This window comes from Homalodisca vitripennis, chromosome 3 (assembly GCF_021130785.1).
Source record: "Homalodisca vitripennis isolate AUS2020 chromosome 3, UT_GWSS_2.1, whole genome shotgun sequence".
NCBI lineage: Eukaryota > Metazoa > Arthropoda > Insecta > Hemiptera > Cicadellidae > Homalodisca > Homalodisca vitripennis.
Window position 1 is genome coordinate 24,938,006 of NC_060209.1, and position 64,077 is coordinate 25,002,082.

The 64,077-nt window shown below is 33.4% G+C and overlaps 3 protein-coding genes across 6 annotated transcripts; 1 reads left to right on the top strand and 2 right to left on the bottom strand.

Annotated features, from left to right (window-relative positions):
• Positions 1 to 6,242: 6,242 nt before the first annotated feature.
• Positions 6,243 to 41,012, bottom strand: LOC124356695. Of its 3 annotated transcripts, none has more exons than XM_046807850.1 (4): positions 40,828 to 41,012; positions 16,084 to 16,239; positions 8,698 to 8,862; positions 6,243 to 6,884 (listed from the first exon to the last, which is right to left on the bottom strand). In XM_046807850.1, the coding sequence occupies exons 2-4, from the start codon at positions 16,210 to 16,212 to the stop codon at positions 6,609 to 6,611; spliced, it is 570 nt and encodes a 189-aa protein (XP_046663806.1). In that variant the 5' UTR covers positions 16,213 to 16,239; positions 40,828 to 41,012; the 3' UTR covers positions 6,243 to 6,608. The 3 variants fall into 3 exon arrangements, with proteins under 3 accessions (XP_046663806.1, XP_046663805.1, XP_046663803.1); XM_046807849.1 differs by lacking the exon at positions 40,828 to 41,012 and adding an exon at positions 17,122 to 17,201 and having other exon boundaries at positions 16,102 to 16,239; XM_046807847.1 differs by lacking the exon at positions 40,828 to 41,012 and adding an exon at positions 17,122 to 17,201.
• Positions 41,013 to 41,048: 36 nt separating this feature from the next.
• On the top strand, positions 41,049 to 46,352 carry LOC124356696 (alpha-crystallin A chain-like). Of its 2 annotated transcripts, XM_046807851.1 has the most exons (4): positions 41,049 to 41,215; positions 43,541 to 43,657; positions 44,571 to 44,789; positions 45,731 to 46,352. In XM_046807851.1, the coding sequence occupies exons 2-4, from the start codon at positions 43,562 to 43,564 to the stop codon at positions 46,061 to 46,063; spliced, it is 648 nt and encodes a 215-aa protein (XP_046663807.1). In that variant the 5' UTR covers positions 41,049 to 41,215; positions 43,541 to 43,561; the 3' UTR covers positions 46,064 to 46,352. The 2 variants fall into 2 exon arrangements, with proteins under 2 accessions (XP_046663807.1, XP_046663808.1); XM_046807852.1 differs by lacking the exon at positions 43,541 to 43,657 and having other exon boundaries at positions 41,055 to 41,215.
• Positions 46,353 to 49,588: 3,236 nt separating this feature from the next.
• Positions 49,589 to 60,215, bottom strand: LOC124358619. Its single transcript, XM_046810920.1, has 4 exons — positions 60,085 to 60,215; positions 57,192 to 57,350; positions 50,828 to 50,995; positions 49,589 to 49,775 (listed from the first exon to the last, which is right to left on the bottom strand). The coding sequence occupies exons 1-4, from the start codon at positions 60,160 to 60,162 to the stop codon at positions 49,626 to 49,628; spliced, it is 555 nt and encodes a 184-aa protein (XP_046666876.1). The 5' UTR covers positions 60,163 to 60,215; the 3' UTR covers positions 49,589 to 49,625.
• Positions 60,216 to 64,077: the final 3,862 nt, after the last annotated feature.

Genomic DNA, 64,077 nt, shown 5'->3' on the forward strand with positions numbered 1-64,077 from the left:
CTTTGACTTCATTTTGAACCAAATTGTGCAGGAAACAGTCAAATTGGTGACATTATTGAGCACTAGACCGTAAAGATTACCTGTGTCACATGCGGTACTGAGGACTAAATTTTAAAATAATTTCACTACTCAAAATACTTTCCAAGTATGGTTTGATATAAAAAAACAAGGTAGCAGTATGCCATACCACATATCGCATAGCTGGCTTCACTGAAGTTGCATACGATATTTCAAGTACATAGGGTAAGCGGTACAGTTATTGGCACTTTAAGAGAAAATTTACTTTTAAAACATAACCTACAAAAGTGGATTCAGAATTTTGGTGATTTGAGTTGTTAAATATGTTATTTTAAGCTTTAAGATTCTAAAATACTTTTTGATTCTTATTTGTTTCTGCTACTTATATATATTTTATCAATTACAAAAAAAAGATACACAAGGCATAGTTGTTGGCACACATTTTGCAGTCATTGGCACCCAAGGGGTACAGTAGTTGACACTGAATATATTTTATATATATATATATATATATATATATATATATATACTGTATTTTCCTCTCTAATGAGTAGTTATAGTGTAATAACTTTTCTGTAGGATAGGCTACTATGTCAAAATAAATTAGTAATAGGTTAATGAAAATTCGTAGAAAATGTAAACAAATTTATTGATATTACACATTTTTCCTTGGACTAGGCTCCTTCATATAAAAATACATACAGCTACGACATACTGTTTACTTTTTATGGTAACCAATAAACTTAATTCAGCAATTAAATCAGAAAATATAAGTATTGCAAACTGTAGAATATATTTTGTAGAAGTAAAAAAGTGTGAAGGTACAAACAAACGTGTACCATAAAAATCAAATTAAAATACAAAAAAGTATCAAAAATACCATAATACTTTTTTATATCTTGTATAAAAAAAGTACTAAATTCGTACTAAATTCGATCTAAAACTTAATTGTTAAGAATAAGTGTCAACTTCACATTTAGTTTACAAATTTTAATTCAAGTTTTGTAAAATTTCGTCACCAAACTGTAAACAAGGCTTACAGACAAATACTGGGTCGTCTTTATCAATATGGCCATTTTCTCGGACAGCACATTTTACATGGTACACTTTATCACAAATGTCGCAATCTACAGCCTCATCCTCAGCTTTAAAACCACGCCCGCAAGAGTAGCATAGTCCTGAATCATTAGTTTTTACATTTTTCGTCTCTAAGCTTGACGTAGGCTTAACATAATCAACACGTACAGTACTGGCTTGTTTTTTTACCATCATATTCAAGACTGGAACATTCTTCAATCTTCCTTACCATTTCTGACGTTGTACTTTTGTTCTTTAAGAAATTAATGTCCTTCCTAGTTAACATGTTTTGCTTTTCCCTAACTATGGCCAATCCCCCAATGGCTTGGAACGGAACGAACAACATCTGTTGGAATCCTCTTGTAAAAATATATGATCATAGGAGGCACTACTTTCCCTGATGCGGAAAACGTAAACATTACTGTAATAGCTGACTTAGATTTCCCTTGTTCAACTTCATATACGTTTTTTGTACCCTTCGGAGCAAGAACTGTGGAATTGTTCGGGCACAGCAAAAAGTTTGTCTCGTCCCCATTGAATACACGTTCAGGATCTTCTAGTATTTCAAAATAGCCCTTATCTTTTAAAACACTTTCTATTTCGACGAACCAATTTTTTATGTTTGATTCGTTAACACAGGAACTTGCGTTGGTCACAGCTTCAGGCTTGCTTTATATTATTTCTGGATGACGTTGTAAAAAAGCTCGATACCATCCACTTCCAGGATAGCTATTTTTGAATATGGTTTTCTTTTTGTTAACATACAAGAATTCTTGAACACCAATCAAAATGTCCTCTTTTCTTCTGAGGAATCCTTTCCTGCAGCATTCACTTACCCACTTAACCAAAACCCCTTCTTCTTCTTTACTTAAAATGGTTTCAGGTCCTTTTTCATTCTTTACAAATTTATTACTTAACCGAAACTGGATAGTAGATCTTGGTACTTTATATTTAATTGATGCTGCTTTTTTGGATATGCCTCCTCTTCTCACTTCACTTACTGTAGCTTCTAGATCAGCCTCATTGTACTTTTTCCCTGGCATTTTTGGACCTGTTTTAAGTTAACATTTCTGAAACAAAAGAAAACAAAACTAATCCGTTTTTAAAGTATAATACAATTAGGGAATGCAGTAAGGGACTTTATCAGGAACAAGAAAGAAAACATTGAAACTGCAACAATCAAAACACCTTATTAAACATTTTTCAGTCGTTGCCATCATTTTGCCAACAACTGAATCAGTAAGGTTTTATGGTTTACTTATTGGCACCATCCGGAAGTAAACATTAAAGGGATATTTGCTTCAATTTTTACATAAAACTACTTTAGAGAGTCTATTGGAATCCTAAAAGGTGAAATAACTGGTCTGAATTATATCAATGTATTCTAGTTATATAGTTTTTAAAGTAAGTTTCTTAAAATGATTCACAATGATTGTAATGCAATTATAAAAATTACCATAAAACTATAAGCAAAAAATAAATATTCAGCTAAAACAATATTCTTAATGCTGAAACGTTGCACATATTCAGGTAAATTCATTACTTTTAAATGGTTTAATATTTAAGTATATATTAGAAAATAAAATCCTAAACATGCCAACAACTAAAACACCCCATTTTCAGAGGGGTACAGTTATTGGCACACAAGTGCCAACTACTATAACATGACCACTTACATGGTTTAGTTATTGGCACCCCCTTAATGATGAACGTTTTTAAGGTTATGTTGCCAAACATAACCTTAAAGCCCTACCCTTGAAGTTCATATTTCAAGTAAAATTAATATGAGATGTAACAAACATTGCTATTACTGTTGTATTACTGTTAGGATCTTGTAAATCATGTTTCTTAACAAATTAATAAGGAAAGAGATGTGAAATGCTTACCTTGTAGAGATTTTTAAATAGCATATAACAGAAAAGGCACGTGTCGACTTCCACTGAAAGAACATGTGCTGCACCCATCTGGGAATGTCGAGAACTATCAGTTTCCTCCACAGAGTATGAAGGACTCTTATTATAGTGAATAGAGTAAAAAGATGCCAACTTCTGTACCCCTGACAACAATTGTACCTCTTACCCTAGCTAATTTCGTTCTTGAGATGTCTTGCATATAGACAGACAATCATACATAATAATAATAATAATATCTTTATTGCATTTAAACAATTTCTGACATTGTATTGCAATCGTCAACTTTAACACATTTTGTTAAAAAAAACTATGTACACGTTTTCAATCAGTCAGACATACATTTAAAACATACACACACACATTCACATACATACATAACATAAACAAACACCATACAGACACATCCATTGCGACATCAGATCCAGCTGTTGAATTTTGATTTTAAATTTCGGTTTATAAATTTCCCAGCGGCTCATCATGAATTCTTCAACAGAGTAAAACTCTTTAGACACCAGAAGGCGCTTGAGACGATTTTTAAATTTATTTGTGTTGTTTGAATTTTTCACACTTTCAGGGAGCCTGTTGATTAGTCTGACACCAACTTGTTGCGGGAGGTTTTGAGACAACGACAGTCTTTGTTGCTGTGTTCTGAAATTGTCCCTGCCTCTGGTTTCATGTTGGTGAACTTCCCTGTCACGAACCAAGACACACTTGGAGAGGCAGTACATGATCACCTCAGAAATACAGAGGGAGGGTAAAGTCAGCAATCCCAACAGAAACCTTTTACAGAAAAAAGAGAAATTGTGCCATCCTACTGAGTAACAGGTTGATCGTCAACCAAATTCCCTGGATGGACGTACACCATCATAGAATTCTATTCTACGTAACTTGCAAAATGTAAAGACTATCCATGAAATCTTTATCAAGATATCTTCTTGCTATATGTACTTTCTTGTTTTTATCCATTTTAAAGCATTGTATAAATAATAAATATCTACACTTCAAGGCATGAAGTCATGTGGTATGAGTTGGGGTAGTTAGACTACATGAGTTACAATAATTTCACATCTTAAAATGTCATCTGATTTTGTTCAGTTTGTTTACAAATAATTTGTTTATCCTTTTATAGCTACGAGGATTATCCATAAGACCAGTGTAATAATATTCACTAACACTCAGCTACATAACTTGAAGTGACATGCACCATCATTGTCAAACGTAGTTTTCCCTATATAAAAAAATGTTTCTTGTTGCAAAATATTAAGTCTATAAGTCATTTTGTTCTTAATATATTGTGCAGACAGATATAAAGACAGAAATGAAATTTCCTACCCCTCGGGTGATGAACTTTGCTAACATCAAACCAATTATATCTCAATTCTTCAACTTCAACATAACAAGAGTTACAACTAAGTAAGTGGTTAGTTAAATTTAACTATCAATTCATTTATCAAAGATATAAGATTTTAGGTAACTTGTACATACGTTTCATCTAACTTAAACTGTATTCAAAATTGTTCAGGATGCTTATAAAAGTTCTTCCATTCCTGAAGTTTGTAACTTCTCTATGTCTCGTTTCTTTATCTACATATAATCATTACTTACACTATCTTGTGCGCCGATTCGCCAGAAATGTGAGAGCAAGTAGATGGCCAAAACAATACAAAGGCAATGAGCTACCATGTTGGTGGAGATGATAGAGGAAGATTTTGCCAAACACAACCAGTTATATAGGTTTATTCACAATATAATTAAATATATCAGGCATGCAAAATCACACATAATTATGATGCCTTTGACAAAAGTGTGCAGGAAACAGTCAGATTGGTGAAATTATTGAGCACTAGACCATAATGATTACCTGTTTCACATGCGTTACTGAGGACTAAATTTTAAAATAATTTCACTACTCAAAATTCTTTCCAAGTATGGTTTGATATAAAAAACAAGGTAGCAGTATGCCATACCACATATCGCATAGCTAGCTTCACTGAAGTTCCGTGCAATATTTCAAGTACATAGCTAATTTCGTTCTTGAGATGTCTTGCATATAGACAGTCAATCATACATAATAATAATAATATCTTTATTGCATTTAAACAATCATGGTGAAGAAAGCTTTGCCTGGGCCAACAAAACCTGGTTGGCTGATTTCTCATCAATGAAATCAGCACAATGCTTAAAGAATATACCTGGTATTCAGCAAAGTGGATATGTTTGAAAAACCAGTTATTAATTGTTACTTTCCGTTATATACTCAATTCAATTGGTTACATAAACTATTTGTTGGTCTTGACTTACCGAAAGTCCAATCAATCCGATACATTTACGCAAAATATTGATTTTTTAAATTTTCTGTTTCAGGTACCATTTATGGCAATAAATTTATGTCCATTAAACATGTTTAGTATTTTAAGTGGGGATAGTGGGACTTTGTTCTATCCCTGTACAATGTTTTATTCCTGAGTACATTTTCAGTAGCTTTTAAATTCAGTGAATCCTCGAGAAAAACGGGCTATGACAATAGGTAATGGTCAGGTAAGCAATGGAAATGAAAATGGAACAGAATGTTCAATGAATAACTGAACAAATACTCGTAAAAATTCTCATACATTTTAACATCCAACAAATTTACTTCTTAAAACAATGTTTATACTTACAGCTAACATTAACATGTATAAACCAGATGACTAAGTTGCCAATGTGACTCTCAACAAAAAAGGGTTCTTGATGCATTCAAACACCATATTATAAAATTAGTGTCCATCATAATACGGTTAGAGAAAGTTGCAGAACTATTCACAGCAATGTTTACTGAGATTATACAACACCATTTAATATACTCTTTTATCTAACTATAACATAAGTTACCATTAACAGTAAAAAAACTTCAGATTATTCGAGCATAACGTTCGAGATTGGTTGAACTGATGTTTTATCAAAATAGAAAAACATTCTCATCAAATATATTCTTTTCCTTCTATAGTACCTTCGTACCTTTTAACATTCTGTAATCATTCCAAATCTTGAGAAAATTTCGTGCCCTTTTGATCATTATGACCATATCCAGTGGACATACCCCTATTCCCTATCTGAGGATGTGCATGACTAGCAACACCACACAAGCAAGCCCCCTTAATAGTTTGTGTTTTTGTTGCTGAGACATATAGCTGGCATTAGAGCTAGTGCTTTTAAAGGTTGTCTGGGAATTTAAACTTAAATAAATTATCAAACACTATCGTGTTTTATTTATTTTACTCTGCAACGTTTTACAAAATTTCAAATATACAAAATTGAACTGAAAATTACATTATCTGCAATCTACGTGTTAATGTTATTTTAATAAGAGAATTAACAAATGAATTGGAATTTACCTTTTTTTGCTTTCACTTTTGCACGTATCACTAATTCATTAAAAAACTATTTCTGGAAATTTCAATTTAGGTCTTTAAACCACTCAGTGGGTAATTTTCAGCTTATCCTATGGTTTATAAGATTGTTAATGAGATTATATTTTCACCAATTATTGTGTTTCCACTGTATAACATGTTGAAACTTGCACTCTCTTGACATTCCACAAATCAAAGATGTCAGATGTGTTTAGATACGGTGGACGGAAATATCCTGTGTAGTGGATAATACCGGCCTCCCCACGCCACTGGTGTGCAGACCTCCAGAGACGAGGGACGACGTTGAAGAGTTGGTCGTCTCGGTCCAGTTGACCCTGGGGTAGACGACGCCTTGGTACATGGTGCAGCCGATCTTTACTTTGTTCAGAAAATAGTTAATGGTTACTCTGTACGTCCCGTATATCATCACATTAGTTCTCTCGAACTGAAGGTTAGATAGATCCAGGCAAGTAAACGTGTAGTTACCCTAGAAAAAAGGCAATTATAAATTTCTATACAGATGTGATCCAACTGCATGTTGGAATATTAGAAGAGAACATAATTTTTTTTACGATGAGGATATACAAAAACAAATATTCTAAAGTACGGAATTTATTCACCTATGAAACAAAATTTAGAGCTTCTACGAAGAACAAGTTTTTAATTATACGCTAAAACTATATTTCAATGCTTATCACTAACATTATGTTCTATAGATTTAGGTTATACAGGTGCCGAATATATCGTATTCAATTATTGAATTGTAGAAAATAAATCTTGTTACGATATTAGACTGGGAGCAGATGATATTGCTATAAAAATCGATACAAAAAATAATTTACATAAAATAAAACAACATATCAGAAACTTAAAACTGTCCAGATATACTAATCCTGGTATACATTGTAGTTTTGTTGGTTTTTTATGTTTAGAATCTCTCTCTATATATAAGGCAAAGCCCTCACTCACACACTCACTAATTCACTCATTCACTCATCACTGATTCTCCAACTTCCCAATATCACTGAAACTTGAAATTTTAACACGTATCTACGCGTATTATAACGTAAATGGAAAAACTAAAGAATTTTCATAAAAACCAGGGGTAGAAATGGGGTTGCAGCCTCTAGAATAACTATATTTCGTTTTTTTAATTTCCTGATGTAGTAGAAAAATAAAATTTGACACACGCTTGTCTTATGTTCTTAGCAGACAAATAAAGGATTTTTTATGAAGAGCAAACAGCCATAGGGTTTAAATGGAGTTGCAATTCCTAGAATAATAACTAGAATTCCCGATAAAAATAAACACATCTTATATTATCTTGTCTCATCTTATTTCATCTTTACCTTTCCTTTTGGATAAAGATGATATTAGACTCAAACGTAGCCAATGACTTAGATGACGTTAGAACAGAAGTATATGACAATGACTAGAAATAGATGCTTTTAAACTGAAGAAGACTTGACAAACCTATGTATTCATATATTTTCTTGATCAGAGCAACAATGTTAAAGCTAATACTGCACCGGAATAAGCTTAGAACGAATGTTAACTGCAATAATGGGAAGTAAGATTTTCTTACACCAAGTACGAGTAAACATTTCAGGCCAACCTATACGTGTATTTTATTTATCGGGGCAACTATGCAAATACTGGTGAGTATATTCATTCAAATTTGTATGGAATGTTGCAGGGAATTCACGTATTTCATTCATACTAATAAAAACTAATTCACTCTCCGAATTCAGGGACTCCAAAACACTGCTATTTAAAATTAAACTCCAAGTAGATCAGAAGAATGGAATATCTTTTCAAAAATTATTATTATTTATTTTCAGAAGTGTTTATTATGCTATTAAAAAGGACATGCCTATGACGTACCGGTTATCTGCTGGTACTATATACAATACTTAGCTTTAATGCTATGAATCATTTGATTAAACAATTTATGAAAGTCTAGGTATTCTTTAATTATGACTTGGATACCCATTTATCAATTCATCAGATAATATTAATCTTATATATTTTCAAAAAATAAACACTGAAATAGGTATATTGAACATTATATTTATTTAGATCATCTCGAAAAAACTAGGATATCAGAGCATGCAGAGCTGAATGTTCTGTTATCTTCTTGAGAACTCCACATAATTTTATATACCAAGGACATTCTGAACGGGTCAAAGAGAGACCAATGGATTTAGATATTAGTAGAAGACCACTACCAATTTTAGTACCAAATGAAAATATATAAAAATATCATCAAGAAAATTCCAGTTGGATAAAATCAAACTTACTTTAGGAATAGGACAAGAAGTGTCATTTAGCTTGGCCAGCTCGAAGATTTTGAACCACTGGGGGTACAGCCGTTTGGTGTCCAAACAACCGTGTTTGTTGTTGAAAGTCAGGAAATTGGTCTTCCAGCCTCCAGTACTTCCTAGGGACGATATCTCCCAGTGTTCCTGTGATAAATAATTATTATTTACCACATAAACACCAAGTTTATAGCACTACTAGTAATTAATTTAAAGTAAGCGATATAGTTAAAAGTAAGATTGATGTCAAATTCCTGTTATTTTTACAAAATCTGCCTTGCGGTGGCGTCAGCTTAACGTTAAATATTCAAGTTATATATAGTAATGGACCAATAATAAAAAAGGGCCGATTCCTGTCTTCCTTTCTTTTCATTGCCGCCATCTTGTCTCTGCCGTGACGATCGCCATTTGCTATTGGCCTTTGGTCAGTTGTAGGTGGTTGATCAAACGAATGCAAACGTATTGTGACATGTATTCTGTAGTTCAGTTTTAATGATTAGTTTTGTGTTTAGGTTTAAGAGTTAGTGAAGTTGTGATTCTGACTTAAGCGTGTCACAAAGCTCTGGTATAATTGCTTATTTTAGCCTAGTTTGTAATTATGTGTTAGATTAGTTATTTACCTGAAGAAGATATCAGATTGCAGATTTCGAAACGTAGTGTTACTGATTTTTGTTCCACTAAACTATGGCAAATGTCCGGAAAAAATCATGTTTCCTTCACAATCCTTCATTGTCAAAAAAAACTTCTCACAAAGAATATATAGTAAATTTGTATATTTGACAGCAGGAAAAACAATCATCATGAATGCTTCTTATATTTGTATTATGTGTGCAAAGTTAAACGCCCACTTCTAGTACAAGTGCGGTAATTTCCGTTAGACTAAATGTCTCGGCCAAGACGCGAAACCCTGCGAACTCTGACCGTAAGTATTAATTTCGAATGTGATAATATGTATCAAGCCAAGAACCTCTTGCAAATATTAATATAAACGTTTAATTTTGAGTTAGGCTCCAGTTCACCTTTCTTTTGTGGCAGCATCTGGTATCTGATGCTGTCTCAGACTTGACTCCTAGAATCTGGAGTCATGTTTCGTCTGAAGAAATAAAAAAGTCGAGGACGAAAAAGCTCAAAACGAAACATTTACATCGTTTCGACATCATAGAAACCTAAATATAGGTGAAGTGGTAGTCTCATTGTCTCATCAGGTACACAATTGAGTGTACTGCGATGTGATAAACACGATCTCTAAGCACGGTGGAGCAACCGAGTTTTCTACACAAATCGTAGCTATTACTATAGGAAGGGTTTATTTAATTGAATTTTTAGTTTAGCTCCAGTTCGCCTTCCTTTTAAGACAGCGTCTGGTATCTGACGTCGTAGTGCACTCAATTGTGTACCTGATGAGACAATGAGACTACCACCAATGAGACTACCACTTCACCTGTACATAGGTGTCCCTGATGTGAATACGATTTAAATGTTTCGTTTTAAGCTTTATCGTCGTCGACTCTCTTAAGACGAACATTACTCCAGATTTCAAGAGTCAAGGCTGAGACAGCGTCAGATACTAGGCGCTGGAAGGTGAACTGGAGCTAAACTCGAAAGTCAATTGAATCAATCCTTCCTATTATAGAAGCTATGTTAATATGAACTTACTGTGAAATTAATAATAAAATATAATTTAGTTTTTTCCTTTTTGTTTTCAATTAATGGAAAGAATTGAAATTTTAAGCGCTGTGCTTTAAAATTAGGACTGTAGAACTACGAGTATGTTATTAAAATCAAGAGTATCATAAATCAGAGTGTAATAATAAATCAGAATTATCAGCCCTTTAAGGATGTTATGGTATGTTATTTATTAGTGTAGCCCTAATACGGTATAGAATATGAAACTCTTTGTCATTGCTGGCGTTCTTACAGGTGAGAGACAACGTACTTTGTTGTTTTACATAATTGAACTCATGACTTACTAATATAGGGTGTAAATTGAGTCCTTGTACGCCTGGATATATTCCAAACGGATTGAGATATCGATGTACAATCTTCACCGTACCTATAAAAATACTGTTTTGGCCTTTTTGAAGGCGAAAAATATCCCCGCATTTTTCATACGTGGCTTAAGGGAGTCGCTTTAAATTTTCAAATTGCAATCCCTATCTTGTGACATTTCTTTTAAAAGGTAAATTCAAAAGAGTTGAGAGGGTTGTTCATTCCATTGTGTTTCAATTGAACTGACCTTTAAAATGACATGTCACAAAATAGTGGTTGCGATTTGAAAATTTAAAGTTACCCCTTTCTACCCCCACCCCCTTGAAAAAGAAAGTGAAATGTTATGCCTTCCAAAACTCCAAAATAGTAATTTGATAATTATGGTGGAGGTTGTACATTGATATCCTAATCTGTTTGGAATATATCCAGGTGTATCAGGGCTTAGATATATGGGATTGTTTGCCCATAACTTTTGCTAGGAACTTTTTGTTCATGTCATTGTGTTTCCATTGAATAGACCTTTCAAATGGACGCACGTACGCGAACACACCATTAGATTTTATACAATAGTATAGATGAGTTTCATAAATGAATTATCAAATTAGTTAGTAGGCCTAATTCTATAATGTGGATAAGAAAATATTGTTATAAGTATAAACAATAATAGTGGAATAAAACTTAGATCAACTATTTGTATTTTTGTTATGGAAATACTAGATTCATAATAATTGTTGAAATATAGCAAGGACTTCTTTCCAGATGTGCTAATAAATGCACTTAAGGGGGTTCGGTATCCAAAAAATGAAATTTTTATAAATTTTCGTGTTTTAATATTTTATTATTCTATGACTAATTCCTGACATTTTAATGCAAAAACTATTAAAATCCGATGATGGGAACTATTTTTATTTTTATTTTGAAAAATATACTACATGCCAACAATTTAGTGTTTCCATTGCAACTGAAGTATTTGTTATAGTAACACAGTTGTATTCTTCCAAACTATGATTTAGATTTATGGGTTGGTACACCTGCCTTGTCTACTAACAAAAAATACAGCTGTCTTCAGTTACAATAAACCAATTTTGTGTTTGTAAACGAAACAAGTTCTGTTTGGTGGATTGTAGTTACTGTTATTTTGTTTGTAGAACGCATTTGATTTCTAAAATGCCTAGAAGTAATAGAATTTTTAAGAAGAGAAAAAGTGAGTTTTACAAAAAGAAAGTAGTTGTAGAGTGTGAAAGCAGTGGTAGTGGTGTTGTTTTGGAAGAAACTGTGGAAGATAGGTTAGTTGAGAGTGAAACTGAGCCTAGTCCTACGCCGAATAATGAGGACACAGATGATGTTGTTAGTGCTTCAAAAGTGAAACTAGGTAATATCAGTCAAAATTATAAAAACATAACTGATAAGGAGCCTAATTTCCAAAATGATATTGTTGATTTTAAAAAACTTATAAATGTAATTTCTCAAATAGCAGTATGCAAACAGTGTCATCAACCGATCGATTTTAAAATCAAGTATCGTGTAGGCCTTTTTTTCTCGGGGAACTTTTCGTGTGAAGGTTGCAATGAAAAGACACTGGCCTCTTATGAAAACTCCTTAGTCTTGCAAAATAGACCTAATGATGATACAAAATTATATGACATAAATGTAAGATTGGTGTATGGCATGCGTACGATTGGCAGAGGCCAGACGGCTGCCGCTACACTATGTGGCGTACTAAATCTGCCCTCTCCTCCATCACGGTTTATGAATTACACACAACTGTTAGGGTCTGTGACTGAAGATGTTTGTTTTAAGATTATGAAGGAAGCAGTAGAAGAATCAGTGATTTTAAATGAAGGTAGGAGGGATTTGACAGTAGCCATAGACGGGACATGGCAAAAGCGAGGCCATACATCACAAAATGGTATAATCACTGCAACATCTGTGGATACCGGTAAGGTAATTGATGCAGAGATTTTATCTAAGTATTGTCGTTGTAAAGACAAATTAATTGGACAACATAGTGATAAGTGCAGTGCAAACTATCTGGGAGTAAGCGGAGGCATGGAAGTTGTCGGAGCTCGTGCGATTTTCCATCGGTCCCTACCCACTTACAATGTTCGCTACGTTGAATACTTAGGTGATGGGGATTCGAAAGGGGTTTTTAGTGTTGTGGAAAGCAAGCCCTATGGTGATGAGTGCCTGGTGAAAAAACTAGAATGCATTGGGCATGTGCAGAAACGCATGGGGACTCGCCTAAAGAATTTAAAATTAAAAGAGGGAAAAAACAAACAAACCGATGGATAAAACAATAGGCGGTCGGAACAGACTGACTGAAATGAAAAATGCCTTTATTTACAGAGTCCTTTCTACTTAAAAGTCCTCTCTACCACTTAACCTCCAAAAAAAAACAAACAAAGTAAAATATTATCATACCTATTACAAAATTGTAATTGACACTTAAACTAAATCACTTTAATAATTAATTACATATTGGATGTAACATAATAATGTATATATATATATATAAATTATAATTAAAATTAACCATTTAGATTAAACTCTAACATAAATCTCTTTACAGGCAACTAATAAAACTATCCTATCCTAATCAGCTTTCATTCCCCATCCACGCAACTCACATACAGTTACCACAAGTGTGACCACAAGAACCACCAACCGTCACTCCCGCCGAGTCCGCAGCAGAAAGGCCCGAACCTCCGCCCCAAAGCGATCGCGCTTGTCAATAGTTCTGATGTTGTCTGGGAGAGCGTTCCACAATCGACATGCGGAAACAGTGAAAGATTTATTATATAAGGTTGTCCTATGAATTGGAGTTGATAATAAAGATGCACCCCTACGAGTTCTACGTGCACTAATATCAGACATAAAAACGAAACTTTGGGCCAAATAACTTGGACAACCATTGTGGATTACTGCGTGCAACAGACTAAGTACATGAAAATCTCTAAGTTCTTTGGATTTTAATAGGGATAATTGCTCAAAATAAGGAGATACGTGATCATCACGTCGTAAGTTGAAAATAAACCGAATACAATAATTCTGTGCACGCTGAATTTTACTAGAAAGGTCAACAGTCATGTCATTGATCACCACGTCACAGTAATTGAAGTGAGGTAAAACTAGAGTTTTCACCAACATCACTCTAACATCCAACGGCAAGTATTGTGCAAATCGCTTGAGGCCATGTATACAGGCAAAAACCCTATTACAAATTTGTGACACCTGATCAGCCCATCCCAGGTTTTTGTTGATAGTTATTCCCAGGTTTTTTACTTTTTCATTGTAAACTATTTCTTTATTGTTCAGTATCAGTCTTGGAGCAGTATTAATGTCAATTTTAGTAATAAGCCTTTTATAGCCTATTAAAATACAGTTAGTCTTGGTTTCATTAAGTTTCAGTCCATGTCTGCAAGTCCAGTAAGCTATTGAATCAATATCAGAGTTCATTACCTGTACACAAGTGTCCATCTCATTAGGTGAAAAGTGGCAGTAAATTTGTAAATCGTCAGCGTACAGATGGAACTTTGAGTGTCGGATGCTAGTAGTTATGTCATTAATGTAGAGTGTAAAAAGAAGTGGTCCAAGTACAAAACCCTGGGGCACCCCTCGGGTGACAGGTTTCCACTCGGAGCACCCATTGTCAGTCTTGACACGCTGCTGTCGCTCGGAGAGATATGACCCCACCCACCTGACACAACCATCAGAAAAACCATACCTCTTCAATTTGATCAGTAAAAGAGAGTGATACACGCAGTCGAAGGCCTTGGAAAAATCGAATAGAGTCAAAATTGTAGCTTGTCGCTTGTCCATAGCAAGTCTTATATCTTCTGTGATTTTTAAAAGGGCTGTGGCAGTACTGTGGTGAGGGCGAAACCCAGATTGAAATACCGATAAAATATTGCCACTGTCAATAAAACGGGAGAATTGTTGGTGGACTATTCTTTCTAAACACTTGGATAGCGCAGGCAGTATACTAATAACTGAAGCTGCCATATTAGCCATACAAAAATATTATGGTCTAGCAATTCGAAGAAATGCAAGCAATTTAGAAGACATGCGAAAAGCTGTTTGGGCTGAGTATTACCATTTGCTATCTAGCAATACAAATCCTCAACACGGACTTTGCTCAATAGGGAGTGAAAGTTGGTGCAAGTACCAAAAGGCTATGGCTTGTAATGAAACTTATGACCATTCCAAACATTTTCACCTTCCTGCTGTCATCATGAACAAGATAAAGCCTATTTTTACAGACCTAAGTGCACCTGATTTGCTTCGTAAATGTCTTCACGGTAAGTCACAAAACCCAAATGAGTCCGTAAACCAAGTAATCTGGTCTCGCCTGCCAAAAACTGTCTTTGTTGGCATACACACCTTGCACTTAGGAGTGTATGATGCCATAAGTTCCTTCAATAAAGGAAATGTGGCAAAATGTATGGTTTTACAACATCTTTGGAATGACTGTTGGACATAATTTTTGTGAAGCAATGAAAAAGCTGGACATAGCTCGCTTACAAAAAGCTCGCATGGCTACCGAAGTCGCAAAAAAATCAAGGCAAGCTCGCTCAAGTGCCAAGAGGAAGCTGGAAGATCAGTGGGAAGAGTTGGAGGATCCTGATAACCCTAGTTATGCAGCTGGATGTCATTAATATTATAATAAAGGTCAGTGAATTCACTTATTTGATGTGTGTTGCCTTTAGCTGCGATTTCCCGAAAATTAACTTTTTTATCACTTATGTACCTTTTTCTCAAGATCCACTGATCAGATTAACATTTAAAAAAATACACATGTACTTAAGACCAGTATACACATTTAGAGCGGAAGACATTATAAAAATCAATTTCAAATTTTTATTAAAAAAATTATAATTATAAATTATTTTACAAAAAATTAATTATTTTTTTATTTACAACAAATTAAATAAAAACTTCTTTTTTTTAACTTTGTTCCGCTCTAAATGTTAACAAAGGTCTAAATAGTAGTGTGTTTGATGATGATAGCTTTAAAGGTTTCTGAGAAAAAGGTACATAAAATTGGCCAAATTAACATGGGAAGGATAGGGCATACCGAACCCCCTTAATACACCATACTGTTGAATCTGCCTTTTTCTGGGTTTTTAATATTTTTAATTAGCTACTTCGATAACGATACCCATGTTAATAAAACTTATGGATATGCGTCTATGTAAAATATATTACGAGTCGAATTTTTTGTGCAATTAAGGTTAAACCGTAACTCTAAAACAGTCTCTTTAGTTTAGATATTTTACCCTTAAAATTGTGTATATGTACACCCGATATCTACTATAGCAGATTTTTTAGTAATATGACCTCTCTTTATTTCACAAATAATCTCAACAAATAACCTCTTACGTGCATGTCATTACGGACCCCATACCGCAGGAAGATCCAGCCACTGTAACACACACTGTTCCGGGAGGTTTTACTGATTGTCGTTTGGAATAAAATATCGTTGGTGCCTCCGTCCGGGCAATTCCCCATACTGATAATTGTGATGTTGTATAATCCCTGAAACAATTAGTAGTGTCAACCACGACAATATCAAACCAATATAATATCGTAGGTGTCACAGTCCTGGCAGTTCCCCAAGCTGATAACTGTGATGTTGTAAATTCCTGAAACAATATTATTAGTGTCAACCACGAAAATATCAAACCAATTAAATATCATTGGTGCCGCCGTCCGGGCAGTTCCCCATGCTGATATCTGTGATGTTGTAAATTCCTGAAACAATTATTAGTGTCAACCACGAAAATATCAAACCAATATAATATCATTGGTGCCGCCGTCCGGGCAGTTCCCCATGCTGATATCTGTGATGTTGTAAATTCCTGAAACAATTATTAGTGTCAACCACGAAAATATCTAACCAATATAATATCGTTGGTGCCGCCGTCCGGGCAGTTCACCATGCTGATATCTGTGATGTTCTAAATTCCTGAAACAATTATTAGTGTCAACCACGAAAATATCTAACCAATATAATATCATTGGTGCCGCCGTCCGGGCAGTTCCCCATGCTGATATCTGTGATGTTGTAAATTCCTGAAACAATTATTAGTGTCAACCACGAAAATATCTAACCAATATAATATCGTTGGTGCCGCCGTCCGGGCAGCTCCCCAAGCTGATAAATGTGATGTTGTATAATCCCTGAAACAATTAGTAGAGTCAACCACGACAATATCAAACCAATACTTGTTTAACGTTAACAGTTTATATTTTTTGTCTAGCAGATATTTGTTTCAACTCTAGTATGGTATTAAAGTTGCTACAGTTGATCTCTTGGTGAGGCACCAAGAGCTAATTTATCTCTTGATTTAGATTTCCTGCCAAACAAAAATCCATAAGTGCTCTTACGTTTCATTTTTTCTTTTTTTTAATACTTACAGATATCTTCCCAGACTGTGCAGCACAGAAACCCAAAAAAAACAAAAATGTGCAGATACACAGAAAAACCTCCATTTTTAAATATGTAACACAAAGAGAGAGTGCATCGCGTTACATGGATATATATAGGCAGTACTGTGACGTTCGAGATTGGTTATCGCCATGATCATGATAACCATCGTCTGTCAACGCCATACGTCAGTAGGTATAATGGTGGTGGTAATAGATTATTACCTAATAGATTATAAATTGATAATTGTAATGGATCTTCAACAGGGTAATTACAATCAATCAGTGAATCCTATAAAGTTCAGTCAATTTCAAAAGAGGTATTTAAAGAGCGCTATTAACACTTGGATTGTTGATAGCGTTTATCGCATTCCCGATAACTCCGATGTACCAAGTTCTGCGTAACAATAAATACACGTCAAGCCAGTAAAAGAACATATCAACAACGTTTACATTTATTTACAAACCGTTCCTCTGATGAAGCATGTGTGTTGTTCTTTGAAGCATTCTAGTTATTTATAGCATTTGTATAATCGACTCAGCTTTAAAGTTCGAAATAACACATTCAATGTTAAACACCAGAGAAGGACAACTTCCAAACGGGGAATTCAATCACAGCTTGTTAGATAGAAATACTGAAGTGTTAGGAAGTGACGTTGAAGTTGTCAGAGAACCAATAACGAAATTTATGCGCACACCTGCCAGACTTGTAAATCTGAAAACTACTTTCTGAGAAAATACTAAAAGTGGCTTCCAATGATTAAATTAAGATTTTGTACACATTTTATGTCCTGCTTTTGTATATACTTTTCAAATAAAAAAGTACTTTGTACCCGCTTTTCCCTACGATTTTAGTCTTAATCTTACCTAACTTCCATCACTTTTATTAGTTACAGAAATGGAGATTTACACAACATATGTTTAAATTGTTTAACTTTCTTAAATTATTAAAATGTTATTACTGTCCCTTTTTGTCATTATAGCAAAGTTAAAAAATCACACAAATGGCAATGTCCTTGGCAATATCTATTGACAACAATCTGGCTAAAACACTTATAAAGGCGTGTGTAGAAGTAGTATTGTATTCCATTCGCCCAGTGTTTTCCAAAAAAGTGTGCGCCGCGAAATCCTGTCAGAGTCGCGGTTCAGCGACAGTGATTAAGCAAATATCGGTTAAAATTGTACAATTAAAAGTACATTAATATTGACACTATTTACGTGTTTGTTTATGTATAAACTGAAACATACTTGTATTATTTTCGAACATTTAGAGCTGGAATTGGTATATCAGTTAAAATCACAGCCTAGCGAACCTTCATCTAGCATAATTCTTGCTGACTGCTTCAAAGAGAGGCTTCGGAATCAAATTCTGGCTGTCTTGTTTTTTAGGATATTTTCTAAGGTACTAGGGTACTTACCTAATTACTGAAATCTAAAAATGGCTTAAAAACTAATGTTACACCTTAAGATTTAACACACTATAAATGTAAAAAACTGTAAAAAGGTGATTAAATTAATTTAAAATGTGTTTGTGCTGTATAAAACAATATTTACACAGAACAGTTAACTACATTTGACAGGCTCTTTCAATTAATATTTGGCAACTTTAGAGACCAAGATGGGATTTTTGCTTTAAAGAGCAGTGGGGCGAAGGCCGGAGGGGTTTTCGAAATAAGAATAGACTTATTTTCATCCCAGGGGCCTTAAGGCATTATTCTTAAGAATGCCCTTGAATAATTTCAGTACAATCGTTTAAATAGTTAACGCGTGAAAGCAAAGCAAACAAACAAAGGCACTTTCGCATTTATAATATTATTACGATTAAGATTAGGATTAGGATTTAGCGCCGACATGGCCGGAAAGATACCAAATGCGCTACTTAAACTCTAGAAATCAAAATTGTGCTGCTAGGAACAAAATTTTAACATCTACCTTCATAGTGAATTAGTGTATTCAGATGAAAGCATGCAAACAAACACTGTACAGGCATTACATTACTGCCAAGTTTGACTGCACTTTTAATTAAAATACACGCAAAATGACTGTATGTAAAAATAAATTCTTTACTGTCTGTTGAATTAATTTATGCTGTGTTTACCTGCTCAATACAAAGGACTCGAAGTTAAATAAACTTCCCTAACCTTACTAAATCGACTACGACAAAATTTTCTGCTATAAATGATTATATAAATTGTTGTCACTTTATTTTTTAATGTTTAAATATTTCGTTTTATAAACTTCAATATTGCCAGAAACGCCACACGTGCCACAGCACCAAATACAATTAGCGCCTGCAATATAAAAATGCAACGTACCGTAGATACGGTAGGTTGTTGCTGGTAAAATATGCAGGCGCCGACATAAATTCTATTATTAACTCACAGACGGGGTTGCAGCACGGTTAATGACCAAAACAAATTTTGCAGTATATGATACAATTGACAAGACTTGTCTAAATAAATAGTTTATTCAACTCTGTATCGTTAAAGTTGTTACCCCAGTCAGTAGTAAATATAAAATAGTATACGGCACAATCGTTATAAAATAAAACAGACATCTCCATGTTGGCCTGAGTTATACTGTAGCAAAGTATGTTCAATAAACACAATTTTAGCAACTATATATAAAACGTATAAAAGGACAAAAGCTTCCCTTAATTTTTTTCACAGATATAATAAAAACGTTGTAATACATTTTTAAATCGCTCTTATATTGACATACAATGTTAGACTAAGAAATTATCGATAAAAGAAAAATATTTCATTCTAACAAATATATGTTTCAGGATAATTTTCGCTTTTAGGATAATGAATAAATGAGCCATTTAGTTTAAAAACTAGACAAATCACTTTTTTTATTTTAAGATATTGATTATTTGCGATTTAGCTTTAAGATGTGCATGATTAAAGGCTAAAACTTAGCACATTTCCTTCTTTTAAATTGTTGATCGCAAACCCAGATATGTATAGATATCAGTTTACAAAGCACTGTTTGTTCTTCAAAAAACATGTAATTTTGAAAAAAAATGAAAAAAGAAGTGTATTCTGTAACCTATTCCAAGTATAAACTATTTCATAATTTGTATCTAGTGTATAATTTTTTTGACTCCTATTACTATAATTTTCTTGGTGAATATAGATTTGCCTTAATATTTTTAATTTCCAGTAAAATCTATCTAGCTTATTACCAGTACTATTTCGTCTAACATAGGCTTCGAAAGAGACTTCTTTTCATACATTTAAAAAACACAATTAATTTGCAAGTGAGATACATTTGGCTATAGGTAACAATGCTTTGTTACAAAACCAGAAAAGATCGTAAGGTTCTGTTTCAAAACGAGATAGACAAAAAAAAACTTTGTTGCATAACCAGATAGATCGGAAATAAAAAACGTATTTTCTTTAAAAGTTACACATAAAGAGTATAAAGTAACACTTATCCTGTGTGCTTGTACAAAAAACATATTTTTATGCTACAGCAAATAATTTAATTTTATTTTGATTTTATTTATTCGGTAAAAATTTTATCTATCTCACTTTGAAACTCGACAACTCAAATTTTAGTTAATGTAGTTTAAGTAATGTATTATTTTCGTGGCAATAACATGTGTACGTAATTACAAATTTATATATATATATATAGGTATCAAAAGGTTTAAAACAAGAAGAGACATTGAAATGTCAACCATAATTGCTTTTAAAAGAAATATTAAATCACCTTTGTTTACGGATCTACATTTAAAGTGGATGTCAGAGTTAGAGATGCGCCATGTTCCTACAGTAACCGCGAACATGACTCAGTACAAGATCAGACTTGCCAGATCTTGTAACCAATCTGACCTGTGCGCTCGCCACGGACATCTCCCGTCTTGCACTGATTGGTACAATATTACTGCTACATCAATTAATTATCCAGATAATTGAGTTTAGAAAGATCACTTTCAACTCGCTATGCAGCCTTCACTACCAATTAAACTATTCCAATGTTTTATTTCGTTCGAATAACTTTAGCACTATACATGTTATTTATCATTGTAACGATTGCACAGATTCATAAATGAACATGAAAAAAAGTATAAACCATTGCACCAACAGTTTTTCGGTAAAATTTGGAAGGTCGTTAATCAAAGGGCATTTTTATACTCTTTTAAAATTATATTATTGAAAATTAAATTTATTTTGAGACTGACAGAATAGTTTTAAGGATTATCCATGTACATATATGTACATTTGTTTAATCATTACGTTGTGAGAAATTCTTACGTTTTTCAGCAAGGGTTTTTTCTGTGTTTATTTCGATAAGTATTAGCTTCAATTAATTATTAGTATTAGTACTAATTCAAATTTAATTACAATATACTAGGAACAGATACTTGTTTTATAACTATATGCTATTTCTGTTAGCTATTTATCAATTGTTCAATATCAAATTTATAACAGTTATAATACTTCAAAATATGTTTCATGAAATATTAAAATGTTGCTGTGTATTAAACACTAAAGATTGAATGTAAAGAAATTAAACATTTATTCAATATTAAATCTATTAATATCCTTCCAGCTCAGTCAAAAGTTTAGATACATTTTATAACAACTGACATGTTAATATATATCTAAATTTTTTACGAGGGGTTGTTTCGGGCTCCAAGAGTGACCAGACGTCCAGCTTTAGGGGGACATGTCCTCCTTTTGAATGTTTTTCCTCCTGGCTTGTGAGAATTATGTAAAATGTACGTATTTTTTGGTGAACGCTTAATTAAATGTTGCAGAAATAGTAGCATCACATTGAAAAATTTCTTCCAATTTTATAGTCCCGAAGATAGATCGTGAAAAATTATTGCAGCGCACACGTAATGCCTTGCCATGTGAACTGCTGTCAGATTCAGTTGTATGTTGAGTGTTGTCTATAGTGTCACTGACTCACTGTTGTTTCTATCCGCTCAGCTGCACTGGTGCTACTACCCCTTGATTCTTTAATTATGTATTATGAATTTCGTTGTAAAATGTTATATATTTTTATGTTATAGTGATAATTTCTTATGTCTGTTAGTATAGCTTACTAATAATCCAATGAATTAATGCAATGAATTCATCCCAATTATTTATTTAACCAAATTTATTTTTAATATAATTCTTGAAAATTTTGGTTCAAATCGGTTATAATTTTTAAAGAGAAAAATTATAACACTAATTAATTTAATCTTATACTACTCGTACATACAAAATAATAGCCTAAAATAGAATTTTTGTCCATCAATATACACTTTAATTATATGAATCCCTTTAGGTAATAATTTATAATATGCGTTTTCTAATAATGTATAATTTTTTCGCAAATATTGTAAGAATAATTAATACTTTCCTCCTTTATCCTTTAATGTCCCCCTTTTTCACCCTCAAAAGTTTTAGGAATTTGCTTATAATCACCCTGTATCCGAGGGTAATATTCGGTGAAATTATGATAAAATGTTCGGTAAGTGATACTCATTCCAACAGTAGATTAAGACCTATTGATTCTTTTTACCTCAATATCTCAATATATCCAGTTAGTAAGCTGCTGAACATCCATGGGGTTGCTTGAACGTCAGTGACACGCTGGTATTTACTGTGCCCAGTGTATATTCAGCTATAAAATACAAGGCAGCCAGAAGTGAACCCTCCAGGGGATTATGAAATTGTTAATGTATTTTGTTTTTAATAAGTAGTCGAAGTCTCAACATTCCTTGCAACTTATAAAAAAACGAAATAGCGGTTAGGGAGAAAGATAATATATCGAGTTTTACTACAACGGCATTATAGCAGTCCAGTACCACAGTCCTTGAATACGTCTGACTGGCCTACCCACTGATACACTTATATCTTCTACAGATAACACACAGACTGGTGATTAGTTAGACAACTGTCTGATAACAAAATATTTGTGTGCCTAGTTAATACACTACGAGTACCGATTATTATGTTTACCAGTCTTGTAGTTTTGAATATCAGTAGAACCAAAACAGTCATGCCGACTTAGTGTGTGAGGCCATCTTGAAATTTCAAATTATGAATATTTTTTAATGTTTTATACAACTGTTAATTCGGATAGGCGGCAATAGCCTGATATAATTTTCGGTAAACATGGAATCATAAAAAGTACTTGTTCCGCCGGGACTCGAACTCGGGTAAGAGTTCGAGTCGTCATAAGTTATTACAACCTGGGTAAATTAATACGTTTTACCTTATAACCGTTCTAGGTAAATTGTTACACACAAACAGGTGTAATCCTTCCGATCATATTTTAGTTTGTTTATTTAAACACATACGAGTATGTGACATAAACGCTCAAATACAAAATAATTGAATCGTAAAAAAATGGGGGCTCTGTGGTGTAGTTGTAGTAACATGCTCGTCCGCCAAGTAAAAGACTCAGGTTCGAGTTCCTGCGGAGCAAGTCCTTTTTATGATTCAATATATATTAAAAATAAAATCATGCTATTGCGCTTATACAATGTAATCATTTTATTTATATATATATATATATATATTATATATATATATATATATATATATATCATAAATATTTCCTTTATAACAACCACACCATCGTAAACAGGTGTGTACAAAGGTTTAGTACAAAATGTTGCTATGAGTGGATATTGGAGAGGGGGCTGATAGCGGGTGTAATAACAGAGCGAGATTTGATTTTGAGGGAAAACTCCCATTAACTCATAATTTATGAGGAGGGTATGGGTTATTGCCTTTTTATGATAGGCTGAAAGATGCAGATTCTTTAAATACTTTGGTTAAAAAAACCTAGAAATGTTTGACAAAATAATATGTCACTGTTAAGAAATAATTTTGTTTTAATTTAGTTTTTAGCAGAAAACACATTATATTTATATTTTTTTGGTACCAGCTATTAAATTATATTAGCTATTGATAACATTATACCTTTGGGAGAAAATTGAATGTTCGTTTAAAACTTTTCAGAAGGGGTCCATGAATGGAGTCGCCGGTTTCTCCATCTCATTAGGGCCACTGGTATAAACCTAAAACATAACCTAACACGAATCCGCTATTTCTAATATAAGCACCAGAACTGTGTGAGAGAAAGGCTCTCTGGTATCTAAATAGGGCTCGGGTCGAAGGGTCGAGGGCGGGGAAGGGAGACCCTCTGAAGTGGGGTCGGAAATACGTTAAAAACCGAAATTCTCTGTATTGTTGTTAACTCAGCCTGAGTCTATTTTGGATGGTTATGGCTTCAGGAAAATGTATGTGGACTAAAAAAATTTGGGAAGCTATTACAGTAGTCAGCGTTAACTATTCATAGCCTTGGAATGTAATCAATTCTTAACTGGAAGCAAACTAATTGTATAATAGTATAAGTATACACTCAGAACGGTCCTACAGAGAGTTGGCGTTAACTATTTATATATTAAAAATGTAATCAATTCTAAACTGGGAGCAAACTCATTGTATAATAGTATACAAGCAGTAAGCATTCGCAACTGTTCTCAGAGAGTCTACTTTAACTATTCATAGCCTTAAAATGTAATCAATTCTAAACGGGGAGCAAACTCATTGTATAATAGTATACAATCAATAAGCATTCACAATTGAAGGGTGCAGGAGAAAAACCAACTTAGTCCAAAAAAAATCGATTTACAGATTATGATGCCATTCGATAGTCTGTGGTCCATATTTTAAACATGCCAAAAGCTGCAGGAGAATAACTAACTGAGTTACAAGATACAGCCATTTAAAATGTTGTACCGCAGGGGGAAAAACTAACTCAGTCCATCTGGTTCAGGGGGAAAAAGCAACTGAGTCCACAGTCAGCTGACCTTAGAGCGCATGCGCAAACAATCCATACTCTGTGGTTTCAGCTGTAGCAGACTAAACAACACACTCCTTATTGTCTCTGTTGTGTTAGTTTGTACTGTTGAAGTGAAAGTTTTAGGTTATTAGTGTTTATTTGGTGTGCGTATTTGAATTAGCGTTGGTGAATATTGTGTTTAGTGCCCAATCACTTGAAAATGATTGACGGTGAGCTGCAAAGTGAAAGTGATGATGAAGCCACTAGGGTAAGTGAAAGTAAAAACTACGAAAAAAAAACGAAAAAATAAACTGGGAGAGTTAGGGATGTCGCCAAAAAGCTACGGGCTTGCTCATATGAAACGGGTGAAGATTGCCGTTGTAAACGATACGAATGTTTTCAACAAGTTACACCAGAAGAGAGAAATTCCTTAATTAAACAATTCAATGACATAGGGCGTGAAGGAGGTACCAATGCTCAAAACAGCTACTTGGGTGGACTAATTGCGTTGCATCCTGTTTCTCGGAGGAGACCTCGGCTAGACGAAAACCAAGCTAGAATGAACGAAGGTTCTTTTTCATACAAAGTTAGAGTTGTGAGAGATGAGTCTGCCGTTGAGATCCCTGTTTGTTTTAAGGCCTTTCAGTCTCTTTTTTTTGGTGTTAAACCTTTTAGGCTACACAGAATCAAGCAGTCAATAATGACCACTGGTAAATCTCCCGTAGATAACAGAGGAAAACATTTTAATCGACCTCGTAAAGTCCCAGAGGCTACACGCGAAGCTATGATGAGCTTTTTTTGTTCTTTAAAAGGTAGACGGGCTCATTACAGCCTTCATGACAGTACCAAAGTGTGTACTTACCTGAAAATTTAAATGTCAAGGAGCTTCTGTCAATGTTTTTAAATAAGAACCCAGGCATGGAAATTTCCTACGAGACATTTCGACACACCTTTGTCACTGAGTTCAATATCGGGTTTGGATACCCAAGAACTGACACATGTTGTTTTTGTGACGAAAATAATGCAAAGGTTTCAGGAATTGAAAGAAAGATTGCTGCAGTGTCAGTTGAAGAAAAAGAATCCCTACTTGAAGAAAAGAAAAAACTGGAGGAAGAGCAAAAACTGCATATTACTAAGGCAGATTGGTTTTACAAGTTGAAACGTAAAGCCAAAAAAATCAGCAAAAACTACGCAATGAAGTGGAGGCTATTGCGATTGATTTCGGGAAGAATCTACCGACCCCCAACATCTCCACTAGTGAAGTTTATTTTAGACGACAGTTGACATTTTACATCTTCAATGTACACATCTTGTCCACTGGGGAATCCATCATGTACACCTATGACGAGACTGTTGGTAAGAAGGGATCTGATGATGTTGCCTCTTTTTTGTACGATTTTGTCCAAAATTACTGTCAATGGAAGTGAAAACCCTCTACATCTTTGCTGATTCATGCGGAGGTCAAAATAAGAACCACACTGTAATGAAGATGTTGCACTACCTCACAACTGAAGAGAAACGGTTTGACAAAGTTATAGTGACTTTCCCAGTAAGAGGACACTCTTATATGGAAAATGACAAAAATATGGGATTAATCCCTAAAACAGCAAAAGCTGAAACACCTGACGGTTGGAGATCTGTGTTGGAGAACGCTCGAGTAAAACCATCACCCTTCACAGTGGTTTCTTGCCAACAGAAAATGTTCAAAAAATGGGGAGAGTTTTTGGCATCCAAAAGACTACAAAAATAAGTTTCTCTTTGCCGTCAGACGGTTAAAACAACTTAGATTTTTCCAAGATAAATGTCTCAGCTTAGAATATCGGAACGGATACAATGGGGCCTTTTTCACATCATCCATAAAGAAGAATGATAGAGAGAAAGAAAGAGAAGAAAAACAAAGAAAAAAGAAGAACTTGCCTAGGCCTGAGCATATGGCTGAGCCCTGAACAATCCTACAATGCACCCTTAGCACTGTCAAAGGAAAAGTGCAACGACCTAAAAGTCCTTCTAAAGTTTTGCGAAGAAGAAGGTTCAAAGGAATATTACATGAACCTTTTTGTGGGAAATGAAACAGCGATTGAGGTTCCAGCCGTTGATGTAGCCGCTCATGAGACTGCAGAAGCTAACTTTTAAAGGTACGTTTTGAAATCTATATCTTATTCAACTGTTTTACTATTTTTTCCAATAACTTTCCGTTAGCAGTGATTAATGAAATAATTATGTTCCTAAAACATTCTAACACAAAATTATTTGTGAAAAATAACAAACCTAAGATACTTTGTCTTTGCAAATATTGAATTATTCACAATTTTCTTTTTGTTAGTATTTACAGTTGTGAGGATTAAAACTATATCCTATTAGTTGGATATTATTTGGTTTTTTCATTGTGTTTTAGGAAGAAACCTCAAGTGAAAATGTAACCTAAAGTGGAGGTAACCAAAAGTGTGTGGAGCTAACTAAAAGAAAGACGTTGGACCATAATCCAATGAAAATGACAGACTTTCACAGTTTTCAAATATTTTACATATATCTAAGTTTTGTTTTGTCCTTTTTTCAATCAAATGTGATAATAAAACCAGAAGTTAAAAAATATTGACTAGTTTGTTTCATTATTTACAGGGGGGAAAACCCAATTGAGTCCATCGTGTGCAGGGGAAAAAACCAACTAAGTCCATGGCGTTGTTACCGGGACAATTTTTTAAAAATAAACTAATTGTTGCAATGAGCTAATTTTTTTATATTTTATAAAAAAAACAGTTATACTAAACCTAGATCCAGTTTTTAAGGTCAAAAAGTTATGTTCTTTTTTTACAGACCGTTTGAAACTTTGTTTTTGCTCTCCTGAAAAATTTTAGTTTTGTGACTAAGTTGGTTTTTCTCCTGCACCCTTCAATTGTTCTACAAAGAGTCGGCGTTAACTATTCATAGCCTTGGAATGTAATCAATTCTTAACTGGAAGGAAACTAATTGTAGAATATAATGGAAGCAATAATTTAAACTTGGTTGTGTTGGAAAGTTTTCAATATTTATTATTTGTTAAAACGTGACTGTATTCCATCGCTACAGCGTATGGCTAGTTTACTAAAGTAACATTCACGAGCAATAAACAAATCACGAATTTTTAGAGTCCCGTGATATTGATTTCAATGCTATGGTAATGTATAATAGAACACAAACCGTTTTTTTAGTCAAGTAACTTTCTGTATGAAAATAAAACTATATAAATAATGCCTGGATTTTGAAATAATGTAGTTCAATCATGTACTTAGGATGACCACATTGTGGATAATAGTTTCTAATATATCAGTAATAAGGTAATAGATATAAATTAATAATGAGATACGTGTCTAGCTATGACGTAGCATTCAACTGCGCTTCTTATCCTGAGACTATTATTTATTATTGAGAAACTTTGTTATCGTCGATTGAGCCCAATTTAGGTGAATAGTTCCGATATCTTTGGGAGAGTTCTATCAGCCGGCGGAACTGATAAGTTGTTGATTGTTTTATCTTAGTTTAGTTATCTTTTACAGGATTAGAGGTACTGCACTGAACGTACTATATTATTTAACTATTCCAGACAGCTAAATACGAAGTGGGGATTGATGTGAAAAACCCGGGAGGGCTTTTCACTGTCTGGACATTTCACACTTTAAAATTTGGCTGATGGTTTTATCTGCCAGATAAAACGAAAAAATATGCCAGCATAACGAAAAAAATAAATGAAGTGGTTTTTTTACGTTTCACAATTTATGTTTTAGTGGAAACAGAGTATAACTTTTCTTAGAGATAAATCTAATTTTACATTCCGTTGTAATATTTTACATTCATTGTAATATTTTACGTATGTAAATATTACATTCCGTTAATATTCCGTTTTTACGTGTAGTTTCCTGATAACTGGTATCCCTGCAACTAGAGACTCTAAGAGACCAACATACATGAACACATGGACTGCGAACAAATTAATATCGTCAAACACATTACGCTAACAATATCTAACTCACTAGCTAACACTTCAACATTAGCACATGTAAACTGTATACCTTAGCACACTCATGTCTGCAACACAGACTAATATAACACAGGGTTACTTCAGGGTTACTTACAGTGTTGGCTCATTACAACACAGTATGTACACAACCAATGTGGAGCTTCTAGTAGCATACTGTACTTCTTTGTATCCCATTTTGAATGGAAGGGCTAAGTTTAATTTAGATCAGGTCCTGAGACATTTGTCCAGATATGTGTACAGTTTTTGCTGTAATTATAGTCCTTTCCGAGACTGCAAGATTACACCTGACGCAGATCAAAGGTAAAGGTCAAGTAATGATCAAAGAGTGTTGCCAAATGTTGGAAAAAATGTTGACGAGACTCAGGCGAAGAGCTACAATGTTGGCAACATTCTCCGCTCACAAGTTTGTGCGTATACGATACGTTGTTCAGTCTGAATATTACATCGTGATATTACTGTAAATTGACTGGATCGTGATGTATTTTAAAATTGCTGCTCCATGTTATGAAGCAATTAGCACTTAATAGTGAACAATTCAGCCATTTTAGTGGTTATGAGAACAAGTACAAAAATTGTTTGAGCAGCAAGCCCATTGAAGCCCAACAGACCGTGATTTTGAAAACAAAAGAAACATAAAGAACTATGAATATACTTCGTGAAATGAAGATCAGAAATGGCACAATCCAAAAGATAGTTAAAATGTTGTCAATAAAATCTACTCAACAAACACAAACTTTGCATGATGTATGATGACACCACTAAATAATTCGTTAACGTCACATCAAAGTTGAATGACCTCCAAACTAGGGTTCTCACTGGCAGTATGTGAGCGACTAGACAGAGGCAACAAAGCCACAGGTGTTGTACGTGACCGGATATTCATCAATCAATATTACGAGTTGCAACTCCCAGCGCCTATTCACCAATTACAACTTGTCTCCTGATGTTTCAATAATTTTCACTCACACCATTCATTTTTCACATACTTCAAATTATATTACAGGTAATTTCAAAAATATGTGGAACCCACTACTTTTTCCGAAACGGATCCAGTAATAGATGGGTCCCGCTCATCTTGAAAACCATATCGAATGGATTGATTCGTTCCACCACATTTCCTGGGAATAAGGAGCCTCAAATTATGAATCCAATGGATCCTTACATACTATCCAAACCCATAGCCTACCTCTGTGTGCACGTAATTTATTAATGGCCGCATGATTTATGATGCTATTGGTTAATTTGTTCTAAAAAAAATATGTCATCGAAATAAACAACAAACATATAGAAAATAATAAGTATGTATGGATTTGGTCAATCATATTATACTTGTCTTTAATGATCGCATAATGTCTTGGTATTAAAATATGACAAAACATTTATTTGCAAGGCAACTAATTTAAGAGCCAGATGTGACAGCCATATAAAAACTAACAGCCCCGTCAATAATACAGTTTCTACAGAAATTATATTAGTTCATTATAGGAGCCTAATTCATAATTTGAGGCTCCTTATTCCCAGGAAATGTGGTGGAACGAATTAATTATATTAGTATCTCGTAAATTTAAAATGTACTATTCTAAACCAAAAATATGTATTATCAAAGATCAACAATGTTAGCTGATCATTATATTGATCTTTTTATTGGGTGTGTTTATTTATGAAATTATCCTAGACATATACGATAATTGAGCTTCGTAACAGGTTTGATTGGGCTCAGATAAGAATTAACCGTAAAACTTTTAATTGGAACTAATGATCGGCGAATATAAGATGCAACTCATAAACGTATATTTCATTAAAGCTCAGAACTAGATACAAAATTCAGACTACCACTATCCTACAATTCTACTCAATTTGCTTGTACCAGTAAAATTATTAACTTCTCAATATTTCATACTAGTAATCTTCATATGACATAATGACAATTATTATAATTGTCTAATTTATGCACGTTCCTTGGTTATATTTAAGGTAATAGATTTGGCCACGAAACAGTGATGAGCAATAATGGGTCCGTCTGGAAATAGAATTGTGTTGATACTTGTAGAATCGACTGGAACAATCTCTAACGAACAGAACATTCGATGTTCCGTGACAATCGATAGGTCGATATTTGTCATCGAATTAATATCGATATAAGTAATGTATAGCTTACATTCAGCTTTTATTTCTTTATTCTATTTATTTTATATTATTTATTCTACTTATGTTCTTAAGGAATAAAATGTTATCAATTATAAAATATATATATTAAACAAATGTCCATTAGACAATAGAATACAAGTTTTAGACTATTCTATCTATACGAAGTATTATGGAGGATGAAACATGTTTTCTGTGCAAAATGTTTCAAGTGTGTGTGTGTGCGCGCGTGTGTGTGTGTGTGTGTGTGTGTGTGTGTGTGTGTGTGTGTGTGTGTGTGTGTGTGTGTGTGTTCAAGTTCAAGTTCAAGTTCAAGTTCAAAAGATCTTTATTCAGAGAATAACAAAGTTGAATACATGCAAAAAATTAACAGTACATGAAGTTTATACATCTATCGTTACATGTATTTGTAACCGTACACTCCCAATGCCCCTATAATGGCGCGTGCGGGAAGTAAAGTTGGCTTACTAAAGTACATTGCTTATTTTACTGATTTTGACAGTCATTGCTTTACTTTTAGTTAGTTATTTCTGATCTTCTCCATGCACAAGTTATTTAACATTATTCCAATTAAACACTAAAAATATATATTTGAGAGAAATGCATTCTTCCATTGTAAATATGTTTAGATATAATATGTTTAAATTTTACTATAGTAAATTTATTATGACATAAATTAATTGATTGAGCCCACCATGTTCTCCAATTTGCTACTGCTAACAACACGCACGAATACATACTATCTATCGAATACGAATGTATACGAATACTGTTGTGTGTGTGTGTGTGTGTGTGTGTGTGTGTGTGTGCGTGCGTGCGTGCGTGCGTGTGTGTGCGTGCGTGCGTGCGTGTGTGTGTGTGTGTGTGTGTGTGTGTGTGTGTGTGTGTGTGTGTGTGTGTGTGTGTGTGTGTGTGTGTGTGTGTGTGTGTGTGTGTGTGTGTGTGTGTGTGTGTGTGTGTGTGTGTGTGTGTGTGTGTGTGTGTGTGTGTGTGTGTGTGTGTGTGTGTGTGTGTGTGTGTGTGTGTGTGTGTGTGTGTGTGTGTGTGTGTGTGTGTGTGTACCCTGTATTATTATTAATACTAAACTTTCATATAGTGTAGTCTTCAATCTAATTTTATACATTAAATAGTTATTTTCCTTTTGTAGAATGTGTTTATAATCATAAATGACTAGATGGTGAGCGTATTTCAGTATTTTGGTATGCTGATGTGTATGCGCGTATATTTACCTGATTTTCAAAAATGTGTAGGTTTGTGTTCCTCAACACCTCCAAATTATTTCTGAATTGTTTAAGTTATTAAAATTTGACCTCAATTCTGTGGTTTTATGATAGTTCAAAATTTTTCCAAAAATAATTTCAACGGTTTTTATTAGTTTCTAAGATTCATAACTCATTAAAAAAAACATCAACGGGTAAAGAAACAACGGTCCTTCCAAAGGTTTATTTTAAAAAATTTGAGAGGCTGAATTTAATTTATGGACAAAAGTGTAACTAAACCCATTATAGATCCATAACATGGGTGGTATTATTTTAATTAAATTCGGTTTGCAGATACACCTTAGGAATATTAAAAAAAAGAAGCAGTCGTGGGACTGCCGATAGAAGTGAAAACGGAACTATTAAGTTGAGAGTAATTAAAACTACGAGGGCTGTTTTTTTTTTTCAAGTTCCGTTTGTTTCTCCAAATAACCAGCGTAGTGGCGGGAGGCGGGGCTGCGTGTTGTGCAATTGCGCCGCTCCCCCACTACAACCAACGCCGTTGCCGGCTCCAATCCATCAGTCGTAGCCGAGCTACGGGCGAGTAAAGATGGCCGCTACGATCAATTCTCCCGCCAGTTGTGAGTTGCAAAGTGTGATTCGTTTCCTTCAAGCTGAAGGATGTAGTGCTGCTGAAATCCATCGCAGAATGAGTGTTGTGTATGGTGAACACTGTATGAGTGATAGCGCGATAAGAAAATGGTGTAGGCTATTTGCTGAAGGTCGAACAGACGTCCATGACGAAGGCGGTCAAGGACGCAAGTCGGTCGCTACTGCAAGTTTGGTTGAACGAGTTGACCAAGCGATCCGGGAGAAACGGAGGTTTACAATTGATGAACTTTCTACCGAATTTCCAGCCATTTCAAGGTCTTCCTTGTACAAGATTGTGACCACCGAGCTAGGGTACCGAAAATTGTGTGCCCGTTGGGTACCCAAAATGTTGAGTGAGGATCACAAAACGAAGCGAATGGCGTCAGCCCTAACTTTTCTGACGCGATATGACAACGAGAAAGACAGTTTTTTAAAGTCTATTGTTACTGGGGATGAAACTTGGGTCCTGTATGAAAATCCAGAAACCAAGGAACAATCAAAGCAATGGATGCACACTCACTCCCCTAGCAAGCCCAAAAAATTCAAGCAGACTTTGACCAAAAGGAAAACAATGGCTACAGCGTTTTGGGACCAAAAAGGTGTGCTTCTGGTTGAGTTCATGCAACAGGGAACAACGATAACAAAGGAATCATACTGTGAGACTCTACATCGCCTCCGGAGAGCAATACAAAACAAACGGAGAGGAATGCTGTCATCCGGCGTGGTCCTGATCCACGATAATGCACGACCGCATAGTGCCAATGTCACAAAACAACTTCTGCAAAAGTTCAAATGGGAAGTTTTCGACCATCCGCCGTATAGTCCTGACTTGGCGCCCAGTGACTATCACCTCTTTCGAGAAATGAAGGCGTGGTTAGGTGGACGACGCTTCGCTGACAACGAAGAGCTTCAAGCAACTGTAAGGGTCTACCTGAGCTCACTGGCGGCAGACTTCTTCGAGGAGGGTATAGGAAAGCTTGTCTCTCGCTACGACAAGTGCCTCAACATTTTTGGTGACTACGTAGAAAAATAAGTAAGAAATTACGAATCTTTTGGTAATAAAATCATCTTTTTATCTCAATGTGTTTATTATTTATGGCCTATCGGAACTTGAAAAAAAACAGCCCTCGTATATGCAAAAATTATATGAAATTTTTTATGTTTTATTTATTAGTTACATATGATGGGTTAAACAAATCATGAACAAAATATAAATACAAAGTGGTTGAAAAAAAATTATATTAAATTTTTTATGTTTTATTTATTAGTTACATATGATGGGTTAAACAAATCATGAACAAAATATAAATACAAAGTGGTTGAAAAAATAATTAATATACAATTATCTTAATTATACATATTTATATTTACACGAATGTCAATGAATTAAAGTTTGAACATTATTTTCATTATTTACATCATTGTCATCATTAATTTCGACAATACTTAGATTATCTGTTCGTTCAATCATTTCATTGTATTCTAAAAAAGATACAATAGGTTTATGGTAACTGAAATAAGAAATAAAAATGTTTGATTGAAATTTATCTAAATATCGTATAAAAACAGCATCGATAGTCGTTTTATACTTTGTTGTACTGACTTTTCGATCATTAGACATAGTCAAACCTAATGTTTCATTCAAAAATTCAATTAATGATAAATTTTTGTCATCTGCGAAGTTAATATTAAAGTCTCCGCTTAATATCAATGTTTAAAAATATATTCGTTGTTTTCATTATTCATTTATCTGTATAAAAATATTAATATGTTTCATACTCACTTTTATACTGAAGTCAATGAATTTAAATTCAATAAATAAACAGTAATCCTTCAATTAAATAATTACAATAATAGTCAAATTAAAAATTCACTTAAATAAACAAAATCCAGTACACACAAGTTGAACTTCCCACGTGGTCAATTTAACTTTACTTATGTATTCTACACTCTAATACTTAATGTACAACGCGTCACATTTACAATTACAGATGTACTGCTACTATAACGTATTGTTGACGTGACTCACAAAATTATACTTATCCAAAAAGCGTCCAACGCGCACATAATACAGTCAGAAATAGTCGATGTATTAGTGTATACGTGTACACAGGCTACTGCGCGTGCGCTAGTCTGGCTCTCCATAGCTATAGATATACTATTATCATTAGCATATTACATTGCGTAGATTTAGTATTAGGCGTTTAATATATCATAAATAGCACAAAGTGACTAAAATAGAATAAACAAATTTTCCAAAAATTATTAACGTTTCCATGGAAACCACTTTAGCATGTCGGTGACGCGAACCGAGGATTTTACCCTCAACCAAAACGCTCAACGCGCCTAAAGAAGTTTTCACTTCAAAAAACATAAATCTTTTAATTAATTACTGGAACTCTTTAACCCCAATAACTAAAAAAGGTTTCACTAACAACGTGTTTGAAAAAATGTTGCCACAACAAAGAGGATTCCTAATATTGAATTAAACCTATTTATTATTTATATTCTTTAGCTGCTAAAAAAATTAGTAAAAACTATTTGTTTCTAAAAGTACTCGTTTAGCAGTTGAAAATGGCAAAGTTTTATTTTTAGAAAAAACTGCAGTTATTATAAGAGTGTGAGATTATACTAAGAGCTTTATCTTGATAAAATTTAATGCACGTTTGCAAAGAAACTTTTCAATTATTTAGTTTTTGCTTGTTTTTCGCTTTAATTAAGCTGTTTGTTTAAAAAAAATATAGCACTCACGAGCTGTGAAAAGCACTCACAATAATTAGTTACGTACACGTTTCAACATTTACAATCAACAAAATGGCTTAAACCGAATCTTCATAAACATTCTCATTTAAAAAGTAGTTTTTTAGTAAGAGCCTTTATGTCTAACTTCAAATTATGGAGAAATTATAGTTTTAAAAATGACGTAAAAGTAAAACTACAATGGTTTCAATTCGTTACTATCGCTATCTGTAGTAAAACTTAGTCTATACTACTGTCAAGGCTGTTTCTAGTACACTTCACGAAACGCTTGGAAATGTCTGTTTCTTAAATATATTAATAGGGTAAACTATACAGTCATTGGCACTTTAAGATGCTATTCCTTACGTCTGTTCAATATTTTGTTCTCAGACACATGAAAACATATATTTTGTTAATATTGATTGGTTTTTGGCTTTATACTTTCTTTTTACATTCACAATAAATTTAAAAAGTAAATATTTATGTTATGTGGAAGTGGAAATATTTATTTTGTTATTATGTTACATAATTATAGTGATTGGCACCTAATTCACAGTTATTGGCATTCTGTTTGACAGTCATTGGCACACTTTCATATTTTGCTAAAATAAGAGTGAGGCAATGAAATCATGCACACAACTTACTCTAAAATGTATAATGTGTATATACAACTATTGAATACAATAATTATGATTGCATAAGTAGAAAGTTTAAAAAAAATATTACTTCTATAGCCTATATTGTGACGTTAAAATTCAAATAAACTAGACAATAATAGTTTGCCCTTCTACAACATCTTAATAAAACCATTAAATGTTTAATTCGTTGGCAATTTCATTTCCAAAGTCCAAACAGATGTTGCATACAAACACAGGATCATGTTGATCAAGGTCCTCTCTGTTTTGTATACATTTTATATGATACAGTCTATCACACATGTCACATTCAACAGGTTGGGAGACTTCTTCGTCTTTGAAGTTAGTCCCACAACTGTAGCACAATCCATTTTTTGTTACAGGAAACAACTTTTTCCCCACAGACTTAGGCTTATGTGATACAGACGGTCCGTTATCAACATCAATTGACTTTTCAACTTTGACTTTCCCACATAATTGATCTTCATAATTTTTCTTCTTAACAGAAATCTTACTATGTTGTTTAGTAGAGTTTCCTTTCTGGGCTTTACTTAAATTCTTTTCTTCTCGTAGTCTTTTCCTTTCTGCCTTGGCTCTTTCTTCTTTTGCCTTTTTTTCTTCCTTTTCTTCATAAATTATTTTCCATTTCTTCGAAGAAACAACGTAAGGTACTCTTTCTGTTTTTCTTTTGCCTTTTCTGGTTGGAGTTTCGGGCCACACGAGAACATCAGCCAAAGCTGGACCACTGCTTCCAGATGCTTGGGCAATGCCTTGTGAAGCATGTAGCGCAACACGTGAACCTTCACTTAACTTTTTCTCGGTGTTGTATAGTTATGGTCAAGTTTTACATTTACATTGTTGTACATTGTTTCACATTTTGATTGTTGAAGATATGTGGTGTCATTTTTTAATGCATTGGCACTGACATCTGGTGCAGGTAAATTAATTTCAGGATCATAGTTTTGTTGTTTTTGTAACATCAGTTGTGTGGCATCTTTGACAATAGGCCTATCTGGCACACATACATCAGTGACAGTTTTTGGAGAGTGTGGATTTAGTTCCATGACAGCATGTGGCGAACCAAATTTTTGAGGTTGCTTATTTCTGGAAAACTCCTCCCACACTCGATATAGTGTGAAAAACAGTGGAGGTTCATTATTTTCCGACACAACTTTCTCTATATTGCGGAATTTTTCTATCATTTCGTCTCCTACAATCCCTTCGAATTGATCCAAGGTAACTACATCTTTACCGCTTAATGGTACAATTTTCATTTGGGTTTTACCAAGACACTTTGTATAGTCAATTGAGTTTGCAGTTCCAAAGGAAACAAGCCACAGGCTCTAAATCCGTTAGTAAGTGTTTGAGGCTTGACCTCGTCCACTACATGTTTCAGGATTGGTGCAACATTCTCCTTAGTTAAAGCGTCTGTCGGGTGGTTACTACGCCAATTAAACACTGCCTTTTTCCAGCCTGACTTGATTGGTCTAAATGCAGCAACAATCTGCTGGCTGCATTTATTCTCTGGTAGCGTTTGGGTATAGGGCTATCAGTATTATTTGCAACTCAGAACACAGTTGGCTTAGCTGATAGGAAAGATGGCTCTTATGCCCATCTACAAAAAGGATAACTGGCCGTGTGATATTGTTTTTTTCAAGGTGTGCATTTAAAAACATTACCGATGTACTCATAAAAGACTTCGGATTTCATCCATCCAGTGTTCGAATGACCAATACCCCAAGAGTCTGGTACAGAATTTACAATTGTTGATGGTAATCTATGGTACGGATAGATTAACATCGGTGGAACAATTCGCCCACAAGCAGAAAAAGAAAACATCACAGTAATGGCGGCTTTTGAATTTCCCTTGTCAATTTCATAAACATTTTTTGATCCTTGTGGGAGCTAAAACTTTAGAACCCTTTGGACACAGTAGGAAATTTGTCTCATCGCCATTAAAAACACGAGTCGGGTCTTTCAAAACGTCCACCGCATTTTCTTCTTTCAAAATGTCTTCTATAGATTTTAAAACCAATTTTTAATATCGTTTTCGCTGACGCATGAGCTTGCAGAAGTTACTCCTTCGGAGTCCTTAAGGATAGGTTAGGGTGCCTTTTTAAAAAATGCTTGATACCAACCGAGGCCTGGAAGATTGTTTTTAAAAGGATTAGGTCTTTCATTTTGTATTAAGAATTCTTGAACGCCTCAGTTGCAAATCTTCTTTCCGTCGTGGGAAACCTTTCCGACAGCAGTCATTGATCCATTTTTCAAGTGTATCCCCTCTTCTTCCTTCGTCAGTACAGGTGGAGGACCAAGTTGTGTTTTTGAAAACTTGTCACTAAGCCGAAACTGAATAGTTGACCGAGGAACACCATGCTTTTTTTGCTGCAGCCTTTTTTGGTCATTCCATTTCTAACATCTTGTAAAGCTTGCCTCAAGAGAATCGGCTTTGTAAGAGAATTTAGGCATAATTTGAACTCCGTTGGTGATCTGAAAAGAAAAAAGTTATTTATTGGCATGCCAATATCTATACATTGACATAGTGCCAATCACTGCTAGTTTACAGTGATTAGCATGCCAACGAGAAATAATATATGTGTGCCAATGACTGTTTTCAAATTGAGTTTGTTAAACAATAACAATATTCATAAAAAGCCCATTGTTTTTTATACTTCGAAAGATGTTATTTTGGCTTAAAAATAAACAATCTCTTAAATACATAGTCATTGGCACTCCCTGCCGATGACTATATTTCATAATTTTTAAACATACAGTCATTGGCACCCCCTTTGCAGCAGGTTTGATTTGTGAGGTTATTTAACTTAAAACCTATCAAAAATGGTTTCAACTCCTTCTACATTACAGCTATCATTGTCTTAGTTGCAAAGATTTATCTTATCAAAGGGGAAAATAACATAGTACAGAGAAGCAACTCTAAAGGAATTCACAAGAAGATCAACAGAAAAAGCTTACCTATACTAAAAATAATTTTTTCCAGACACCACGTGCAGTCTATCTGCAAAGCAAACATCAACAATACCAATTGGGAGAACTGTTAAGTATCTAATGAATCTAATTAACTATGCTCAATTCAATGCTGCCAACCTAAATCTTGTAATGAACAAAATAATTACAAAGTGCCAATGACTGTACTAGTGCCAATGACTGTATGGTTTACCCTACTCTTGAAGCGTGTTATATGTAGCTTATTCTGTTGTTTTTTTTTTTTTTTTAGAACAGCTGTGACACTGTTCTTGTTCTTGCAAATACACAATATTGGCAGTAACACTACCAACTTCTTGACTCAATTAGCTCTATAAATTTTAAAAATGTCAACCATGTTCACAGAAATTTAAGGGTGATATTTCAAAATAAAAAAGTTTCATTTTCTATATAAGCAATTTGCATGCCACATGTAGTGTATGTAACTCTGTCTGAAATTAGTGTAAACTGTCTTCATAATAACTTTCTATATTGTAATAAATATGTTTAACGACCATAATTACGACTTACTATATAATAGTTTCTATCTCCATCCAGCCAAGTAAGAGTGGTCGGTAAAATCACAGTAAAAGCATTAAACAACATATACACATAGATTTAGTCTGTGGTATAATGTAAAAGTATCCCTGACTCATGCTTTTATATTTCATTCGTCCGTTTTATTTCGAAAATTATTTAATACTGTAGTGTTTCATTTTTTTAATTTATGTCAGGTATAAAAAGTGCAAAAAAGCATTGTAGTAATATACAAATACGATTCACAAAAATATTTATTTATCTTCATATTATGCTAAAAAATATTTTCAATATCAAAACTATGGTCTCTGGTAACCAAAGAACCCCTAAGTATTCTCGATATAGTAAGATTGTATTGTTATGAAGTATTGGCTTGGATATTAATGAAATATTTATCAACAGATGTTTGTTTTATTGATAACAGCTAACACCTAAAGTCGTATTGTTAAGCAAAAAGTACTACAAGCAGGAATAATCTAAAAATTATATTATATTACGTTAACAAAGCTACAATATAACATTTATTGGCAGTCTGACTAATATTTTACATGGTAATTGTTTTAATTTTGTATCCACTTGATTAACTGATCTTTAACGAAGGCTAGAAAAAATGTATTTCTCACTGTTTGTGTCTGTTTATGTAACTCATCTATTCCCATAGTATTGAATAGAAATATTAGTTTGATCTCTCCGTTGGTTGATTTTTAAAATCAACTTTTCAACACAGGTTATTTGTACTACCCTATTTCAATCTGTTCTTATCTAGAACTTTCCATGTCAAACTATTGTTAAATTTATTTGTTCATTGCGCAAAGTCAAGAGATGAAATACTAATATACAGATGTTTGAGTAACTAAATTTTTAATTCAAAGTTCGTGGTCATAAGTGAAAAATACTAGATCAAAATAAAGAGGAGCTATATTTTGACAAGAATAGTGCAAAACAACAATTTTCTTACATCAGAAATATTTTATAGTTTCCATAAGTTAATACTTACAAAAGGGAAACATTAATTAGAACATTGTAAAACTTTCTTGTTGAGTAATACTGTACGCAAAATAGATCATTCGGTGATAGCGCCCGACTAAACTACCGAATGAACAAGATATCGAAGCGGAGGGCGATGAAACGATACAGATGGTTGCGTCACCTGCCGCAGTGCTGCGCCACGGTCTCGAAGTTTCTGGAAGACGCGCGAGCTTGCTGGCACTGAGCGCGGTGTTCAATGGTATGGGAGAGGGAAGAAGTTTCCAGAAGGATAAAGTGCCTCTCATATAAAAGCGCTCGCGGCCGCTTCCCCTCAGTTATCTCTGCAGTGCTTGCTGTACAAGTTGAGTTTGTGCGATTCGATCGTTTGTTTCCCGTGCGATCTATTTCATTTAAAGGTGAGTTATATTTAGATTATTAAATATATTACAATTTTATTATATTATATAATTTTTATTTTTGAATAGATTTGTTAATTTTATATACTTAACAGTGCAAAATAATTTCTCTTACTGTTTTATTAGATTTCTCAAGAATTTGTTTGCTGTACAGTATTCCTTGTAATTTTTTAAAATCTAATAATGTTTAATGCTTATAATTATTTTTCAGTTTATGAATGTTATGTTTCATTTCAAATAAGTTTTATTGCTTATAAATTAATTTGTAATTATGTTGGAAGATTTTCAGGGCTGAACAATATTTTTCATGTTTGGTTTTGCAAATACAGGTTTTGATGTGTAATTGCTGTATTTTTAATAATCAATTCTGACTTAATAATATTACTAATGTTAATTTATTTTTATTTTTATTCATTGGTAAATGTTTATTTAGTTTTTTTTTACTTGTACATCTTAGTAATAAACATTTTCAAAAATTCAATATTTTTTGTATGTTTGAAAATATACAATATTGCTTTGATGTTAAAAACTATTTTAACTCAAATGTAAATTCTAAAATATACATATTTTATTTGTAAATCGGCTTTAGCGATTACTTTATACTACTACATAGGTACAGCATGTTTTGATGCTGAAAATAAATTTATTATAACTTGTATCATAGTTATGGTCTGGTTTTTAGATTATAATTTAATCACAATACTAAAGCGAAATAGAAGTCTTTTGAATATATCTCTCAAAAGTTAAATAATGTTAAATATTATGTATGCTGGTAAATTTAGGCCCTACTAGCCTGTCCCATTTTGGAATAATTCTTGTTTTCTGAATAAGAATGATGTAAAGATACTGTACTTACTCTTCTTGTGGTCTTGTCTGAAAGAACTGGCTGTACTGGAAGCCATACTGATTTTACTCGCATAAGAACAAATGCTATACCGTATCTCAAAACACATGTACACCCTTATAATTCTAGAATCATAGAAATGTTTAGTTTAACAGTATAATGATTGAAAAACTATTGTCCTTTTGTGTTAAATATTTTTGATTTGTCCAGAAATAAGTCTTGTATACTTCATGTTTTGAATATTTAAAAAGTATAAGCATTACTAGAAACACATTAATCATTAAAAATTAGGTATCCCCCCGCCATTCCAGATTAAAAATAAGGGTAAAATTTGTATAAAATAGTTCTTGTGAGGTAAAACGCTAGATAGTTAAAATTTAGATCAAATCAGCAGAAATTATAAGCAAGCTTTAAGTTGTATGACAATTTTGTTTTAACATAAATGCATGATTTTGTAAAAGATTCTTAATTGAAAAATTTTTTTACATCCCACATTTAATGGCACCTTCAGAGCACATTATTTTTGGGTACCAAACTTCTTATTATGGTCATAAATTTCAAAAATTTCAAATCACTAATAATAATCAAGTTATGAACTTTCTAAGAATTTTAATGTCTTCCAACTTCCTTATTTTAGTTTTACTATACATTGTAAGAAAAATAGAGCAATGACCTCAAGGTTGTACAATTTTTTACGCTAACTATTTTTTTAACTATTACAAGTTTTTTAAACAAAAGAATTATAAAAACCTGTTTTTATAAAATATTAAGGTTAATATTTTGCAAAGATCTCAGGGTTTTTTTAATGTTACAAAATGCTCTGTCCCAACCTTTTTCAGGCAAAAAACTATAATTTGTCAAGTATAGTTCCTAATAAGTGACAACCAAAATTAAACATAAAGAAAGATTATCAAACAATCATATTTTTTTATCCTTATACATAAAAATTATATTTCCATTCCAAAAACAATCTATATACTATGTAGATTCAAATACTATTTTTTTTAATACTAAACAACACACAAGATAATATCAAAAAATAAAACTAAAAAAATTCACATGATTACTTTTGTGCTTAACAGTTAGGGGAATATGATTTTGTGTTATGGCCCTCCAGTTACAAATCTATGGTTTTTCAAATATGATAAATTTTAAATTGACAATTTTATTTCACATTGGGGGATATCAATTAATTCTATACAAATTTTAGAACTCTCTTCATTATTTTAGAATTCAAATGGGAATAAATTGTTGTTATAATTCATCACGCTTGATGTCTGATTGTTTGTTGTATATTTTGGAATTTAATATTTTATCCTCAACTTTACGTCTTGTACTTAAAAAATACTGATCTACTTACAGTACACAATACTTGGAATGAACCCAAATCTAGCACCTAATATAACAAATTCTTCACCGTATTCACATTTAAACAATTGTGATTAACATTTTCTCAACAATATTTCAACATAATTTTTTAGGTTTGTTGAGCTTGGAATATCATGTCTATTACTCCAGTTGTGCGTTCCGCTCTCCTCAACATGAAACCCCTCACTCGCTTCGGGCCCAGGTTCCGTCAAAACACAAAATCATACCATGTAAGCATGGCAAGTCCTTTTCATTGATACTTTGAATTATCACACCTAAATAAATAAATTTTAAATATTATAATGTTTACATTAAAATGTTGAGATCATATTTAGAGAAATGGTGTATTATTTGTATTTAGCGTGTTAACCCTTTGGTTTAGTGAAATCGGCAAACTCTGATGTAATGCAAGAACGTAGCCAGTGAGGGGGTCAGAGGGGGTCCAAGAAGTCCAGACGCCCCCAAATTTTTAATTTTCTCGATTACTTTTTTAGTAACTGATTACTATTATTTAAATAATTCATTATTACTGATTACTATTATTGAAATAATTCATTATTACTGATTACTATTATTTAAATAATTCATTATTACTGATACGTACTGTTGAAAGATCAAAGAAACGGGTCAAGAAATTTTTAAGGAACAAAATGGAGCCTTACTTTGTTGAAAGATCAAAGAAACGGGTCAAGAAATTTTTAAGGAACAAAATGGAGCCTTACTTTGTGTCCACTACGGGAAAATATCAGTTTTCTGGACTCTCTCCCTATCCATTTTTCCCTGACTACATTCTTGATGTAATGTAAATTTCCAGATCAAGGGTTAAGAAACTTTATCATCTCAAAAAATTCATTTACTGTCATGGTTTTAACAATACTATAACAAGCATGTAAGGCTTCAAATCCCAGAGGAATCATTGCAAATATCAGCCAGAGTATTAGAATTCAGATTTTGGTATTGCTATTCTCTATAAAGTCTTATTCGCCCACCACTCTGAAACTCATTGATGCATTCAATTAGAATTCATTACAGGTTTTTAACATCTTTCGATTTCATCATCTGTTATTCATATGAATACAAACCACAAAATGCTATTCACAGTCTCTCTTCATTAGTTTAAGATGTTTATTATGTCTGTTACAGATGTCGATGGTACCATACATTGTCCGAGAGATGCTGCGAGAGATGGACCGCCCCACTCTCTATGACCAACACTTTGGCCTAGGGCTCAGTCCTGCCAGCCTGATGGACCACGGTCTGCTGACCACCCCACTGCACTGTGGATACTTGCGACCTTGGCGAATCCTCAACCAAGCAGACAGTGGCATGTCCAACATTGTCAATGACAAGGATAACTTCAAGGTAACACTCCTTTTCACTATTAGTTAATTTGTAAAGAGAAAAGTACCTTCTCTTGTTTGTAAATGTAATAACAGATGCATTACATTTCTTAAAAAAGTTTTCTTTTTTTAAATTGACTTTTATAGGCAAAATTCAAAAACTTTGTATATGCTTAACATTTACAGAAATGAGTGTTTGCGAGACAAATGTATTACTTATTTTAAGTAATGATAACTTAAAGTAACCTATTGTTTTACTAAATTAGTCATAAATTAATATTATGACAAATTTGGGGATATTATTTTGAGTATTACACTTGGTTAAACATTTTTAGTACAGTTAAAACTTAAACTGTTGCTTCTTTGTGGAGATTTTTTCAGTGAACAGATGCTATACCGAAATTGAAGCCTTGATATATTTTGTATATTCTACTATAAAGTAATTGCAGAGAGCTCTTGGAGTATGTCTCTCCGTCTATAACCTGGGTGTTTAAATGAGATTAATTTCTAAGATTAAAATTTGTTGTGTAATTCAAATTGGTTGTAAGATGGATAAATTTCTTTGATATTGGTTAGAAGATGCAGTATGCAAAATTGGCCAGTTTATTAAGATTATGTTTTACAGTAGCATAGCTTACTCCAAATCTACCCTCAGGTAAGCCTAGATGTGCAGCAGTTCAAACCGGAAGAGCTGACTGCCAAGAGACTGGAAAATTTCTTTGGTGTTTAGGAGATGCAGTATGCAAAATTGGCCAGTTTATTAAGATTATGTTTTACAGTAGCATAGCTTACTCCAAATCTACCCTCAGGTGAGCCTAGATGTGCAGCAGTTCAAACCGGAAGAGCTGACTGCCAAGAGACTGGAAAATTTCTTTGGTGTTTAGGAGATGCAGTAGGCAAAATTGGCTAGTTTGTTAAGATTATATTTGATAGTAGCATAGCTTACTCCAAATCTGCCTTCAGGTGAGCCTAGATGTGCAGCAGTTCAAGCCGGAAGAGCTGACAGTGAAGGTGGTGGACAACCACGTGGTGGTGGAAGGCAAGCATGAAGAGCGTAGTGATGAGCACGGGTTCATCTCTCGCCAGTTCACACGTCGCTACCGCCTCCCAGAAGACTGTGACTTGCAGGCTCTGCAGTCCTCTCTGTCCTCGGATGGAGTCTTGCAGCTGACAGCACCCAAGAAAGCCATAGAAGACAAAGGTGCCCGAGCCATTCCCATCACTCAGACCAACGCACCTGCGGTCAAGGCAGCTCCTGAGGCGAAACAGCAAGAGGAGAAAACTAAATCAGCCTAATCAAACTCAAAATTATTTTTCCAAAGAGGGAACCAATTTTCAAACTTCCTAGGAAAACACTAAGAATTAAGACTGATAGTAGACTTGTAGTTATTTCATCTGTTCATTTTTACCATTGTGTATGAAAATCTGTGTGAATGTTTTACTGTGTTTGTTAATTTATAAAGTTAATTACTGTGTCTGTTAATTTATAAAGTTAATTGTAACAGTATTTTGCTTCAGACTGAACCTATTGTTATCTTTGTTATACAGCGTAATATGATGTAATAAACCCGGTATTTCAAAACATTGTAGTTTTTTATGATTTTCTAACCCGTAAGTACTTTTTTAGTACAATAGTTATTTATATTAATTTGCTTATTTTAAACAGAAAATATATAAAAAATAGTACACAAGTTTTAAGTGATTTGCTTCATGAAGTACACTAACTATATGTTAACTTTGGCTTCAGAAACAAAACCAGCTGAATTTGAAGTAGACCTAATTTAATATTGGCTATGAAGTCTCGGTTTTCACAAGGATCTTGCATTGCTTCCACTATTTAAATATCATATATAAATAAGATTAGTCCCAATTTGATGACATGAAAATACAGATTATAAACTCTGCTGATTTTAAATGGAAAATATCAACAAATTCTACACAACCAAGTGATTTGTTTCATGAAGTACCTAACTATAAGTTAATTTTGTCTTCAGAAACCAAACCAGCTGAATATGAAGTTGGCCTAATTTAATATTGGCTGTGTAGTCTTTTTTTTCAAAATGGTTTTACAATGCTTCCACTATATTAATTCCATATATAAATAAGTCACAATTTTATGACATGAAAAATACAGATTATTATTTTTAAGAAACATAATTATGCCTCTAGTAAATTCAGTTATCCCAGCAGTGTATTGTTACCTCTGAGTTCAAACCTGTGGGGCTCAATTTGTGAAATAGCCCTTTGTGTTCTACAACTAAAAATGAAAATTTAAATAATTTCAACTTTAATTGATTGAGCAGGTAATTCTGTATTTGAAGAAAGCTTATTTACTATCAGAAAGGTTAAATTTAAGTAAAAAAACTGTTCAAAGTTAGGTTAAATGGTTAAACTACTAAGCTCAGAACTGAATAATACTCATTGAATATCCAATAAACTTAATTAAATTGTTTTATAATAAAAGTTAAATTTGGTTCTTCATATTAATGTTGAAAGTTCAAAATGTTTATTTTAAAATTAAAAATCTATACACGCTGACAGATTGTTAATTAGGCTAAATTTATTTTGCCTTTTTCTGAAATTTTTATTTTAGCTTCATAGAGTTAATGTTTTATTTTATATTTTTTAAAGATTTTGTAACACAAAGATCTATCTTATTTCTTACTTTTTTGAGGTAAAAGAATCATTTTATAATTGTATGTGTAGAGTAAAAACAATCAGTTTCTAATTGTATGGGCAGAGGCCAAAAATCAGTTGTTAATTGTATGTGCAGAGGTAAAAGAATCAGTTTTCTAATTGTATGGGAAGAGTCAAAACAATCAGTTTCTAATTGTATGGGCAGAGGCCAAAAATCAGTTGTTAATTGTATGGGCAGAGGTAAAAAGAATCAGTTTCTAACTGTATGGGTATATATTATTTGGTTACAAATTTAGTGCTTGCATAAACAACCACTTACTTTTAATTATTAATGATTGACTTGCTCTCATCATTCAACTGGAAACTATCCAAGTTTTACTGTATATGTATATCTACAGAAAAATGTGACTGAACATAATTTTGTACATATTATCCCCTTTTATATATTATAAAAGAAGACTCAAAAATGAGATTAGGAAACTAATATGAATGGTAACAGAATCTCAATCAATAAAACTGTTTAGGCCTATTTGGGCAAAGGGATTAAAAATTTCAGAAATTTTTCTTCAAAACTCATTACAATTGCTCAGTAACAAAAGTTTCTAAATTACTTCTGTTGTTTGATATTGTTCAGGTTTAATTCAAATGCTTTCTGAACATTTAAATATTTTCCTAGAAATTATAATTAAATTCATTTGTACGTCACCAAAACTAAACTTTTTCTACACTGGTTTTACTTGCTAAATACAAATTCAAAATCAAGAAAAACATTTCTTATGATTTTTTGTATCAAATTATAAAAGTTTATAGTTTCTGAAATTAACTTATATCTTATTGAAAACTTTTATCTCTTGTTTATATATTGGACTTACACTAGCTCTTCCAATCATTCTTCTTCTTGTTCTGCTATGGGGTGGCCTATTGTCATTCACTTAAGCCTCAAGGGTCTTTTGTGCACCCCGGAAGCACACTATGAGGCCTACCAGTCTATGACTTCAGCAGTTCTACAAACTGTGAAAACAACCTATCAAGTCCTCCTGGGGAAATTCGCTACCCATATCCAAACTACCAAAAATGGCTTACCGCTCCCTTGCTATTACAGGACAGTCACAGAGCAGGTGCTCTGCCATTTTCCTCCTGTTTGTCATGCATTCCACAGAGCATCCTCCCAAAGGATACTGACTCTGTGAAGATGCTTCCTCAGGTGACCATGTCCTATAATTAGTCCCATAATCTGAGAAGACACTGATCTACTTAGTGAGAGAAGGTCAGATGCCACCCTAGAGGAAGGTGACTGTAGGACCGTTCTGCTAATTCTCAGATCGATGCAACCTCCACCTTCTCTTATATTCAGCATGGACCCATTTTGAGACAGCACTAAAGGAAATCCATATCGTCCTATCCACAGAGGTCCCATCATTTTGGACGCTGCGCCCAAGTTGGTTGGTCAGAGCATCAGTTCTTCTCACAGAAATACCCTCACGACCAGGAACCCAACAAACAGTCACATTATTGATTCTGCCAAGGGAAGAAACAACTTAATAGCAATCTCAGACAAGTTTGGGGTTGAACACACAAAAGTCCAACGCTGCTGCCTGGCTATCTGTGAAAATGCAAATCGTCTTACTCCTATACCGCAGACGAAGATTATCACGAGCACACTCCAAAATGGATTTGACTTCTGTCTCCAGCCATTATTTTGGGCTATGACAGCAGCTTCAGTGTTATTTCCCCACAAGAGGTAGAATCAATCATGTAATGATCCAAAATTCTTTAGGAACTGATAAAGAATAATACAGTTTTTTATATTCCTAGACTAAAGTTTGCTTTGGGTACTAATAAAGAAATCTAACACTAAAAATTGCAATTCCTGATCTTCCTTTCTCAGAAGATCAACCATTGTTAATATATTACCATCAATGTAATCATAAAAACCTCTGTGTAGTAATTCAATGACCATGTATTGACAGTTTTTCTTGACTTTAATGTACTTTTTCTTATTTTTATATTATCATCTCTTATTTATTACATTAAGTTCTCTCGACTAAATATATTTGAGCAATAAATTAGTGAGTGTGGTGAATGTGCCTTTCAAATGTGAATGATGGAGTGCACTCGGTGGAACTTCACATGTTATTATAAAATTCTGAAAGATCACTTGGGATTATAATTAATGTTCTCAACTTATACTTTGAAAGACATTTTAATAAATTAAAATCGTTCACTTGGGCACTGCTTGCGCAAAGTAGGAGATACAGCCGATCTTCTTGCCTTGTCTGGTGAAGCTAAGCCGAATCCTGTATTTGCCATACTTCAACGAGTTTACTTTGTCCATGCTCCCAACGTGGTAGTCAACAAAGTGATATTTTCCCTGGAAATTCATTAATAAATTAAAAAACTAATCACTTAAGCAAAACTGCCAGTTGCACAATTATGAAAATTGATAATATTACACTAGGGACTCTATTAGGGATCTTCTCTAAGCTTATAATTTATTGTTTAAAATGTTAAAGATTTAATAATGTTTATCACATTTTGAATTAGGAAAGTTTTCTTTTCAAGTTAAAATATTAAAAATACCTACCCAGTATTTTTTTTATTTTATAATTTTAGTAGTTTTTTTTTTTTTGTTTTTACGATAGGAAAATGCATTGTGCACCGTCAGGGACAGATGTTCGCCCTGGTGTGTGGGACTCTCACCCACTAAAAACCTACCGGTCCAGGCATTGGAAACCCTCTCGGGAACGTATCTCTGCAACTACTTCAAGAGGGTGCCATCGTTCGCCCAATGGGCATTACTTCATTCTAAAATCCACCGACATGAGCTATTCTGGTGCTTTATAGCTGCTCTCTTCTTTTTTGCCTTAGCACCCTCTTGCAGAACGCAGCGACAGCGCTCCACGATTCGGGACTGGACAACATTTTTTCTATAAGGGTCTCCGGCGAAGTCTTTGTTCTCTGGACATTAGAAACATATATGTATCTATATATTAGTTAGTATGTTTTATCTTTTGTTGTATGTATCTTTTATGCTGTAACTTTAAGTTGTGTAGACTGAAATAGTAATGAATTCTACATGACTCTGTGGTACGTAATACAAAATTAGAACAGTATAAAGTTTTAATGTAGTTGAACACAGTATTAAATATTCATACTGATGATTTGAACAACATAAAGTCAATAAATGCACTGTTTTAAAAAAACGTTAAGTTTGAATTTTCTCACATATGAAAACTACTTAATAAGTTGATCTCATAATTCAAGTTTAATAGAATCAATTAGAAACCTTACTTGACACATGAATGCTTTAGTTTTACATTAATCAAAATGTATCTTCGAATCCATTTTATTTTTGTATTCCAATTACTTTTTGTTTTTAATATAAAAAACTATTTATTTCTGGAATTGAAATCAATGACTTACTTGAGGAATCATGCACCCCAAATTTTCAACCCCAGCCGCCTTGAGGATGTCAAACCATGTAGGAACCATACTCTTTATACTACTGCACGCCTTAGGAAATCCAAGTTTCCACACCAGACCAATCGGTTTCCATTCTCCACCTTTCCAAATTGAAGCATCTCCTTCAGCCTGTTAACATAAAAACTATTAAGTTTTTTATTATTTTTTATTAAAGTTAAATTTTAACTAATACTTGCAATATATACCTCTTACATTTTTTTTATTTGGTTTTTGTAACTTTGGGAAAGAAGTTTTTTGTAATAAATTAAACAGGCACAAACATACAACAGAAAGTTTCTAGGCAAAATGATAAACGTAATTGCTGCTTATTCACACAATTTGTTCTCTGAATTTTAAATATAATTTTACGCTTTATTATGTTATTTGAAATATTTTACATATCAGAAAAATAACTAAGAGACGGACAAGCAGAAATGTTTACACTTCTAGTTGAAAATGCGTTTATACTTGTAGTTCAAAATGCGTTCAAAGAGGACTTGGCCTCCTTCAAATTTCATACAAACGTTTCAGTTAATATTCCTGTATTTACTTGTTGTATTTTGTGAAGTACCGGTACTTGATAACTTTGATATCACTTGTACGAGTAAGCACCATTATCATGTTATTTTTTTATATTTGTAACTGTTACCGAATTTTAAAATCTCAAACTCCTTTGTACTTTATTGATTGAATATTATCTCTTCCGGTTCAGTCAGAAGAAAGGTAGATTTCACATGAGGCCATCATTTCTAAATATGAAACTGAAGATGCGTTATTAAGGTATATGTTTAATTTACACAATACTGATGGGACAATAACTCTTAATGCTGATGTGTTAATATGGTTATAATACTTTAAAACATTTAGAAACTTCATAATCCTGAAACATCAGAAGATAAAAATAGTTATTAGCATATAAATGTCTTTCTAAGAACGTGCACTCGATTTAGTTAGTCATTAATACCAAATAATGTTAGTAAGAATATTCACTTATACACTTCTATAACTTTAAACATTCACCATCTTGAAACCTTAAAGAGAGTTATAAAAAATAAAAATGCTTCTTGAAATTGCTTGACAATTTTATGAAAAATGTCAATTTCGATTTATATTTATAAAATATTCGAGACAAAACTTTTGCACAAATTTAAATGACCACTGTCTGGAAAAATTTCAATGGTTAGGACTGGCTAACAAACACAACTAAGCTATGTGTAAATTCTGTACCAAGTTTTGTATGGATCGAAAAAAGTGAAAGAATAAAAGTTATTTATAATTACCCTATATATCAAAAATTGGTCTGTGTTTGGAATTGGCTGAGTTAATGAAAATTCAAAGCTTTAGTAAAGAAGTTCCCCAAAGTTCACAGCTAAGACTTTTAATTCCTTTTTATTTACTTCAGATCTTCCAATAATAAATAGATCAGATATATTATCTTCAGAATAATAAAATATCAGCCACTGCATTATATATATTACTGATGACTCCAGTTCTTGTAATAAATGGTAATTCTACTAATGCATTGAACATCTCAGACAGTCGGAAATGTCGCTTTATCGATAATTTTGTAATTAAGAATCTGCTATACTGTAAATATCTCACAATAAATTCAAACCATTTAAAAGTTTAAAGTATAAAAAAATTGTGTAGAAGACAATAAACTGTTTACATCAAATGAAAGATTTATTATGATAATATTTAAGAGTTTTTGTAATATCCGGAATAATCCAACCACAATTAAATGAAAAATGTAAATATACTTATTAAATATTAACTTTTATACTTATTATAAACTAAGTGATTATACATATAATAAAAAACAGTTTAAATAAATACCAACTGACTCGGGAAATGTTATTCTGCCATATGACAGAAGAAGAATAGAGCAGACGATGATGATATATTTTGTAAGCCACGTATAACTATCCATGTAAAAATCATGGTGTGCCCAAATCTAAGCCAGAAACTTACTTTGGAATACCAATCCAATAGGAAATTGAAAATGTTTGAATTCAATTGGCAAGTCTGTGGGAATCATTGGAATGCATAACAGCAAATCATTTTGTCTCAGAATTTGTCTAGTGAATTGTGTTCATTAACATACAGGTGTTAATTAAACATTTGTGTTCATTAACATAATTGTGTTCATTAAACCTGATACATTTAGGTTAAGTTGCCTTTTCATAATGTACTTTTCATCATATTCTCTAAATAGGTCAAGGGTTCATGAGAAAGTCATATTAACATATCAACATTAAGAGTTATTGTCCCATCAGTATTGTGTAAATTAAACATATACCTTAATAACGCATCTTCAGTTTCACATTTAGAAATGATGGCCTCATGTGAAACCTACCTTTCTTCTGACTGAACCGGAAGAGATAATATTCAATCAATAAAGTACAAAGGAGTTTGAGATTTTAAAATTTGGTAACAGTTACAAATATAAAAAAAAATGATAATGGTGCTTACTCGTACTAATGATAGCAAAGTTGTTAAGTACCAGAACTTCACAAAATACAAGTAAATACAGGAATATTATCTGAAAAACTTGTATGACATTTGAAGGAGACCAAGTCCTCTTTGAACGCATTTTGAACTACAAGTGTAAACACATTTTCAACTAGAAGTGTAAACATTTCTGCTTGTTTATCTCTTAGTTATTTTTCTGATATGTAAAATATTTCAAACTTATAGTTGTGATGAAGATCCAAATTACTACAGTTACAATTTAGATTCAGAACATTAAAATCGTGATATATATTTCAGTCTATTCATGCCTGATACACCTTGCATTTACTATGATACTGAGTACTCTGAACATCATAGAGGTAATGGTAAATGACACACAAAAGCATCTCCCAAAGTCAACGTGTCAGTCAAATGTCATCTAATCACTCTGATATGGCACTGCTAATCAAAGCCATGAACAGATTCCCTATTGTATATCTTAGTGTCACGATTTCTTCCGTTCATGTCCAACGGCACACTGCGGTAGCGACATCGTTGCCAAGCAGTTTTCCTCCTATTCTCCCTCATTGCTGCCAAGATCGCGGCATCACAGAGTAGCAAACAATTTATTACTCTAAAACGTTATGTCCATTTCATAAACCACATAATAGATAGGAGGGTAGCCATGGACTTGTAATCCTGTAGCTACTTCGAGATAGAATTTTAAAATCAATTTATCACATAGGTGTCCAAATCGTGATTGGTTGGTATCAGCAGGCCCGTACTCGGACCAGTTTTTTCACCCCCGGACCACGGGTGAGACCCCGCCACTTGTCTGAAGAGGTTGATGGATGTGATAGCTAATCTAATAACTGTAACACTATTATAGGCTAAATTTTTGATATTGTTCATTACAATTTCGAAGAAACTATGACAATTACTTTTAATATAATAATCTTATTTTTACTTTTACAGAATACGTAAAAGTCAATAATAGTTCCTGTGATCAAACAACAAATACCTCAACACGTGTGTCCAGTCTGGCTAGATGAATCATAACTCTGGAATGTCAATACAAAAGACGAATTATCTTCAATTGAGAAAAAAAAATTTTTTCTCACAATCATTAATATTTAAACATAATTTCAACCGGGTGGCTAACAGACTAATTATTACACATGTTTATTGTTCAATAAATAAATTAGAAGCAATGCTTAAAATGGCCTGAATAATAAGATTTTTTCTGTAAAAATTTTTTAGCAACATATACCGGTACTGAAAGTTATTATTATTAAAAAAATAATACCACGTTGGCAATGGAGGGATAGCGTTTGAGGGGGTGGGTGAAGCGGTGTGACAGGTGCGTTGACGGGACATATTGGGGCCCACCAAAGCTGAGTGGCCCTGGATATCAGGGATGACACTTGGAACTGGACTTCTGCATACAAACTTCAACCAACTGAAGCACTTGTTTCGATGCCTTAGGTCTTTGGCTATTACTTTAAAGGTAGATATTTGCTTACAGGTATTTAAAGATGAGATAGGTCTTATCCTGGAGCAATGCTACAACTCAAATGCCAATTTCACTCAACCTGTTATTCATATTTACTTAAAATACATATGTGAAACTTGAGTCATTGGCAATTGATATGAATAGTTAATCATTTTAGAGTAGTGGATTCAGGTACCTTTAAACAGGTTCCAAATGGTTCTGCAATTGATAATGGTATATTTTAGAATGCACACCAAAAGTTGAGTTTCTTTTTAGATAGTAACGTTTTATATATGAAACTCAATTTTATGTAATGTAAAAAGTTTTCATTAAATGTCTTCTAAAGAAAACGGTACAACGGAGTATGGAATGACCCAATTAAACTTAATGAAACTCTTACCGATCAATCCAAGAAAGTAATCTCATCACACGTGTTGGTATTTTACTGAAAAATAATGATTGTTCTCAGTTTATCTACAATATGTTTATAATTTGAAAATTTTTCCTAACCATCTAATGGAATTTACTTTGCAAACTATTCTTGTATCTACCAAATATACAAAAGAAATTACATCGAAATCAGTTGAGCTGTTTCAGGGTAGTGTGACCATATACAATGTGACACTAGATTTTTATATATTGGATTATCATAATGGTCCTGAAATCATAACACATATCTGTAATGTACACCTGTTGTGTTGCCGAAAACAAATATTAATCTAAGTGTTAGAAAATATAATAACAGAGTTAATATAATAATTAGTGTTTTCATTACACTGCAAAATTTCATTCATGACTTATTAAAAAAAATAAAGACGAATTTAGTAGGGATGCCATATTGTGAAATTAAATGTTTGTTTTGGAAATAAGTCTATCAGATACAAGCTCACGCCAGCCAAAACAGACATGAAGCGGATTGGCTAATAGGAAAGTTATGAGCATGGGTTTGGTTTAGCATGTAGGTTATCTGCCTTGTTGACCTTCAGCACAGCTCAAAGGTGATTTACCTAAACCTGCTGAATGTTTGAGAAGAATATCTTAAGAACTAGTGTGCTACTTTTAATAGACAAACAGCTGAACAAGCACTATTATTTAGCAGACAATCCGGTTTTCTTGAACATTGAATTTTTGTCATTTTGGACATTACTGAGGTATATATTTAGAATCTTTGAGTTAAATATATGGAATTTAGCAGGCTAGAAACTTTGCAGTGCTAGAAAGAGTCCAATAGTTTGTGTACATCTTCCATGAAGATGTGGGGATTGTATCAATAGAATAGAATTCAACACTTGTATTCATACAAGACAACAACTGTGCATATAGAACGTTAAAATGTGCAACAATTTTGATTTATTAGAAGTAGAGATTATATTGTTACAATACAATTCAATATTTTCATTCATATAAAGGTATCACTTTTGCTTAATGAATACTAAACTGTGTCTGTAGAACTGTAACCCTTGAATAACTATAGTTCCTATAACATACAAAAATATACTCTAACACTGCTTTACTGTCTACTTGAACTAAGTCGTAACTACAAAATCTACTTTTTTTCTTGTTAAAGCACTAAAACAATTTTATGAAATATGAAATCTCCAATATTACAGACAGATGAGTTTTGATGCAGCAAAAATTTAACATATCAAAGCAGGGGAATGATGAGTTTAATATATCCCTATACTTTTAAAAGTTCTTTAAGATGATGTTATGGCATCAATCCAACTTGTTTGAAATGCAGCAGTTAAACGGTCTATCTTGAATTAGACCTGTCTAATTAATACTACTTTAGATGTATTCAGATTTATTCTATGCCCCTCAAACAGACTCATCTGCACCCCCTTCCCCCCCCCAAACCACCACCAAAATCAAGCCCAAATTACACCACTAATGTATTTACCTATACTTTTTTACTACAATAACATGAATAACAATTAAAAAAAGTTCACGACAACGTTTACCCCATCGGGTACTGCCGTCGTGTACCCAATCGAGTACACACCAGGCTTTCATAAAGTGCGTCGTTGGGTGCAGGTTGCTATGCATTTCATTATTACGTTTTTATTGTTTGCCTGTCTTAGTGGTTTGTTAAATGTGATCCCTCGCTAAATAAATTCCTTAGACATCATTTCCCCCTGTCAGGCGCATGACTGCTTAATTTTTAAGGTAAATTAATTTTTTAGGTACCACTTGGATACATGGAAAAACATATTGAAATAAATTTTTTGTGCAAAATTGCAAAGCCTACATAAATTTCTCGTTATTCTTAGACGTTTAAATAAACGATTACAGTTTTTTGACATTATTATTGAAAAATTCTAAAGCAAATAAAAAAGTCCATAAATAAGCTGTCATCATGAACGTGTTAAAAATTATATTCACCTTAAAATTGTTGTCTTTGAGCCCGTATGGCATGTTGAGGTCTCCTGTGTGGTACATCTTCCCACTCTCGTCAGTCCTGGAGGACGATGTGATGGACATCTCGCCTGTCCCCTTGTCTGTGCAATCTCTGATTGACTCTAGGATGACTCTGTAAGGCCCCTGAAATATCAGTCAGTTTATTGCATAGTATAGTATTACAATGGTTAGTTCTTTTTTTATACTGTATAAAGTTAAAAATTAAGTTTTTACCAATTTGGAGTTTCAACTTATAAAAAATAACTCAATAAATTAGTTTTACATATTGATGTAAAGTCGAATAATGTGAATGAATTTATAAGACTCTGTTGTTTATCTTTTTTATTGTAAAGAATTCTTTATTTTATTATGAACTTTTTCTCGTACACAGTGAAATTTAATACCATTGAATAATTCTGAACATACATTTTTATAAGTGTAAACTTAAACTTGCTCGCTTAAATAATAAAATTACAGACAAGATGTGCAATTAAAGATAATTATTAAAATAATCATCACAATAAAATTGTCTATTCTATTAGTAATTAACTACTGAACTCGTCTTTATTGTAACTTTAAAATTACTGTAATTATTAATACAATAACAAATGTATTTTTCAAACAAAAGTTTCAGTGACTCTTACAATAAAAATAATCCTAAACGAAGACAGTAAAATAAAGTTAATTTCAATGGAATTTCAATGCTGACACTATTATGAAAAATATATCCTCAGTAATACTTGCACTTGAGATTAAAACTTTTCAGACATTGAATCTTTAGAGAGTTTATTTTTCTTACATTAATTCAATTGCAGCTTATTGTCTATCCCTTTTAACTATATCTATTTACAGCCTGTATTCTAACTATTTTAAAACAACCTACCAAAAAGACATATAATAATTGGTACATTTAAATTTACACAAAATTCCGCACTCCGGAAGTATACCATGAGGCCAACCAGTTTACAGTTTCTGCAGTTCTATAAACCACCATAAACAACTGATCAATTTCTTCTGGGAAAATTCACCACTTGTCCAGACTACCAAAGATGGTGTAGTGCTCCCCTGCTATTGCAGGGCAGTCAAAGAGCAAGTATTCAACAGTTTCCTCCTGTTCATAACACATCCTACAGAATGGATCCTCCCGGAGAATGCCGAATCTGTGAAGATGCTTCCTCTGGTGACCATGTACCGTAATCAGACCCGTAACCCGAGAAGACACCGATCTACTGAAGAAGAGAAGGTTAGACGCCAACCTTGGGGGAAGGCAACTCTAGGACCATTCTGTTCATCCTCAGACCCGGATGCAGCCTCCACCTTCTCTCATGTTCAGCGTGAACCCACTTCGAGACAGCCCTAAAGGATTCACACCTAGAAATACCACAGAACGGTTGAAGTCCTGTCATTTTGAACATGGAGCCCAAGTTGGCATAGGCATCAACTCTTTCGTTCCCAGAGATCACTTCCTGACCAGGAATCCAACAAACAGTCACATTGTTTATTTTGCCAAGTGAAGAAATGGCTTGATAGCAATCCCAGACAAGTTTGGAGTTGAACACACAACAGTCCAATGCTTTCAATGCTGCCTGGGGCTATCTGTGAAAATGCTAATGGTCTTACTCCAATACCGCAGACGAAGATTATCACGAGTACACTCCAAATTGGATATGACTTCTGTCTCCAGCCATTATGTTGGGCTATGACAGCAGCTTAAGTGTTATTCCCCACAAGAGACAGTATCTCATGTAATGATCTAAAATTCTTTAAGAACTGATAAAGAATAATATATTTGTGAACTTCCCAGACTAAGATTTAAATTTTGCGTACCGATAAAGAAGTCTAACTCTAAAATTACAATTCCTGATCCTCCTTTGTCAGAAGATCAATCATTGTTAATAGATTACTATCAATAGAATCATTAAACCCTCTTTGTAGTAATAAAATGACCATGTATTGACAGTTTTTCTTGAATGTAATGTACTTTTTCTTAATTTTACATGCTACATCATCTCATATTTATTACCTATTACCAACGCCTTTGATGGTGCCTGCCAGTATAGTTTAACAAAAATTGTATTCTATAGACACGGAAATCTAATTTCAAAGAGCGAAAATGTCTCAAATTTCTTCAGGGGAGAGCCTTCTGACCTCAGCTTTTTGAGGCTATTACATACTGTGCTCTTCAATGTTCAATCAGTAACTCCATAAAGACATGCTCTAGTTACAATACTGTGATGTACAACAGGTTAGATTTTAATGTTGAGTTTAGCTCCAGAAGAAGCACAAAACAAACCTTTACATCATTTCGACATCAGAGACACCTATGAATAGGTGAAGTGGCAGTCTCATCAGGTGTACAACTGACAATGTGACAAGCAACGTTATGTGTAGGTTAGATTTGTTTTCAATATGATTGACGCCAATATGCATGTAAATGATGATAAAATACTACCTAATTGCCACTATTTATTGAATATTGAATTCATTATAATATACCAAATAAATTGAATAAACTAAACCATAGTATCATGAAAGGATACTATGAAAGGATGGGGCAAAATGGATTAAAGCAGTTTTACAATTATGATAATAATGATTTTTAATATTATTTTGCTCATTAATATTACTACATTATTAGCTTTTAGTAATTAATAGTATTTCTTAACTGTATAGTTATTAATGACAAATATTGTATAAATTAATTTTGGATTATTATATGCTATTAAATAATGGTTTTAAGTACACAACTTGTATATACTGTATAACTAACTTAAACTGTATTCAAAATTGATCAGGATATTTATAAAAGTCCTCCAATTCCTGAAATTTATAACTTCTCTATGTCTAGTTTCTTTATCTACATATAATCATTACTTACACTATCTTGTGCACCAATTCCCCAGAAATGCGAGAACAAGTAGATGGCCAAAACAACACAAAGGCAATGAGCTACCATGGTGGTGGTGGTGGAGATGATAGAGGAAGATTTTGCGAAACACTACGGGTTATATAGGTTTATTCACAGTGTAATTAAATATATCAGGCATGCAAAATCATACATAATTATGATGCCTTTGACGTCATGTTGGACAAAATGGTGCAGGAAACAGTCAGATTGGTGAAATTATTGAGCACTAGACCGTAAAGATTACCTGTGTCACATGCGGTACTGAGGACTAAATTTTAAAATAATTTCACTACTCAAAATACTTTCCAAGTATGGTTTCATTTTAAAAACAAGGTAACAGTATACTATACCATGTATTGCTTAGCTAGCTTCACAGAAGTTGCATACAATATTTCAAGTACATAGCTAATTTCGTTCTTGAGATGTCTTGCATGCAGACAGACAATCATACAGAAAACTTTTACAGAAAAAAGAGAAATTGTGCCATCCAACTGAGTGACAGGTTGATCGTCAGCAACCAAATTCCCTGGATGGACATACCATCATAGAATTCTATCCTACGTAACATGCAAAATGGAAAGACTATAGACGAATTAATCTTTCTCAAGATATCTTGCCACATGTACTTTCTTGTTTTTATCCATTTTAAGTAATATTTTAAAGCATTGTTTAAATAATAGATTACACTCTAAGGCACAAAGTCATATTATATGAGTTGTAGTAGTTAGACTACATGAGTTACTATAATTTCACATCTTAAAATGTCATCTGATTTTGTTCAGTTTGTTTACAAATAATTTGTTTATCCTTTTACAGCTTCGATGATTATCCATAAGACCAGTGTAATAATTTTTGCTAACATTCAGCCAAATAACATGAAGTGACATACACCATTGTCAAACTGTCCCCTGTGTAAGAAAAAATGATGCTTGATGCAAAATTTTAAGTCTATGGGTCATTTTGTTCTTGATATATTGTGCAGACAGATAGAAAGACCGTAATGAAATTTTCTGCCCCTCGGGTAATAAACTCTGCTAACACCCAACTAGTTACATCTCAAATCTTCAACTTCAATAGAACAAGAGTTACAAGTAGTAAGTGGTCTGTTAAATTTAACTATCAATTCATTTATCAGAGATAAGATGTTTAGGTATCTTGTACATAACTTTTCATCTACACCTTTAAACTACTATATAATTCAAAACCTTGTTCATGATGTTTATAAAAGTTCTTCCATTTCCCTGAAGTATGTAACTTTCTTCTATGTCCCGTTTCTTTAATCTTCTAATATAACATTACTTACACAATCTTGTGCGCCGATTCGGCCAGGAAAATGTTGAGAGCAAGTAGGAATGGCCAAAACCAACACAAAGGGAAATGAGTGCTACCAATGTTGGTGGAGATGATCGAGAGAAGATTTGTAGCCAAACACAACCAGTTATATAGAATTGTTCACTAATATAATTAAATATATCAGGCATATTCTTCAAGGATATCTTGCCACATGTACTTACTTGTTTTTATCCCATTTTACGTACTATTTTAAAGCATTGTTTTAAATAATAGATTACACTCTAAAGGCACAAAGTCATATTATATGAGTATTGTAGGTAAGTTAGACTACATGATGTTACGATAATTTCACATCTTAACTGTCATCTGAGGTTTGTTCAGGCTTAGGTTTACACACAAATAATAATTTTTTATTCCTTTTACATCGTTCGATGATATATCCCATAAGACCAGTGTTAATAATATTTGCTAACAGTTCAGCCAAATAACATGAAGTGACATACACCATTTTCTCAAACTGTTCCCAGTGGTAAGAAAATGATGGCTAATTAGTGGTCAAAATTTTATAAGTCTCTGGTTCATTTTTGTTCTCTAATATATTAATGCAGACAGAAAGAAAACAGATAACAAAATTTTTCTGCCCTCGGGTGATATCCTTTCCAAAATCCTTGTTGTTATTACCTTCCAGTTGCACACCTAACACTGAGGGCACAGAGCAAAAAACCGAAGTGTCACTCTTACAACTCCTTATGGATGTCCCAGGAGTGGGCTCATCACTAACCTGCAAATAGTCGAAAATTCATGGGGTGTCAAGGGTAATTCCAATAGGTCTAGTTCTACTTACGGTATTTGGGCTGATAGAGTTTGGTGGGGTTTCGTTTCCCGAGTAACAGAGGGTCTTGCTAGCCTCAACAAGATTGTGCACGCTCTGTCTGCTTTGACTGAAGAGCTGTTTCAGAGGATCTGGCTTTACCCTTGCTTCCAGGAGGACATGACTTTGAGATTAAGTGGGCCCTCAATTTCTTTCTCATGGATCTCAAATTATAGGAGGCAACCCCTACCCCCCGTAACCTTCACCACACGGCCGAAAATCCTGTTCACTCCCCCGGAAGCAGCGCTAAAGGTATCTTATAAGCGGCTCTCAAAGTGCCAATATATAAGCCTCTTCTCCAAAGAGAACCATAAACAAATTTTAGAACACCCAGATGTCCTTGCTCAACAGCAGAATTAACTACAATCATGGAGAATGCTCTTATATTTTTGTTATCTAGATCAAATGCCATAATCTGCACAATGCTTGTAAAATATGTAACAGGTATTCAGCAAAAGTGAAAAATCAGTTATTCATTGTTAGATCACTTCTACTATATCAATTGGTTACATAAAATTTATTTGTTTGGTCTTGACTTACCCACAAGTGCAATCAATATGCCCATATACATGTTGCGGCACAAACATTGAGGTTTTTTCAAATGTTTTGGTTTCAGATATGGCCAACAAATTTAAGTTCAGTTAAACATCATGTTAGTACATTTAAAGTAGGAATGGTAGTGGGTAGTAAAGTTAATTTTTAACAAATTTATAAATCCTAAATTGAATACAAAATTTATGATTTTATTTTAATGTTTCAAATTTCCCTTGTTTCGACAGGAACCAACACCACTACAGTTCTATATAATACTTGAATGTCACAAACAGGTAAAATACATTATCAAAGAGCATTAAATATATAAGAATATAAAAATGAAACAGAAATGAGCTAAGTCCAAACATCTAGATGTAAACACGATTTAAGACTATAACTTAAAAACACAGATAAGAAACAAAAGGTTAGCTTATTTTAGAGAAAGTTGTCACACACAACGAAATTGGATTCATCGTTAGGTTGCATTAACTCTCTTCACACTCATACTTCTTGTGATACTCCCTTCAACAATATGTTTATATACTTTTTGTAATGCAGCCATCAAACTCTATCTATCTTGCAACAAAATGTTGCCTCAACGTCTAATTGACTAATAACAAATCAACACTCTAATCATAATCATCATGTCCATTGTACAAGGGAGACACACTCATTTTTTATTGTAGTGCTGAGCACACAATTTGGCCCTCACAGTTTTCAGAGAATAGTTCCTATTGTACATTTTAAATGTCTATCCATCTCCATTTTTCTCCCTCAATCAACCTTCCTCTTCTCCAGATTTTTTCTATCCTTTTTTCGGCCTTACACATCCCTTTATCCTGGTGCCCTTCGAGCCTTGGGTTTTGCTCCAGCAGCTTTCTTTCCTGTGGCCTTATTGGGCCTCGTCCCTCATCTAATTAGGGTATGGTAAGATTTTTTTGTTGCTATTTTCCTGTACAAATGTTTTATTCCTGATTACATTTTTCAATATCTTTTTAAATAAACGTAGTGAAACCACCCCGTCTCTTGAGGAGAAATTGGGACTTTAACGAATATTGTTATGGGCAGGTAAGCAACGGAAATTAAAAGGGAACAAAAGTTTACAACTGGATAAGTAGCATAAAAATACCGGTAAACATACATTTTTAACTATATTAAACATATTTACTCTGCCCGGGTTGCAAAACAATGGTTACTGGTTTAACAAGGTAACGTTAATAATGTATAAACAAGATGGCTAAGTTTGCACATAATGTGACCCACTT

Excerpts from the sequence above, each read along its gene's own strand:
- LOC124356695 (XM_046807847.1), bottom strand. The coding sequence starts at position 17,196 with ATGGAGGTTTTTCTGTGTATCTGCACATTTTTGTTTTTTTTGGGTTTC. Across the intron at positions 8,863-16,083 it reads GGGTCCGTAATGACATGCAC|GAACACTGGGAGATATCGTC; the intron begins GTAAGAGGTTAT and ends TATTTATCACAG. Across the intron at positions 6,885-8,697 it reads CTTCTTGTCCTATTCCTAAA|GGTAACTACACGTTTACTTG; the intron begins GTAAGTTTGATT and ends CCTTTTTTCTAG.
- LOC124356696 (XM_046807851.1), top strand. The coding sequence starts at position 43,562 with ATGTCTATTACTCCAGTTGTGCGTTCCGCTCTCCTCAACATGAAACCC. Across the intron at positions 43,658-44,570 it reads AAAACACAAAATCATACCAT|ATGTCGATGGTACCATACAT; the intron begins GTAAGCATGGCA and ends TGTCTGTTACAG. Across the intron at positions 44,790-45,730 it reads ATGACAAGGATAACTTCAAG|GTGAGCCTAGATGTGCAGCA; the intron begins GTAACACTCCTT and ends ATCTGCCTTCAG.
- LOC124358619 (XM_046810920.1), bottom strand. The coding sequence starts at position 60,162 with ATGGTAGCTCATTGCCTTTGTGTTGTTTTGGCCATCTACTTGTTCTCG. Across the intron at positions 57,351-60,084 it reads GAATTGGTGCACAAGATAGT|GGGCCTTACAGAGTCATCCT; the intron begins GTAAGTAATGAT and ends CTGATATTTCAG. Across the intron at positions 50,996-57,191 it reads TCAAAGACAACAATTTTAAG|GCTGAAGGAGATGCTTCAAT; the intron begins GTGAATATAATT and ends TTATGTTAACAG.